The 58,811-nt window shown below is 38.2% G+C and overlaps 1 protein-coding gene across 3 annotated transcripts; it reads right to left on the reverse strand.

Moving 5' to 3' along the window:
• Positions 1 to 924: 924 nt before the first annotated feature.
• On the reverse strand, positions 925 to 49,545 carry LOC138839050 (UTP--glucose-1-phosphate uridylyltransferase). Of its 3 annotated transcripts, none has more exons than XM_070038703.1 (10): positions 49,289 to 49,545; positions 32,934 to 33,061; positions 31,704 to 31,811; positions 8,968 to 9,153; positions 7,766 to 7,899; positions 6,438 to 6,735; positions 5,248 to 5,445; positions 4,564 to 4,806; positions 2,570 to 2,674; positions 925 to 1,374 (listed from the first exon to the last, which is right to left on the reverse strand). In XM_070038703.1, the coding sequence occupies exons 1-10, from the start codon at positions 49,533 to 49,535 to the stop codon at positions 1,267 to 1,269; spliced, it is 1,755 nt and encodes a 584-aa protein (XP_069894804.1). In that variant the 5' UTR covers positions 49,536 to 49,545; the 3' UTR covers positions 925 to 1,266. The 3 variants fall into 3 exon arrangements, with proteins under 3 accessions (XP_069894804.1, XP_069894806.1, XP_069894805.1); XM_070038705.1 differs by lacking the exon at positions 49,289 to 49,545 and adding an exon at positions 48,286 to 48,722; XM_070038704.1 differs by lacking the exon at positions 49,289 to 49,545 and adding an exon at positions 33,710 to 33,779.
• Between the last annotated feature and the right edge of the window lie 9,266 nt (positions 49,546 to 58,811).

Below are 58,811 nucleotides of genomic sequence, written 5' to 3' on the forward strand. Positions count from 1 at the left end.
TTTGTGCTCTTTGGTTTCTTGAAAGGAAAGCTTGTTTTCTTTCCTTTATCATTACTGAGGTATGTCATTGGTTCTTAAACTGTCTAATAAAACTGTAAAAATTACCAAACTTCAAAAGACAACTTTTTTTTAAGTGGTTTAGTATACAGTGAATTTTAAACAAGCAACCTACTCAAAGCAAGTGTGGAAGAACTATAAAGTCTAGCTTCATTCTTAGAGAAAAGGCATTCAATGAAATTACTAAACACATTTCAGTGGTAACAAGTTTCAAGCAGTAGAGCTTTTAAAGAGAGCTATCAGTGAAGTTATACTCTTACCACAGTATACTAGAGTACAAGGCTGGGAAAGAAATGCCCTACCTTTCTCTGCCTGCCTCAACCCTTCCAACCAGAAAAGAAACACCACTTTGTTTAAATAAATGGAGAGTCTGTGGAAAGCATGGCAGGCCTCCCAGCTTTAGAACTCAATGAAAGGTACTAATAAGTACCTTCAAATGCAACTGCTATGGAAATGTTGGGTTTAAAAGTCTTAGAGATACAAAAAAAAAAAAATAAGACTTGCAATATTTAAGTATTCAGTAGCTGGCTAGTATTTAGCAACAGTAAATCTTTCAACCTATACTGCTTAGCAAGAATAAGCCATTTTGCCATTTCATAAAATTAGCATTAAAAAGTACAAGTATAAAGCCAGGCAGCAGTGACTCATGCCTATAATCCTAGCTACTCAGGAGGCTGAGATATGAAGATTGCTGTTCAAAGTTAGCCCGGGCAGGAAAGTCCATGAGACTCTTACCTCCATTAAACCACCAGAAAACTGGAAGTGGGGCTATGGCTCAAGTGGTAGAGCCTTGAGCTGAAGAGCTGAGGGACAGCACCCAGGGTTCAAGACCCACGACCGACAAAAACAAAAACAAGTATACACGTGTATTGCTTCACTGCTTTATTTTTTAAATCACTGGCAATTCAAAGTGACCATCAGTGAGACTTCCATGAAAAGATATTTCAGTAGAGCTGATCAGTTTTAGGATTAAATAATATTGCACTTTAAGATGAACTAACTTTCAGGAAGCTTCTCGTCAAAGTATTGCTCCATCTGTGTTTTCTGTAGACTAGAAGCATACTGCAGAAAACTACTTTAAAAATCAACCCTGCAGGATGCAGTAAGGTAGTAAAGCACCTGCCTATTTAGAATCCAAGAGGACATACATGTCATTGTAAGAAACTAGCCCATAATAAAGTATAAAGTGTATACACAATTTTTTTCATTTTAGTGGTCCAAAATGCGAAGATTTCCGGATACAATCTTGTTCTCTAATACTGCTCCAGGGGGGATGTCAATTCTGTCACCGTGATTTGCAATGATGATAACTGTTCCCTAAGTAAGGGAAAACAAAAATCAAAAGTGTACTTGGAACTGCAACTGAAATGCAATTATGATTAATATATGTACAATTCCTATAATGGATTGTTAACTATAAACAAAATTAAACATGAAAACCAAGTATCATGCTAAGGAAAATATTATGATTTGTCCTGTCAATCCTGGCAGTATCTTGTCTCCTTGTCAGAGATAATAACAAGAATGAGAAGTAGACCTAGTACTATTGCAGGTCTGGCTTTTTCTGCAAGACCACCAGGATCAACTAATCTTCATATAGAAAGACTTCTTGGTTTAAGATTTAAACATGAAGGGTTTCATAGATTATTTTTTAAGAGACAGTTTAGTGATAACTTTTCATGTTTTGATCAAGCAAATAGACATTAAAATTGAATATACCCCCCTCTCCAATCTTTAAGCCAATGAATACATTTCCCCCAAGATCTCTGTTTAAGTAACTTTAAAGAGAACCAAATGTATGGGATCTTTTAAAAAATTTAGTATTAAAAAATCAATAGCCAGGTGCCATTGGCTCACGCCCATAATCCTAGCTACTCAGGAGGCTGAGACATGAGGATCATGGTTCAAAGCCAGCCCAGGCAAGAAAGTCCATGGGACTTTTTATCTCCAGTTAACCAGCAGGAAACTGGAGGTGGTGCTGTGGCTCAAGTGGTAAAGTGCTAGCCTTGAAGAGCTAGCTAAAGAGCTCAGGGACAGCCCCCAAGCCCACGGTTCAAGCTCCAAGACCGACCAAAAAAACAAAAAACAACAAAACTCACTGTAAGTTTATTTCTACTTTCAAACAGCAATATTCGTGAGTTAATTTTAATAATGGTTCTATTTTAAAGAATGTCACGCCGGGCGCTAGTGGCTATACCTGCAATCCTAGCTACTCAGGAGGCTGAGGCCAGGCAGGAAAGTCCGTGAGGAGACTCTTATCTCCAATATACCACTCAGAAAACCAGAAGTGGCCCTGTGGCTCAAGTGGTAGAGCGCTCACCTTGAGCTGAAGAGCTGAGGGACAGCACCCAAGCCCAGAGTTCAAGCCCCATGACCAACCAAAAAAATAAATAAAAATTACAAAAAAGAATGTCATTTCAATAACAGTAGTTTCATTACTAGTTTGCTTTCCACTAGAAAGTGAAATGTGTTTTATAAAGCTATTACAAATGTGATTTTCATTATAACATACCTTTAGTGAAACATTTTTGCCAAATGTCACATCTCCTGAGACTGTGAGATGATCCAATTCAAGCATATCTGGTATGCTTTCAAATCTTCTTAGATAATCTTGAACCTTTAAATAGAAATATAATTGTTCAAAAAAATGCGTTCATAAAAAATTAAGATAGTTCTAACTGGTGTGTAAAACATGGCCAAGCTCAGGTTTTCTATGGTAAGAGCCTATTTATTAACCACTCATTATACTCAAGATCCATGCCAAAGAGGCAAGGAGATATGAACAGTATCTTTAGAATCAAAACAATCTGCAGTACAGTTGGGCAGATCAGATACTTTGTCAAGACAAAAAGCTACTGTCCTGCAGGCCAGATGAGTAGTTCATATAGTTGAAAAAAGGAGAGATCATATCATTATGGTTTGAATCTGTTTAGACTATAGAGTTTTAAGGTATGGATAGAAATCAGAAGTACAGTATATTTCAGGAAAAGTAATATCACAAATAAGCTTATTATCTTTGTCTTTTTCTTAGGTTTATAAACACAAGAGTTGTCACTAATGACCTTGATTATTTTGCTGAGAAACTAGAAACAAACTTCCACTGGATTTGATTTTTACTATATATTCCACTGGAGCTGGACTGTTTTCTATTCTGATTTACAGCCAGCCTCTGTATTCCAATGTTCATTAGATTCCTTCATAAGGCCTCTTCAAGAATATTGTTCCAGGGAATCTCTCTCAAGTATTTTTTTCTCCTGCTTTATTAATTTCCAACATATACAAAGTTTCTCCCATATTTAAAAACTAACACCCTTCAAGTCTTAGATCTCTTTTTACTTATCGCCTAATTACTCTTCAAGGCAAAACTCTTGCCTACATTCCTCTCTCTAATTCATCTTTTCCCATTCTCAAATTCATTCTAGTCAGATTCCCACACCTCCATGTGGATAAACACAATGGTGATTTCTCATCCTGAGTCAACAGCAGCATTTGCTGTATGATCTTTTATTTCTTTTTCATACTTCCTTGTTTATTCGTGCCAGTACTGGGGCTTGAACTCAGGCCTCATTCTCTTGCTCAGCTTCTTCCTTCCCCGCCCCTCCACCCCCATGGATGGTACTCTACCAATTGAGTCTAGCTTTTTGCTAGTTAATTTAAGTTTTGCATGTTTTTTCTGCCTGAACTGGTATAAAACCACAGTCATCAGACCTCACTGTCTTGAGTGGCTAAATTTGTATGAATGAGCCACCAGTACCTGAATTTTTCATTATTTCTTGGAATAAGTGTTTCATTGAGATAAACAATCATAGTTTGCAAACTTTTTCATCTGCAGTCCACACTAACCCCTGTCTGGTCCTAGAACAGATTTGGATAGCATAGCAGGACCTTCTAGACCAACCAACCACAAAGACTCACCATGTCACATCAACACTTGCAACATTTGACGTGACTGAAGTCTTTGGGATGCTATCAGCTATACTGGTTTTTACTCCTGCCTAGAACAGGTTTTGTACTATAGACACCTGCACTCAATCTCCACTCATACATAGTCTTTATTGTTTTTCTCCATAGATTTTTCACTTCATATGTTTTGATGTATTTTACTTAGTATCTTCTCTCTAGAACATCGGTTTCATAAAGACAAAGATGTTGCCAGGGGCTGGTGGCTCACGTCTGTAATCCTAACTGCTCAGGAAACAGATCTGAGGATCATGGTTGGAAGTCAGCCTGAACAGATAAGTCTGTAAGACTATTATCTTCAATTAGCCAGCAAAAAGCCAGAAATAGAGGTGTGTCTTAAGTGGTAGAGATCCCACTGGTTAAGTAGCCTGGGTGAGTAACAGACTCTAAATTCAAACTCTAGTACTGAAAAAAAAAATCTGTTTATCTTTTATAGTTAATTCCTTTAAATGATACCAAAGATGGAGAAATCCATCAGGTCAGTAATGGAAACTAAATCCCTAGTCCACAAGCACATCTTTCAGTTTACCTTTATAGTTAACGTACCTTTGTAAAAGAACTGCCTAATTTAACCAAGGGCACTGTAGGAAATTCCCGCTTTTCACTCATTGTCAAAGATCCTGCATTAAGGCTATAGAGGTTTGACATCACAAGCAAGAGATCTGAAGTAGTCTTGACAGGCAGAAAACGACTCCTGGGAACATTAATACCTAAAGAATTCTCAAAACTTTTAATCGCAGCTCCAACTGCAGTTTCTAATTGAATAACATTTAGGCCTCCATCCAAAGTCTATAAGAAAAAGGAATGGGGAAAAAAAATAAAACACAGGTTTTAGGTACCTATAACTCATAGCTCAATTTGGTGGGGGCTATTTAATATTTGAGAAGTGTTATCAGGGAATCATTAAAAGAAATATACTAATATTAATGATTAACAGTTAAGCTCTTAATCATATGAGATCTTTTCTCAGCCTCTTTGGTTCAGTAATATTTTATTTTACAATAAAGAACTGAAGGTCAGATAGAACAGTATGCATGAGGTAGGAAGTCCTCTACTTATGATAGCCCAGGGCTCTCACCATTACCACAGCCTAGAGACAGATTAGGTGCACATTACAGGGATGAGTAGGGCAAGGACTAGGGAGTGACTGATGGGACAGACAGACCAGAGGGAGTGGAGAGTATTATGATCTTAGGAAGCAAGGAAACCAATTAGATGCAACCTTGTTACCTTTGGATTCACAATGATTTCCATGTCAATCGCATTCTGTTCTTGCAGTCTTTTAACTGCTGCAAGAGAAATCCATAGGTTGTTTGTGTTAAATATTTTAAATTTTGATACAGACTTGAACTCATCAACATGTGCTTTTGGCACTTGAGCAATTTCCACCAGTCTCAATTTGCCTTCATATTGAGTAAGTGTTCCACCCTAAAAAGGAAGAAAATGAATGCTTCTACAACTTTGTAAATCACAACTATACTGCTTATAAATTTCATAGAATTTTACAATGATAGTCTTATAGTATACAAAGGAACACATTTGAAAGTACAAGTAAATTATTCCAGTTGTTATTTTATTATATAGTCCCACTATCTTAGTCCATAATTAAAGCCCTAAATAAGTACATCAGATGCTTCAATTTCTAAAGGGCTGCTATATTAACAGCCAATCCTCTTATTCCTAAATCACTGCTCATCACCAAACAGCTAGTCCTACCACCTCAGGCCCTGCCTTAACTGGTTCTATGGTAAGAGAGAAACAAATGCAAAAGTGGCTAAGAAGTAGCCTCAGACTAGAGTTGTTCCTGCAGTTCCTACGCCATGCCTGTATGGATAGAAAGGAACATTAGTAAGTACACTACTCAGTTCTCTTGTTTGAGTAAGTACTAAAATTTTGCATGCTATTTCATCAAAGGTCAAGTGTTGCCAATAAAGTCAGGTTACACAAATTTGTCCTTTGCACCAACAATTATTTTTGCAAGTGATACAAAGATATTAGAGTGACAAAACAAAACAAAAAATACTGTAGGAAAGGAATGAAAATTCTGTTTTCATTAAAGGACTAAAAACCATAAGCACTAAGCTTTGAAGAATATTAAAGGTCTGAACAATGAAAATGTTTTTACATTTCAGTTTTATTCTATAAATACACATGAAATTTTCAATTAAAATTACTGAATTAGATTACCCAAAAACTAAAGTTGACTTTAATTCTATACATCATGGATGTACACACTGTTAGAAATGAAGGTACTCTACAAAATACCATCTCACTGTCTTACAATGGTAATAAGCATATTAAGATAAATACCATTATGTTTAAAATGGTAACTACTGAATTAGAAAAAGAAAGCTTTAACTATATAATCTAGGAAATGTAAAAAAAAATGAATCTCCAGATTGCTTCCTGTCAGTATTTACCTTTACATCTGCACGTGTTTTATTTGTGACTTCCATGACAAATTCACAGCGTTTCCCATTAGGTGGGTTCATAAGGTGATTAAGAATGTAAAGATCCACTGTGGCACCCAGATTATCTATGTTAGACACAAAAATATACTCTTTGCCTTCTCCTATGAAGGTGCCAAGCAAACCAGAGTTGTAGAAACTGGCATAGATGTCTCCATGGCCTGGTGGGTACCAAGCTTCTGTATTTTCCCCTGAGTAAGATACGTCCTTTGCTACAGGAAGTAATGATTCTTTATTAATCCTCGGGTACCTTAAAAAAAGAAAAATCATTTTGTAATATCAACTAGAGCACTACAGACCTTCATGTAAAACAATGCATTAAAGTTAAATAAAATATCTTTTTTCCATGTCTAATATTATGAACAGTAATTTAGTTATAAGTGAATTCATTAAAGAAAATCTCTTATCTGTGTTCCAATTCTGTTTTCTAGGTAGTAATATTTGCTGCAAAAAAAGGTTTTCCATAAACATACTTACGGAACATTCATCATATTTTAAGATATTTTGTGACTCTCCAAAAGAAGGGATATATTAAATAATTTTTCTTGAACTTATTTGGTTGTGAATAATTCTTGGAAATTTATCTAGGGAAAGCTACCTTTTCTTTTTTCTGTAGGAAAATAAGCAGCAGGTGAGTACCTGGATGACTGCTTCCCAGCACCAGTGAGCACACAGGTAAAGACTGGCAATGGGGAGAGAAAAGCAGGACATGGCACAGCAATAGACTGAAAGTCAACTAGAAGCTGGAGGAAAAGTATCTATGATGTGGAAAAAGTGTTAATGGGGAGAGTCTAAAAAAACACAACTAAACAAATCAATGATACAGCTTCAGACATAGGCACAACTTTATGTAGGCTTGCTATCCATACTTAAAGCTGTATTCCCCCTGCAGTCTGGGCTTCTATTCACCCTACCTTCTCCAGTACATGCTTTTTCTCCAGCATTTACTAAATTATTCAGGTTGAAGAAATTCATTCCAAAAGGAAAGAAGGTTATCAACACTTTAAAACATAACAGAGTCTTTCCCAGAGCTACCTAAAGAGTATGCCCTTTAAATGCAAAGATCTAATAAGAATCTCAAAAAGATTTTAAGAAGAGGAAAATATAGACTCAAACAGTATTTATACTACACGCATTTATTAGCAAATGTTCAGCTTTTAAAGGCATCAAGCCCTTGTAAGCATTCATCTTTGGCACAAGTACATCTGGAAGCTGCTCTGCTAATAAACATTTTTATAAGTAACATCCACTACAGTGATTTTTTTTTTTACTCCTTGTACCTGCTTTGATTGAAAGTGTAGATTTTCACACGACAGTGATTGTACTTCTGTAGTATTTTTTTTGTATCTTCATCCGTGTTAAAAGAATTCATTAAAACAAGAGGAACATCTGTATTGTAGGTTTTGTTCAAATGCTAGGAAGGAAAAGTAACAATCACATCACTCAGATTTATATTTCCTTTGCTTAAAAATGTAAAGTTATCCCTTTCTTGTTAATTCTAAAATGTCTAAACTGAGACCCAGACTGGTGCCTCTGAGCAGCACAGCTCTGGGGCTGTCTGTATTAGTGCTTTTGGTTCTATGGCTGGACGGATGGCTACCTGAACATTTTTTCTTGTGTCTCAAACTGCGAGGATGAAAATGAAATGTTAACACAGCTATGGTTCCCTGTGCTCAGGACTGATGTTCAAAAACTCAGTCATGCTTAAACAAATCTTTTTCAATCTCAAAAGAACTAATAGGTAATACAGAGTAGAGAAAAACACACTCTTAGAAGTCATGCTGTCTGGATTTATTAAATAGAGAACTTTGGGCCAATGAGTCACTTTCTTTATGTCCTGGTTTCCTCATCTGTAAAATGGGGGTAATAATAGTAATAATAATAAATAGTAATAGTACTAATAGTAATAATTATTATAGTACTAATAGTAATAATTCTTGAAAGAGCTTAGAGTGCTTGGTGAACATTAAGTACTGCATAAACATTCGCTGCTGCTCTAACTTGCTGCTATATTTGCAGTTGCCTGCCTTGTACTAGGCAGTAAGGATACAGAAGTGGAAAAATCAGGACCACTGCCATGAAGAATTTAGGGTCTATGATTAATTCCTGTGTCTTTCAGAAAAAGAATTGAGAACATTCTTAGCATCCATAGCATCCAACCAGATACAGAGCATCTCCCCAGCTTCCCAAAAGAGTTAAGCCAGGTCATCCCTACATCATGAAGCCTACTACCACTAGATAGAAGGGGACTAGAAGGAGGCAGATCAAAGGAGAATCTAAACACCCAGAGATTTCAGAAATCACAAAGGATATTTAAGATGAGGCTTTATGTCACCCTTTGGACATGCCATTAAGCTTTTTATTTCACACTAACAGCTCTTTGACTAGCTCAAATTCACATCTGCTACATTTAATAATAAAACATTATAATAACCTAAAAATCAGTTTACTAGTTTAATAAAACTATTGTTGTGTTACTTACTTCAATTTGCTGAACAGTCAGATCCAAAAAAGTATTCTCATTCCTCACACCAATCAGACTTTTAGGACCTTTGCAACCCATGCTGGTTCCCAAACCACCATTGAGTTTCACTACCACCAGCTTATTCAAAACAGAAGAGATATTATCAGGCAATCCTCTTGCCTTTATCTTTTCATAGGGTTGAATCTAAAAGGAAAAAATTAAATTATATAAGTAATTCAAATAGCATGATGATTAAAAGCAAGCCAACCCCAGGATTATATCCATACTTTTAAAAGAGTTTTGGTTTCTCAGTGTAAAATATAAACCACCTTTCCTTCAATGTCACAGGCCTTTCTGGTTCAAAACCAAATGCTTACAGGCAATTTCCCTTGCACACAGATTTGGTTTGGTGGTCTACTTACATTACAATGGAGTATAAAAAAAGGAAAAAGTTATCTGGGCGCAGGTGCCTCATGCCTATAATCCTAGCTACTCAAGAGGCTGAGATCTGAGGATCTTGGTTCTAAGCCAGCCTGGGCAGGAAGGCCCATGAGACTCTTACTTCCAATTAACCACCAGAAAACCAGAAGTGTTGCTGTGGCTCAAGTGGTAGAGTGTTGGCCTTGAACTGAAGTGCTCAGGGACAGTGATCAGGCCCAGAATTCAAGCCCCATGACCGACCAAAAAGAAAATAAAGGAAAATGTTGTGAAAATGTCTTCAAACATTTGTGTGGTTGGTAGGAACATTCAAATTTTCTTGAATTATCTTCAAATGCTCAGAATTTCCAGTTTGATATATAGCGAATGAGATATAGAAAATTCATCATCTGAATAGTTGTGGTGCAGTATAAACTACTTTTAATTCTGAAGACTAGATGATCATATAGTGTCTCCATCATAGAGGCAAACCCAAATAACACTAGTTCCATGCTATTCTCCAGTCTGTGACTACATTTTAGAACAAAGTAGCAAAGCTCTCTGTCACGCTTCTAAGTGTGCACAAGGACAATTCCTTCCTAAAGAATTTAACTCTCTGCCTGGGTACTCACTGGTGGGCTCACGCCTAATTCTAGCTACTCAGGAGGCCAAAACCCGAGAATTGAGCTTTAAGTCACCCCAGGGAAGGTTAGTCCATAAGCCTGTTTTCTCCAATTAACCAAAAAAAGCCAGAAGTGAAGCTATAGCTCAAGTGGTAGAGCACCAGCCTTGAATACAAATAATCAAGGTGCTGGTGGCTCACGCCTGTGATCCTATCTACTCAGGAGGCTGAGATCTGAGGATCTGAGGTTCCAAGCTAGCCCAGGCAAGAAAGTCCATGAGACTCTTATTTCCAATTAATCACAGAAAAAGCTAGAAGTGGAACTGTGGCTCAAGTGGTAGAGCACTAGCCTTAAGCAAAAGGAATACGGGGACAGCACCCAGGCCCAGAGTTCAAGCAACAACAATAACAACAATGAAAACCACAATATTGGCACACACACACACACACACACCTCTCAGATGTCACTGAAGTAGAAAGGTCTTCTTATTACTCTAAGAAATGCCCTAGGAAGGAAGGAGAGACCAAGATCTGAAGTTGGAGAAAATCCCAACTCATCTTCCTTTCTAAAGGCATTCTAGCTGTTTCAGTGAACAGAACTTTAAGTTGTCTCTTATAGGAAAAGAACGATAACATTTACAACAGAAACCATTTTTTTGTTGTCACAGTTATTTCCACAAAACACTAGTGTGAGATTCACTTCTTTTAATCTCTTAATATTCTGTAGTAACTACCAAGTGTGGACCAATACACTTTCTTACTTGGGCGTAAATCCTACAGAACTCAAAACAATATTACCAATACTTTCTTTTTGGGGTCCGGTCATGGGGCCTGAACTCTGGGCCTGGGCGCTGTCCCTCAGCTCTTCAGCTCAAGGCTAGTGCTCTACCACTTGAGCCACAGCGCCACTTCCGGCTTTTTTTCTTTTTGCTTACGTGGTGCTGAGGAATCGAACCCAGGGCCTCGAGCATGCAAGGCAAGCGCTCTACCACTGAGCCACCTTCCCACCCCTTACCAATACTTTCTACTCATCCCACCCTCATTATCACTCATTCTGAATTGTTTCCTAATGTATTAAGATTATCAGTTCTCCTGGTTTATGTAGTTAAGTAGATCTCAACAAAAGAAATCATCTTATAAATATTTTAGAAACAATCACAAGAAAGAAAAAAACATTTGAATCCTTATCTTGGGGTTAATTTTGCTTAATATCAACTTATCTGACCGTTTCTGCTCGTCTTAGACATATACTAGTTAGGGCTGGGAAGGTGGCTCAGTGGTAGAGCGCTTACCTTGCATGCCTGAGGCTCTGGGTTCGATTCCTCAGCACCACATAAGCAAAAAGAAAAAAGCTGGAAGTGGTGCTGTGGCTCAAGTGGTAGAGCGCTAGCCTTGAGCTGAAGAGCTGAGGGACAGCGCCCAGTCCCAGAGTTCAGGCCCCACGACCGGACCCAAAACAAAAACAAAAACAAAAACAAGACATATACTAGTTATTGCAAATAAGGGAAACCATGGGATCTATGTTTCTTTGGGCCTGACTTACTTCACTTAATATATTATTTACCAAGCCTTTCCATTTCCTAACAAATGGGGCAATGTCATTCTTTCTGATGGAGGCATAGAATTCCATTGTGTATATATACCACATTTTCTTGTTTCTAACATATTTATAAGATGATATCTTTGTTGCTTTGTATGTCCCTCGCCCACAGTATAACCCCTGTTTTCACTATATTAGATGTTGGTATACTTTGTGAGGAGATGGGAAAAAACAAATTGTTTAAATAGGGATACAGGTGGACCCATTACAACAATGAGATGTACAAGATGTTATTTCGAAAAACGAACTTTACAACTTTCGTTGGGGGTGAGGGGTGGGGGGCGGGGGGGGGGGGAGATGGGAAGGGATAGAAAGGGGAAACAAAGGAGGAGGCAACAATGCTTGATAAGAAATGTACTCATTACCTTGCCCATGTAATTGTAACAATAAAAAAAAAAGAAAGAAAGAAAGAAAAGAAAGGAACTGACTAAAGGAGAAAACAAACCTTTGGGTACTTCAGAGAATGCTACCTAGATACGGGATGCTAACTGCCAAGGGGCAGGTCCAAGTGCTGCCAGAGAAGCTGTTCTTCCCTACACATATCTTACTTACTAGTCACTTCCTTGACAGCATATGGTCTAGGTGAGGATAACAAAGGGGTAACAGCAACTTGTATCCTCAACACACATATATACACACAGTGTGCTCCACCCAGTGTATCAAAATTCATTGAAGGATGTTTTAATTTGATGCTACTGCCATGAACATCAGTTTGTTCAGCATTTCAGTCCCAAATTCAGTGCCATGCTACTAGTATATGACAGAGCTGATGTCATATTGATATACAAAGATAGTTAAAATTATTTTTAAGCCCAGTTGTTGAAAAGCAACTGGTCAATAAAAGAAATGCCACAGTGATACAATGGTTCTGAGTAGTCTATAACAAAGAAAAATCTCTTGGGCACATTATATTTACTCAGAAGAGTCAGAAAATGGGCCAAAGTCAATTATTTTCCAATTACTTCATAAAAGCCAATTATTTCCATTTAGTAGTTAAGTTTTCACTTCTCAGGCAAAATATAATACTTGCAAAAGTCTCACAAGGGTATGAAAATCAATTTAAGTAAAAACCCATGATTCTTGAATGCATTTTAGGTAAAATTGTGAGCTCAGAAATACCCTTAACTCTGTAATGATTTGAATAGTTATTTTTTAAATTACAATGTAGAATTTCTTTCCTAATGAGAGGCCTGTTTTCCAATTCCACCTTAAAATTTTAATGTAAAACATCATAAACATACATATGTACAGTTGGAAGAATAACATGTATAAAAGCACACTTGTCCCAAATAGCATTCCTTTTCAATCCTTCATGGTAAACAGTATTTGAAAATGAAGTGTCAGCCTCACACTGATTTTAACATTAGGTCATTTAGCCTTTAGTCAAAAGATCTATTTGAGATACTTCTGGTTTTAGTTAAAATCTTCCAACAGTGATCATCTGAAGAATCTAAGATAAAATAAAAAATGTACCTCTGGACCGATATGGTGGTTCATGTCTATAATCCCAGCATTCAAGAGGCTGAAGCAGAAGCTTCAAGAGTTCTAAGACAGCCTGGGCTACATAGCAAGACAGTCTCAAATGAAAACAAAGTAAATGAATAAGATGCAGTTCTAAAAATGCTCAAAAACTGGTGTGAAATAAATGAGCTAACTCACATATAAAATTAAAATTCCAAAACTGAGTTAATAAGACTCTTGGGCATATGCCCTGGCAACTAACAAAAAAACTTTGCTCCCTTCTGCCTGGATTCTTTAATGTTTTAAGTGTAGTGGGCATGGAGTCATCCCTCCCTAGCAAATGTCAAGGAACCATATTTCTTTATGCAGTACATTCAGTTATACCCACTTACCTTGCGTATTACACCTAACCCTTAAAGCAGTATTGATCCAGCTAAGGAATCTGAGATTCACAAGAAAGGAATCTAACAACTGTGAAAGGAAAAGGAAAAAAATAACAAGCTGTGAAGGGGAGAGATGTCCAGAATGGTAATGCTGCTGCTGGAAATCTCCAGTGGAATCTTCAACTTGTGTTTATGACTTATGCCTACTTCAATCCTCTCCCCACTTCCTGCCATGTGTATGAGTATGTGTGTGCAAAGAAAACTCACAACCAGTAGATGAATTGAACAACTGTTTGATTCCAGGAAGCCAGGACATTGTCTAAAACTTGTCATAGGTCCAATTAGATGGCCAAGTATAGCTTCTGTCACATAAATAAATCACTCTATATATCAACAAAAGTCCTTTCTGTTGGTGACACTGCCATACCCTTTACCAGGGGCCTCACCAAGCAGCCCCACATAGTGTATTTCAACAAGCCAAGGAGGTCACTTAGAAAATTGCTTAGCAACAGCTTGTTACAACTGGACATATCCAGTCTTAGACATTTTAGATATGTCTGCCATGTTCCTTCTCAGCTCTCCCAGGAGAATACACAAAGACAGTAACACAGACAAAAATGGATGGTGTCTGCTGGGCGCCAGTGGCTCACACCTGTAATCCTAGCTACTCAGGAGGCTGAGATCTGAGGATCGCGGTTCAAAGCCAGTCCGGGCAGGAAAGGCCGTGAGACTCTTATCTCCAATAAATCACTAGAAAACTAGAAGCAGGGCTGTGTCTCAAGTGGTAGAGTGCTAGCCTTGAGCTGAAGAGCTGAGGGACAGTGCCCAGGCCCAGAGTTCAAGCCCCATGACCGACAAAAAAAAAAAAAGGGATTGTGTTTGGAGACAACAGGGAGTAGCATGCACTGCTTCAAAGTGATGCTTACTGAATCACTTTAGTCAGGCACTAAATGCAATCTTTGTGCTTTCAATCGTAATTATCCTGTTTCTCTTTTTCTCCAGGCATAAACAGAATTTAGTGTTGCAGAAAACCATATATAGTGCAGCAGAGCAGATGGTAAGGCAAGCCCCATAGGTGATGTGGGACAAACCTCAAAAGGTTCCTGGCAAAATATCCAGAGCACTCATGTTTTCTTCTTACTGGCAGAAGAGAATTGGTCAAATACCTAACTTGCTCCAGGGAATTAGTGAAAGAAAGCAATTGACTTAAATAAGAGGATTTAAACATCATCCTGCTCTCTAGTTTTTCTGCAGAAATGGGAAGGAGGTCTTTTAAGAGATTGAAAAAAAAAAATCACACAGAACTGTCTGCCATGATCTGTAGCTTGCCAAGTCTGTTCACAACTTAGTTTCAACTTAGAAGAAAAGCCAAATTCATCACACAGCTATGGACACACTGTTCCCATTAGCAATAGTATAACCCAGTTCTGGGTAGCATATTTGTGCTATTCCTGGAAACAGTGCCAAATACCCAAACCAAGCTAACAGTACCTGCCCTGTTATGGTTCACAAGGGTGTGATTATTGCAATCTGAAAGAATTTTTTTTCCAACAACAGTAAGTTTGCCTAAGAGAAAATGAGCTGTGTAAACAGTCAAACAAATTAGGAATAATGCTCCATATGTACAGAGAGTGTTCCAAGAACACTGACTTACTCACTAAATCCTTGTGCACAGTGTATGTGTGTCTGTGTCTTGTGAGCACCCATGTGCACATGCCAAGTTCTGTGGTAGGCACATTCACATACTGTCTCTTCATTTCACATGTCTGAATGTAATGACCAGAATCCTATCATCTGTATATCAATTTCATCACAGAAAACTGCCCAGACCATAGATTATTTTGTTATTAAAGAAAAGCTGGAAAACTAATATGTGCAACATCATCATGTGGTTCAACAAGTTCATTAACACTCTATTCCCTCAGCCACCAAAATGAGATCAACTCCTTTTACACATTGCAAATAAAACCTATTGTCTTCTACCAGATCCTCAGACCTTCCTGAACCTCCATTCTTATTTCCTTTCCTTCTGGTCATTGGAAGAGCTGTCCTAAGGCAATCTCTCTCCCAGTGGCCATCTCAAGGATTCCAATACATCAGTTATTCAGTCTCCACTTATCCCAGCTCATTTTTTTTTTTTTGAGAGTAGGTGTACTGGTTTATGAACTCAGCACTCTGTACTTGAGCCACATCTCTAGCTCTTTTTATCTTAGTTTTGTTGGTTATACATAGGGTCTTCTGGGTTTTGCCTAGGCCAGGCTAGACTGTGATTCTCCTTTTCACAGCTGAAATGGAAGGCACAAACCACCACATCTAGCTTATGGTTGAGAGGTCTTGCTAACTTTTTTGGCTTGTCTACTCCCAATCTCTACCTCCTGAATAGGGTACCTAACCTTCACTAAATTTTTTTCCATGAGCACCCCCAACTTCTCTCATCTCTCACTAATTCCACTACCTACTACAGTTTGCTTTTCTGCTCTATCACTGGATGGACTAGTCTTCATACAACCAACCTCCTAATTGCTACAACCTGTCAGTAACACCAATATTTCTTTTACTTGTATTCTCAGGTAAACTTGACACAATGGATCACTCCCCAAATCCTGGAATGCTTTCTTCCTCTTACCTTCTGAAATACCTCTCTGTTTTCCTTGCCTACTTCTTGTAATAGACTTTCTTCTTACAGTCAGCTCCAATCCCTTGGTTTCATCACTTCTTTCTCTGGCTGCTAGCTAAGAGCATGCTCACATCTGTTTAGTTACAAATCTTTTCAATCTCATGAAATTGTATTTGTTGCCATGGTCAATATCTTCTCATCTTAGACCTGTCTTATCTCAGTGGTCTGCAGGGTCTCCTTAGCTTCCTCCACCCTCATCCTCCACCTCCCTCTCTTGTAAGAGAGAATTTGAGCATGTTTTTAACATTATTCACAAAACAAAGCAGCCAGGCACTGGTGGCTCATGCCTGTAATCCTAGCTACTCAGGAGGCTGAGATCTGAGGATCACAATTTGAAACTAGTCCAGACAGAAACTTTAAGAGACTCCAACCTCCAACTAACCACGAAAAGCTGGAAGTAAAGCTGTGGCTCAAGTGGTATAGTGCTAGCCTTGGGCAAAAAAGCTCAGGGACAGTGCCCAAGCCCCGAGTTTCAGGACTAGTAAACCTGTATGTGTGTACATGCATGCATGTACACAAACACACACACATAAAGATGGCAGAGATTAGTTGCCTACCACAATATCATTCATTTCCCTTCAATTTTAAAACTCTTTCAGCTAGGCATATTGTCTTCCAGAATAAAAGATTGTATTTTGAAGCTATTTGTACCAAAGTTCTGGCCAAATCTATTAACTCAAAGAAAACTGAAAGATTTCCAGGAAATCTCTTAGAAGGGCAAAGGGATGTGCCCATCTCCTTGCTGCCATCTGTAATAAAGACATGACAACCAGAGTTCATTCTAGTACCATGTTAAGAATGACAGAACCCAAGACAGAGAAGCCCAAGTTTCTAATGACCACTAAGCTGAGATGCTACCACTGGATTAACTCTCCCCTGATTATAATAATAATAATAATAATTGTTGTTGTTGTTGTCAGGCAGGGAACTGTCTCTGAGCTTCTTTTACTCAAGGCTGGCACTCTACCACTTTAGCCACAGCGCTACTTCGGGCTTTTTGGTGATTAACTGAAGAATCTCATGAGCTTTCCTGCCCAAGCTGGCTTTCAACAGTCATTCTCAGAAAATCAGCCTCCTAAGCAGCTAGGATCACAAGCATGAGCCACTGACACCCCGCATAATTTTTTTATTTTAGATTCCCGTATTCTGTATACTTGAATCTGATCCTAACTAGAAAACATGGTTGGCAAGGTCCTTGATGGTTTGGCCTTTTTTATCTTGTCCTCTTTCATTTCCCATGCCACCAACACACTGTTCTTTGGAACACAGAGCCTTGAATTCTCTAGCATGTCACATCATCTCTTGCTTCTAGACATCTGTACTTTATCTATCTCACAACTACAATTACCTTCTCTTCAATCCCTACATCTCAGTTCAGAACAATTATTTGTGGCTTTAGGAGCTACCAGGTACTTGCAAAGATCAGATATTTGTATTCTCTTTCAGAAAATTTCCAAAAAAAACCTAAAACCTCTTTTTACATTCAACTTAGTAAAAAAATTACATTGGAAAATTTTAACATAGAATATAAAAAACAATCTTTGTAAGAGAAAATTAATGTGCAAATAAAGCAGAAATAAACTTTAACTCTCTCCAAGCTAAATTTCAATGAGAAAGTTTCAGTTTAGGCCTGGATAAGCTGACATTGTGATGTGGTCTGAGATAGTCACATACATGCCACCTTCCATTGCCATGCCTTTTTAAATTTTTTTCCCATAATAGGCAAGAGCTCTACCACTTCAGCCACGCCTTTGTCCTTTTTTTGGATATATTGTTTCTGAGATAAGGGACTCACAACTTTGTTTGAGGCAGGCCTTAAACTAGAGTTCTCCCTGCCTCTGCCTCCTAGGATTTTAGGCATATACCACCATGCTCCCTTTACAATTATATATATATATATATATATATATATATATATATATATATATATATATATTTTTTTTTTTTTTTTAATGGTTCTAAATTCTAAAACTCTATCAAAAGCTTTGACACAAGCTAGGTGCTGGTGGCTGGTGCCTGTAATCCTAGCTACTCAAGAAGCTGAGATCTGATGATTGTGCTTTGAAGCCAGCTGAGGCAGGAAAGTCCATGAGACAGATCTCCAATAAACTACTCCAAATAAGCTGGAAGTGGCACTGTGGTATAATGGTAGAGCGCTCAAGGCCCTGAGTTCAAGTCCCAGGACCGGCACAAAAAAACAAACCATAAAACTTTGACACTTGTTTGATCTTTGTTAAGGACAACAGGAAATCCCCAAGACTCAGCATTTCCTGTGTCTTCCAATCAATGAGGTAATCTTTGCAAATGTCTCCATCACTTAGGCAGACTTCACCACTTTAATACTGATGGCAAAAGGAGACAAATTACAGTCATGTGGAACTTGCTCTGCTCATCCACAGAAGGAACAGACCAACACTGCAATGGTACATAGAACACCAACAGTTCTATTCCCAATTTATCATTTTAAAAACATTTTCAGGTCAGGTTCACAAGTAATTAATTCTTTTCTGAGGGAACTAGCATGCAATAATGGCTGAAAAGTAGTAGCTGGCTAAATAGAGAAATAGCTGAATTGTAAGGACATGCTAAAGGGAAATTACATAGCAGTTATTTGTTCCATGACCTAATTCAACAAATCACATTAATTCTAACATGCATGGTCTCATTTAATAAAAAGAATGCTTGCAAACTGTATATAGTACAGTTGTTGAGAGACAATAATGGCTTTAGTGCCAGACTGCCTCCACCACTTAGGATATAGCAAATTATTTAATTGCTTTAAGCCTTTTTCATTTACTTTGTAGCTTTGTTATAAAGATAGATGAGATGTGTATAAAATGTCTGGTCCACAGTAAGTACTTGAATGTTGGCTAGTATTATTAATCTATCATTGATTCGGACATAATACTCTGCTATCACTTCATATTTCAACATTTTTAAACAAATCAATGGTTCTTATAATTAACTGGCTATATTTTTTTCTTTATTAGTATTATATAAAATGGGCAACTTATAATTAATAGCTTAGATTTGATGAAACATGACAACTAACTGGTCTCTAAAACATGGATTTCACCTAAGTCTGCTGTCAAGTAGAGCTTGATAATACGAAGGCACAGGTTAACAAATTATGGTCTGTGGAACAAGTAGCACTAGTTTTCACAAAATTTTATTGGAACACAGCTAAATTCAATATATATGGACTATAGCTGTTTCATGCTATCTGGCTGAATTTGGTCATCGAGACAGAGATAGTATAAATATAGTAGGCTTTACAGGACATATCATCTAGCCTTTTTTTTTAATAGAAAAAGTTTGCCAACCTCTGGTTTAATGCAGTCTTCTCAGAAAAACACAAGTTCTGATTATATTTCTGCCTTTTCAAATCATTTTTCCTCTGAAATGGCCTCATATTGCTGAGATTTCTCAGAACAGCCAGAGAAGACAGAACCTTGTTTGGACTACATACATGATGGCTTCACATTTCTACTGGGATGAACACTTCCATATCACAGTTCCCTAGGCACGTGTATTTGTCTAGGAAAGAAAACTAAGGATATGTCAAGTAATTTTGAAAACAAAAGAATCTGAGATGAAGAAATCCACTTGTGAGTTATCTAGTGGAGCCAAATTCACAAAAGAAAGCAGAATATGATATCTAAGGAGTTTGTGGAAGGGTTAAAAGGAGTTTTGGTTCAGCAAGATAAAACTGTTCTTGGGGGGCCGGGAAGGTGGCTCAGTGGTAGAGTGATTGCCTTGCATGCATGAGGCACTGGGTTAGATTCCTCATCACTACATAAGCAGAAAAAAACAGAAGTGGTGCTGTGGCTCAAGTGGTAGAGTGCTAGCCTTGAGCCTTGAGCTGAGGGACAGTGCCCAGGCCCAGAGTTCAGGCCCCACAACCGGGGGGAGTGGGGGTGGGAGACTGTTCTTGGATTATACTGGATATAATATTAGCACACTTAATACTACTAAAGTGTACACTTCGTACTGGTTAAGATGGAAAATTTTATATTTTGTGTATTTTACCATAGTTAATGTTCATGTAGGCATATATACCTATCAAGGATCCCAAGGAGTTTATCTGGTACAGCCTATGGTTTCAGGTCGTATTCCCTCTTATCACAACCATTATTGTACTTTTTCTAAATTGCCTGTACAGTGCTACATATCTATTACATGACTGGAAACTCTATGGGGCAGTAAATGTCACATGACATACCCTACTACATTCATCACCTTTTTAAAGGTGGACTTGTAGTCCACCAATGTACAAATAAGTGAATGGAACAAAATAACTGTTAATAAATGGAAACTATGCACTGAAAATTCTTGTTTTTTTTCTATTTTAAGATTTGGTGCAAAACCACGTATGGTAGCCTATGCCTGTAATTGCAGCTACCTGGAGATTCAGATCTGGAGGACCATGGTTCAAATCGGCTAGAGCAAAAAGTTTGCAAGACTCCAACTCAACCTACAGCTGTGTTCAGTGGCAAGTACCTGTTATCCCAGATGTGGTGGAAATAATGATTGCAATCAGAAGGATTTCAGTCCAGGTAAAAAGTACAACTCTATAAATAACCAGAGCAAAAGGAACTGATGGTATGCTGCTCAAGCAGCAGAGCACTTGCCTGCCAAGTTCAAGTCCCAGTACAACAACAACAAAAGATTTTTTGCAGCAATACAATACAGGCTTTACAAAATGTTTGTATCATTCAACCTGATTTTGAAGTCACAGAACACAAAGAGAACTTCTCAAACTGTTGTCCTTTTAACTTTACACTGAATGCTCTTTTGCCCAAATCCTTACACAAATCATTCTATTGTTTCTTTCTTTTTCTTTTTTTTTTAAACTTAAGACAAGCCAGACGCTGGTGACTCACGCCTGTAATCCTAGCTACTCAGGAGCCAGTCCGTGAAACTCTTATCTCCAATAAACCACCAGAAAACCGGAAGTGGCACTGTGGCTCAAGTGGTAGAGCGCTAGCCTTGAGCTGAAGAGCTGAGTGACAGCGCCCAGGCCCAGAGTTCAAGCCCCACGACCAACAAAAAATAAAATAAAATAAAATAAAACTTAAGATCTTGATATGTAGTCCAGGCTACCTTGAAACTTGCAATTCCCTCCCTCAGCCTCCTCAGTGTTGGGATTGTAGATATGAACCAGTTTTCCTGGATTATTTTTTATCCCATTTTTAAATTCTAAGTTTAAAATCAAAGTAGTTTACCCATCTATTAGAAACCAGATTATAACAAACCACCTATTATTTTAACTCATGAAACAAAGTACTGAACTGTCATACATTATACACAAGTTGAAGAAACAAAAATTGAAATCTAAGACTTCATATTACAAACATGTTTTGTAGGTAATTGCATTAGTGTAGCAAATTATAAAACAATTTCTTGATGGTAAGTAAATGAATAGAATTTTAGTTATTTAGTTACATTATAGATATTATAAAGCTGAGAGAAAATTCCTAAGGAAGTTTTGTCTTCACTTTTGTGTATAAAACAAATTGTTGAACAAGTATATATATATTTCAGTTTTTCCAACTATGACCTCTTACAGCTTTAGAGTTTTAAAACTAAGTTTAATTATTCTAATGTAATTATTTACTCACTTATTGGAAAGAAAACATAAAGGCCCTTTTTCTAGTAGTTAAAGGACTCAGATGACCTATTCATGCAGTGAGCCCTCTCATATCCATAGACAAAAATGTATAAGGAAGACTAAATAAACATATCGTTCCAAAAATTAGTCAGCAATCTTGACACTTACACTGTAGCAGTAAGACTCATCAGCACCAATTCAGTAGCTCATTCCCACTATCCTTCAATACAGTCTGCTACCTCAGTTACTCAAGTTAACCTTATAAAAATCTCAGAAAAAATGACAGGTAGAATCACAAAAGCCACTTATTTTTAGTCTAAAATTTGAACTATGCAAACTTGAATATGGTTCCTTTTTGGTCTATAGGGAATCATACATGAAAAAGTTCTAAATTAAACATTTCAAATACCAGTTAATATATAGCCAGTTTTGAGGACTGATCCATTTACAATAAAGTAAACAATATTTTAAATATTTCAAAATATTTTATCTAAACTGTCATATTAAATAATAGCTATCTAATGCGTTGTTAATGTAGTGCAGCTGAGAATAAAACAGACCATCACAGACTCAAAAAAGGCTTTTCTATCTCGTATCTAAAATATTACTTCCACCTCCTCTTTCTGTCCATATAGTATTGTTTTTATCGTGTCCAGCATAGTATCTGACACCTAGGAAGTACTTATATTTGTTGAATGTTTAACAAAAATAGTAAGTATTTGCCTTTATCAAATTGCAAGTGCTTTAAGGATTAAAGGGATTATTAAAAGTTCACTTTCATCACAATGTAGAAATTTACTACAAGGTCAGCCAGCCCTGATAAAGGGAAAAGAAGGTAGAGAAGAGAAAAGAAGGAAAAACAGGAGAGAAAATTAAAAAGTAGCCATTTATCCAACAGTGATCAAGAAGCATAAGCAATTTGTTTCTTATGTAGTTCTGAGTTTTACTATTTAAGAACTTAAGACAGTCACTTCCTACTTGCTTCCTAAAAATACAATCCATCTAGCCAGCTATAAGGATCAAGACATCATATCTTACGTTTTCCAACATTTTCTTTGTTTAGCCAAAATGATCTGTCCTGAAAGATGTCTATTTGCAGACGTGCCCCTACTTACCTCATCTATTCTCTTTTATTTTTTGCCAATCCTGGGGCTTGAACTCTGGGCCTGAGGACTGTCCCTGAGCTACTTTTTGCGCAAGGCTAGCACTCTACCACTTGAGCCACAGCATTACTTCCGGGTTTTTTTGTATACGTGGTACTGAGGAATCGAACCCAGGGCTTCATGCATGCAAGGCAAGCACTCTACCACTAAGCTACATTCCCAGCCCCACCTCATAGATTCTCATTTCCCACTCATTTCATTGTTATACTCCAGTAGTACTATAAAAAACAAAACAGCAACAAAAACTATAGTTCCAGGCAGGCATGATAGCTCAAGCCCATTAACCTAGCTACTCAGAAGGATAAGATGAGGGGGCTGGATGGGGCATAGTTCAAGGCCAGCCAGGAAAAATTAAGTTCCTAAGGTTCCATTTCAACCAGTGGTGGGTGAATTATCCCTGATATAGGAGAGGCACAATGGCATACAACTGCCACCCTCAATACTAAGAAGTATACAATAGAAGGACTACAGCCCAGGCTAGATGGGCATACATCAAAACCCTTCCTTGAAAATGATCAATGCAAAAAGCGCTAGATGTGTGCCTCATATAATAGTGTATCTGCCTAGAAAGTTTAAGGCCCTAAATTCAATCCCTAGTACTGCCATACCACCACCACCCAAAATTTTAAAAACTGTAGTTCTTTGAGTAATTTCTGCCCCCTCCCCTCTCAGCACTGGATATATTCTCTTAAAACTTAGAATGTCCACTTCTGATCTGAGGGGCATCTCCTTGTCATCAACTTGCTTAGAACTTCCTCAACTCACCAGCTGCTCTTTCTCTTATTACATTTAAAACATTCTATTTAGGTAGATAGCTAAGGAATATTAACTATCTTAAATTTTTACAATAAACACACATTTGTTCAGAGACCTTTCCTTAGGTTTAATATGGAAGAACTTACACAATTAAGAAATAATCATTCTAGATTTAGGCAATTTTCTCAGTTTTTCATAGTTTCTTGGGGTTTTTTTGCGGGAAGGGGATGGAGTGGAGTGCTGGGGATAGAATTCAAGCGTACTAAGCATATATTCTACCACTGAGCTACACAGAGCCTCTTCCACATCTTTTTTTTTTTTTTGCTATTTTGCTACTCACCTTTATCCAGTTTCCCCTCAAAGCATTTAAGTTAAATTTCATAAAACAACTTTTAAGCCAGGGAACAGTGGCTCATGTCTATAATCCTAGCTACTCAGGAGGCTAAAATCTGAAGATCTTGGTTCAAAGCCAGTTTAAACAAACAAATCTGTAAGACTCCAAATAACCAGCAAATTGCCAGAAGTAGAGACATCGCTCAAGTGCTATCCATGAGTGAAAAAGTAGAGTAAGTGAAAAGAAGAATAAGAGGTTCCATGCTCACGTACAAAACAACAACAAAAAACCTTAAAAATAAAATAGTAACTTTTAAATTTGTATCTCAGTGCCTAGGACAGATGTCTAACACAAATAGCTATTTAATAAGCATTTGTTAACTATGTTTTTTGGAATAACTTCAAAGAAATATGTTTTAGGTTCCAAGGGAAGTAGTGCCTGTTACTGGATCTGCTCAAGGATAGTGAAATGATAGGAAGACCATATTAAAGACTCTTTAAAACATTAATGGCAACAGGTGATAGTTCTACAACTAACTACAGTCTTAACACGGTGGTTGAGATTCTGAGCTCAGGCAGATCTGGACCTAAATTCTACTTTAAAGGATAAGGAAATTTTTGAAGTCCCTTACTTGGAAACAGGGATAGAGAATTCTTAGAGTTGAGGATCATTAAGAAAATACATCTAAAAAGATAAAAACAATGCTTGGCACACATCAGTCATGAATAGATATTTATTACTATTGTTGTGCAGCATATAAAGTACATGTTTTATACAAGAATGATAAGGAGCTCCTTTTTTAATTACTAAAAGATAACAAGCTTGACAATCTACCTAATTCATATCTGAATCCTGCTCTGAACTTCACATTTCTCTTTTGTAAAATAAGCATAATTATAAGGGTTATTTCTAGGTCTGTTGTACATATTAAGTGAGATCAAGAAAATAAAGGTTTCAGTACAAATGTGTGACATATAAGCAGCAAATTTTGGGTGCCTTTACCTAGAGAAGATAAAGCTTTGGGGCTGGGAAGGTGGCTCAGTGGTAGAGTGCTTGCCTTGCATGCATGAGGCCCTGGGTTCCATTCCTTAGCACCACATAAGCAAAAAATGAAAAAAGCCGGAAGTGGCGCTGTGGCTCAAGTGGTAGAGTGCTAGCCTTGAGCTGAAGAGCTGAGGGACAGCGCCCAGGCCCAGAGTTCAGGCCCCATGACCAGACCCTGCCTCCCCCCCCAAAAAAAAAAGATAAAGCTTTGTATACACAGGTCTTTGCAATTTACTTTTTCATTTCCACCCATACTTTTAGTAATGATCTACAAATACCTACTATAAATTACATCTTATTCAGTTCTTGTTAACCTACTTACAGTGTTATGTTTCTTATTTTCCTTATTTTTGCTTCTCAAAAATTCCACACCTACTCTCATTAAAAATGGTAAGCACTGGGCTGGGATGTAGCTAAGCGGCAAAGCACTTACCCAACAAATGAAATGTTCTGGGTTCAATCCCCAGTACAAAAAAAGAAAAGACAAAAAAAAATTACAAAACAAAAAACCTAGCATTTTCCAAATGCTAAAAAGATATAAAACTGAAAGTAATATACCCAACTGTGTAGTTAAGCCTAGTAAAACACAAAATAACAACAATAAAAGAACTGGCAGAGGACTGGGAATGTGGCTTAGTGGTAGAGCATTTGCCTAGCATGAATGAAGCCCTGGGTTCGACTCCTCAGTATCACATAAACAGAAAAAGGCAGAAGTGGCCTTGTAGTTCAAGTGGTAGAGTGCTAGCTTTGAGCAAAAGAAGCTCAGAGACAGTGCAAACTCTGAGTTCAAAGCCCAGGACTGGCAAAAAAAAAAAAAAAAAAAAAAAAAGGCAGAAAACCCAAATAACAAAAGTGACAAATAAATACAGATGGCACTGATCCAACAAATTGAAGGTAAATATGAAGAGAAGTTGCCAAATTCTTAACCTTACTATACTCTAGCAGTTGTTATTGAAATTCTAAGAAGTTTCAGGAAATCTGAGTATTTTTTTTTATTTTTATTTTTTTTGGTTCGGTCGTGGAGCCTGAACTCTGGGTCTGGGCACTATCCCTCAGCTCTTCAGCTCAAGGCTAGTAGTGCTCACCTGAGCCACAGCGCCACTTCCGGCTTTTTTTCTTTTTGCTTATGTGGTGCTGAGGAATCGAACCCAGGGCCTCAGGCATGCAAGGCAAGGGCTCTATCACTGAGCCACCTTCCCAGTCCTATCTGAGTATTTTTTAACTACAAAAGACAAAAGTAAAGCCAGTTGCTGGTAGTGTACACCTGTAAATCCTAGCTACTCAGGAGGTTGAGCTTTGAGGATCATGGTTTAAAGCTAGCTCTGGCAGGGAAGTCTATGAGACTCTGATCTCTAATTAATCACCAAAAACCTGGAAGAGAAACTGTGGCTCAGGTGGCAGAGCAGTAGCCTTGAACAAAAATCCTCGGGTATAGCACCCAGGCCCTGAGTTCAAGCCCTACGATCAGCACTAAATAATCTTCACACTTTTATTTTTTACTTTTATTTATTTTTATTTTTTGCCAGTCCTGGGGCTTGAACTCAGGGCCTGGGCTCTGTCCGTGAGCCTGTCTGTGTTCAAGGCCATTTCCAGCTTTTTCTGAGTAGATTATAGGGTCCATGCCCTCTTGTCAATATTGTGAGTCATTTAGCCTATATCTTCATCAAGTAGGATGGTAGGTTTCAAAGAACATTACACTAGAATATGGATTACAAAGGACAAAGGTAGATGACCAAGGAATCTGGAAAGAATGATACTAGAGTAAATGTGAGGTCCAAATGACACCTTATTTATGTCATGATAGACTGGTTCTTCAGTAAAATGACCTTGCATCTCCCCTATAAGTCAACCCTCCCTTCAGAATAATGATAATAAACCAACTGCTATAGGAAATAGAAATAAAACCTCCATCCTGACACTATCCCGTTTGTGTTGCATTCTAGCATTAAATTGTGAGATATCAACAACTGATTAAAACAGTGTAAAGTACATTGTTAGTTTAATTACATAACTCACTTTGTGGAGCAGCCCTGGAGAAATGAAAGCAAGGAAGAAGAGCAGAATCTGCTAAAATGAAGTTCTGTGGAAGACTCTGAGGCATATGTTTGACAAAAGGCCAACCTACATGAAACTGTCAAAGCTAGGCTGACCTCTTTCTTCAGAGAAGTCTAAGAATGAAGTCATGTTATAACAATGCTATGCGTAGACCTTTGATGAAAGCCAGCACAGGGTCATATTTGTAAAACAACTAAAAAGCACGATGGACTGACTGAAAGCAATGCTGAAGTGCTATAGCACTTGCCCTACAAAGCACCAAGATCCTGAGTTCCAACCCCAGTACCACCAAAAGTTCTTTTTAAAATAAATATTCCTTTTTTTAAATTTAATTTTATTTTATTTGTGAACATACTGTACAGAGATTATATGAAATATTATATCTAGAATATATTTCCTATTTCTAGTCTTTTGGTGTAGGAATTCTGCACTCTCATCAGTAATTTAGAGATTATTGTAAGGGAATTACCTCCTATCAGAGAACCTTGATGGGAAGTGTAGTGGCACTAATGAATTAGTAAAATCCCAAAGTCTCTAAACTCTGCACCCATCCTTTCTCTACCCTCCAATCCGAACTTGGAGAGCTTCCAGTTTATATCATGATCTTTCAAATCACACAAAGATAAATTAACACATTTGCAAAGCAGAACATGAACCTTAAAATATACACAAAATAACAAATTTGTGTTCTCTTCTAGCATAGCTTCTATATTCAAAAGATTAAGTTTGTCTAGAAAAAAAAAAATCCCAGGCTTACAAGAATTAAGAAGTGAGAAAGCCAGACTTTTAGATCCAGGTCCATCATTAATTAGATAAGTAAGGTTACTTCAATTATGAATAATTCCTGAGCAAAAGATATAAGTATTTAAAGTACCTAAATTATAATTTCAGGCCTGCTCCTAAACATTTTTTTAAACTGGACTGAATCTACCATTAGCTCCTTTTTGAAACAATATATACCTATCCAGAAGAACTATCTCATTACATTTTTTGAGAAAATATTATCAATTCTATTATTTAAAAGCAAAAGACAAATCCCCATTTATTAAGGCCAACAAAATCAAAGCCCAAAAAAGATTCTAAAAAACACATTGGCTGACATGCAGAAAACTAAAAGTGGATCCCAGCCTATCACCATGCACCAACATCAACTCAAAATGGATTAAAGACCTTAACATTAAACCTGAATCTCTGAAACTACTGCAGGACAGAGTAGGAGAGACACTTGAACTAATAGGCACAGGAAGGAACTTCCTGAACAGAGTCCCAGAGTCATAACAAATTGGAGAGAAATTCGACAAATGGGACTACCTTAAAATAAAAAGCTTCTGCACAGCTAAATCTATCGCCACCAAGCTAGAAAGACAACCAACTAATTGGGGAAAAGTATTTACCAGCAATATATCAGACCAGGGGTTAACATCCAGTATATACAGGGAACTCAAGAAACTAATCCCTCCCAAACCTAACAAACAAATTACTAAATGGGCAAGGGAACTAAAGAGGGACTTCTCAGATAAAGAAATAAAAATGTCAAAGAAACACATGAGGAAATGTTCACCATCCCTGGTTGTGAAGGAAATGCAAATAAGGACAACCCTGAGATACCACCTTACCCCAGTCAGAATGTCCCACATCCACGAGTCAGCCAACGACAAATGCTGGAGGGGATGTGGAGAAAGAGGAACCCTATTACACTGCTGGTGGGAATGTACACTTATACAACCACTTTGGAAAGCAGTCTGGAGGGTCCTCAGAAAGCTAAAGATTGACCTCCCTTACGACCCAGTCATACCACTTCTAGGCATCTACCTGAACAACAGGAACCAATATACAAGGACACGTGTACCTCCATGTTTATTGCAGCACTGTTCACAATAGCTAGGATATGGAAACAACCCAGATGCCCCACCACAGATGAATGGATCCAAAAATTGTGGTATCTATACACAATGGAATATTATGCAGCCATTAGAAATGACAAAATAATGGCATTTGCAGGGAAATGGATGGAGCTAGAAGGAATCATGTTGAGCGAGGTAAGCCAAGAGCAAAGAGACAAACGGTACATGGTCTCCCTGATAAGTGGATGCTAAATCCAAAATGTTAGGTGTTACGACAAAATTAACAGGACTTAAGAAATAAAGAACTCCCACTCATCTGGTCAAACCACTACTAAATAACCCCATGCTGCTGATCATATGTATGGTGTATATGTGTACACAATTATATGTTATAGACTGTGATAGACAATTTGCTCCAGGAAAGTTAGAATGAGCTTGTGACTTTAAATGAGCATCATTATTCCACAATACTGTGAAATTTGGGAAATTATGTAATCACTTAATCATAAAAAAAAAAAAACCACCAGAAAACTAGAAGTGGTGCTAAAAAAAAAAAACCCACCAGAAAACTAGAAGTGGTGCTATGGCTCAAGTGGTAGAGCATGAGCCTTGAGCTGAATTGTTCAGGGACAGCTCCCAGGCCTGGAGCTCAAGCCCCATGACAAAAAAAAAAAAAAAAGAGAGATCTTTCATGCAATTGTTTCTAACATATTTATAAGATTATGTCTTTGTTGCCTTGTATGTCCCTCCCCCATGGTATAACCCCTGCTTTCACTATATATGATGTTGGTATATGTGGAGGGGAAGGGAAAAAACAAATTGTTAAAACAGGGATACAGGAGGACCCATTGCAACAATGAGATGTACAAGTGGTTATGTCAAAAAACGAACTTTACAACTTTGGTGTGGGGGACGGGGGTGGAGTGGAGGGGGGATATGAAGGGATGGGAAGGGGAAACAAAGCAGGAGGCTACAATGCTTGATAAGAAATGTGCTCATTATCTTACCCATGTAATTGTAACCCCTCTGTACAGTATTTTCACAATAAAAATATATTTTTAAAAAAAACCACATTGGCTGATGCCTATTATCCTAGCTACTTGGAAGGCTGAAATCAGGATTGTCACAGTTCAAGGCCAACCTGGAAAAAATATTTACAAGACCCTAGCTCAACCAATAAAAAGCTACGTACAGTAACATGCACTTGTCATCCCCATTACACAGGAAGTATAAATGAGAGGACAGTGGTCCAGGTTGGCCTGTGTATAAATGTGAGACCCCACAGGAAAAATAATGTACCAAAAAGCTAGAGACAAGGAAGAGTTAGAGAGCCTGCCTGACAAGCACAAGGCCCTGAGTTCAAACATCCTCCCCTCAAAAACACATGCTGACTGTAATGATCACACTTTGTAGAAAAGATAAAATTTAACTTCAGTACTAAAAATGAAACTTTTCCAGGTGAATAATGAGATGGAGTAACAGTGAGTATGCTAATTTATCAATCTCAAAAGCATTAGAGCTAAAACATTTTCCACATATGGGAGTTTCTTATAAGGAAAAAAAAATGTAAGAGGGACTCCATTAATTTAAGCTGCCTTACATGGCTGTATATGTAAGTTGAGTTGGCCTATATGCCAGAAAATCTGGCAAACATAAGCAGTAGAACAGACCTTTTTTGTAAATAAAGTTAGTTCACATCAGATTACAGACACATAAGAAATAAACTTCTACCTTATCAAGTCATTTTCTATCAGTGTTAAAAAGTATTACAGCAGAGGTCAAAAGAGCTGGTTAGAAAAGGAAAAATGGTCAGCATGTTAATGAACCTATATCTTAGACAATCACTTCACTTAGATGACCACTGAACTTCTCTGCACATGATCTAGTATAGAAGACAACACATAAATACTACTAATTAGACTGTGTGCTATATAATGCTAAACATGACTATAAAATGCTTCATGGCTTAATATATTTCCACAAATACTCACTTAATAAATTCTCATAACAACCTTGTGAAGTACTTATAGATAAAGCACTTGGTATTCTCATTTTACACAAAACTGAAAAAGTGGCAGAGCTGGATTGAAACCTCCACTATTACTGCTCTACACCTCACCTGTGACACTTTCTTGCTAGAGTCAAATCATAGATGCAGGTATCTGGACTGCACCTCCAAGAATAAGCAGAATTTTGATAGGTAAAGATACCTACACCATTGCTTTCCAAGAAAAACAAAATAACCCAAAGTTAGGACACAGTAGAGTACAATGTTGGTTCATTAAAGCACACAGTGCTACAAGATGGGCTTAAAACATAGGGAGAGCTTTAAAATCTTACTTGGTGCCTAAGTGACCCTTTAGGCAATGAAAAATCAAGTAGTTTGGTAGACAGAATCTCCGTGTGTTTTGGAATAAACACATATTACAAAAGAATGACCTCATTTGCAGGGCTTAAATTATAAGGCAATGCTAGAGGGAGATTTGATTTTCAAAAGTCTTCATCAGGACTCTAAAATGTCTAAAAGGGGAAATATTTGAAGGCTATCTCTATAGTTTCAGTATAGGGTTCAGCGATTCTCAGAGCACTTGGTGTGATGGTCCTCTACAATATAAAAATAAATTTTAAAGAGAAAGAAAAGAAGAAAGGAAAGAAAAGGAGAAGGAGGAGGATGACAAAAAGGAGGAGAAGGAAGAAGAAAGAAGAAGAAGGAAGTAGTCCCCTATACTATCCCACCTGCACAGTAAAATAATCTTAAATTTTGTTGTGTTTTTTCTCTAAACTTACCGAATCTTCAGGAGGTCTCTGGATTTTCCCCCAATCCACAGAAGGTCCCTTTTCTTGCAAAAATCTATGAAATAACTTCCGAAATCCTTCAAAATCTTTCTCAGTGTGCTATGAAAACAGATGTTGTTACAAATATTAGGATGTTTAATATTTAGTGTACAAGATACAAATTACATTTAAAACGCTTTAAATGAAATTCTTTCACTATTAGAATATAGAGTAGACTTTTCCATATCTTAACTTAAAATTAACCAAGTAGAAAAACTAATAGGAAACACATTTAAAAGAGTACAAGTCAAGGAAGTGGCACTGTAGCTCAAGTGGTAGAGCGCTAGCCTTGAGCTGAGGAGCTGAGGGACAGTGTGCAGGCCCAGAGTTCAAGTCCCATGACCATGGGGGGGTGGGGAGAAGTATAAGTCAAGAATCTTCCCTACCTTCCACCAATATGATGTAATCTGAAAACCACTGGTTCATGGGAATTTCAACCAGTTTTTTTGTTGTTGTTGTTGGTCGTGGGGCTTGAACTCTGGCCCTCAAGCTCAAGGTCAGCGCTCTACCTCTTGAGCTACAGTGCCACTTCTGCTTTTCTAGTGGTTTGTTGGAGATCAGAATCTCACAGACTTTTCTGCGCGGGCTGGCTTTGAACCATGATCCTCAGATCTCAGCCTCCTGAGTAGCTAGGATTACAGGCATGAGCAACCAGTGCCCAGCTTCAAGTAGTTCTCTACATCACTTACCAATGTCTTTTTCTACTTATAAGTGGAAATTTATCTTTGCTAAAAAGAACAAAAAGGAAAAAAAACCCAAAGCACAGCCAATCTAAAAACACACAGAGCAATAGGACAGAAATTAGAATTAGCTTTTGTAATAGGCCAATTCTATTAGATTTGGTTTTAATTAGCTTTATTTTTTGAAAAGGCAATGTAAATATATGATTGATACATATTTCTCACTAAACACTGGTAACCATTTCTCAAGTGGATGACATAAAAATACAGACTATAATTTTGTCCAGATTCTTTTTTGATTTTTATAATTTCCTAGACTTTAGAGAAAAAAAGACCTAGTGACTTTACTATGGGAAAATGTTGAAAAGCCTTAATTGTCCAAGAATGCTACTTTTTAATGGATGTTATCATATGTCCTACACTTCTTTTAGGCAAGACAATCATCACTAGTAGCAACTAAGTATGTTGACAGATGAAGCAAAAAACACTGTAGAATCCTTACCTTAGACTCATGTGATGGGGCCGTGGTAAGTATTTTGTCTAATTCCTTCTTCACAGATAATTCCAGTTCTTGTCGAATGACTTCTTGGAACTGAGAAGCACCATCTTGAGACATTGCTTTGCTAAGATCTTAAAACAAAAACATAAAATTGTGAATTGAAATTTCAACCATTTAAAAAAGTTTATAAGTTAAAATGGTGTTTCTGGTGTTCTGTCAAATTAAAAGGGCATGATCCTATGGTTCTATGATTGTCTACTGAGATCAACCAATTAGTACTTTACAATAATATGGGTTCAAGTTTAATGGTTTACTAGATATTCTTTAAGAGTATATACAGTACACTGAACACTTTGGGGTAACTGAAGCAGATGAAAACAAAAGAATCTGCATTTGGGCATATAGTTCCATTTATGACATTTCCCCAGTAGACATCAAAACTAGAGAAAAAAATTAAATTTAAAATAGCTGGGTGCTAGTGGCTCACAACTGTAATCCTAACTACTCAGAAAGCTGAGATCTGGGGATCATGTTCGGAAGCCAGTCTGAGCAAGAAAGTCCATGAGACTCTCATCTCTAACTACCAAAAAGCTGGAAATTCATGTGGTAGAGCACTAGCCTTAAACAAAAAAAGGTCAGGCCCTGAGTTCAAGCCCAAGGACCTCCCTCCCAACCCCTCCTCCTCAAAAAAAAACAAAAACAACAACAACAAAAAACTAAAAGACATTAATATGGGCAGGTTTTTTATATCCTTATTGAACTGCTGTCTAATAAAATACCTGGATGGGTCTGGAACTTCCCCTCTTCTTTAGGCAGTATTAGAAGGGAAATCATTCAAGTTTCAAATCCTTCTTGAAAAGAACCCCTTGGGAGACAATGGAATACAAGCACCGCTACTTTCATGAATCAACATTGTATTTTGAAAGGATGCAAAACTACCTGTCCTATCTGGTCCCCACTTTTAGCCTACTTTTCACTGCTTTCTTGTATTAGACTAGACTGTCGGGACTTTTGATATAGCTGGACATCTCTGTGAGAGCTGGATCTCACTAAAGGTGACAGCGATGCCTATTAAATGAATGCAAACAAAAATTTAAAAATTCAGAAAATGGTCTGGGATGTAGCTCAGTGGCAAAGCGCTTGCCTAGCAAGTTGCAAGGTCCTGGGTTTGATTCCCAGTACTGAGAAAGACAAAAAAAAAAAAAAGAAAGAAAGAAAGAAAGAAAGAAAGAAAGAAAGAAAGAAAGAAAGAAAGAAAGAAAGAAAGAAAGAAAGAAAGAAAGAAAGAAAGAAAGAAAATACAGTTAAAACAAAAAAAAAAATACAGAAAATAAAAATATTCCCTTACCCCACCCGCTCCCCAGGCCAAAATACTTTTACAAAAAAAAGACACCAGCACAGGTTGTTGTACATACTTTACTATCTTGAGAATCATCTTTCTTCTCATAATATGAAGTAATCAGATTATTTGTCCTCTTCTATCCTCAGTTAACAAATTTAATATCATTTATAACAGTATTTAAACTTGTATTCAACATCTCATTTGCTATCTAGTTATTTCTCCAAATACTCTAGTCACTTTATTTTTTTTTTGTCGTAGTCACTTTATTTTTTTTTTGTCGTCGGGCCTAAACTGTGGGCCTGGGCACTCTCCCTCAGCTCTTCAGCTCAAGGCTAGTGCTCTACCACTTAAGCCAAGCACCACTTCCAGCTTTTTCTGCTTATGTAGTGCTGAGGAACCTAACCCAGGGCCTTATACATGCAAGGCAAGCGCTCTACCACTGAGCCACCTTCCCAGCCCTAGAGTCACATTTTTGTAAGACTAAAAAGTTCCATATACTATATACTATAAATTCATTGTCTATAAATTAGAAAATACATACATAGACAGAATTAAAGTGAACAAAATATTTTAAAGAAAGTTGAGACAAACATTAGTAAGCTACATTGCTTCCAGGGCAAGTTGTTCAATTTAGATAAACTCTCTTACTCCAAATATGTACATTTTTAAAAACTATTACAAAAATGAGATACATAACATGGCCCTTCAAAACCAAAAGGGGCAGGGAGACAAGGGAAATTAGTGACAGTACATTAATTCAACTCCAAAGTAGCCCATTTCTAACTGCTTTTTTTTTATAGGCATAAACCACAATACAACTAAGTTTATATACTCCAGGAAAATTACTAGTGACCCAACACTGTGGCTTATAAATAACTTCTTTGTGAGCAAACAGCACCATACATCATATACGTTCCATGAATAGCCTAACGCTATGTAAGTATGTAACGCTATGTAAGTAGTTTTGATTATAATCTGTAAAAATCTATGACAATCGATGAGCATATTTGCATAAACTATGACAAGGAATTAAAAGCTCTTACAACACTAGTTTAAACTTGAATTACTATTATACCATCCATACTTGTTTATCTCTTGGCAGACTTAGTTGCAATTTAAAATTTGTCACAGGTTAAATCTCCCTACCTGATTCCTCATATATTCCTAAGATTACTCTTCCTCAATTGTGCCTGATGCCTCATGTATTCCTAGGATTACTCTTCCTTAATTGTGCTATGTTTGTTTGCAAGTGTTTCTTTCTGCAGAAAAGAACTCCTTACATAGCCCATGCTGGTCTCAAACTAGTGATCCTTCTGCTTCAGTCTCCCCATATGCTTGGATTATAGACATATACCACCATCTCTGGCTTCAACAATCTTAAAGTCAATTCCGATATTAATGTTTGGAACATAATTGGGAGAAAAAATCTATGAAATACACTGAAAGAAAAATCTCTGCATAAAGAACTGGTTTTGGATCATACCATTTTATTTTTTTGCATTTGAAAAACTTTTTTATTGTTATTATAAAGGTGATGGACAGAGGGGCTCCTGTTACACAGGTCAGATAAAAAGTACATTTCTTTTTGAACACTATCACTTCCTCTTGCCTTCTCCCAGTTTTCCCTTTTAAAGCAGTTTCAGAAACAGCTATAATCTTTTATTTTTCTTTTTTGGAGACAAGATCTTACTATTATAGTCTAGGTTTATTTTGAAATTCCTATCTGGCCTCAAATTCACAATCCTGTGCCTCTGCCTCCTAAGTGCTAAGATTATAGGTATGTCTTATCACAGCTTCCTTTTAGAGTAGGGTGGGTTTTTTGTTGTTTAATTCAAAGACAACTACACATTTGCTGATTTGTTCCTTAAGTTAGATGTGAAGGCCAACATTCCCAAAAAAACAGTAATGGAAACATTTACTTACACTCTGGGAAAATGCCAGCAGGAGAAAAACTAAATATAAGTGCAAAATTTAAAAATAGCTATATGGACAGTTATAAACAACTATAGAGGCCCTTTGTGCTAAAACCACAGCCTGTCTACCTGGTTTAGGTACAAATCACACAGAGCCTACCATGTCACCATCTTACCTATCAGCTTAACTAAGACAGGCTGGCTGAAAGATCACGTTATCTGTGATCTTTGCCAACTGTAGCAGGTCCAAACCTCAGACAGATTCCAAAAATCCCAACTACAGGCTCAAACCTGAGTTGTGAGAAACATTCCTAACTTTCATTTGTTTGACAAGCACAAAATACACAGAAAGAACAATCTGTATTCTTTTTACCCTGTTTACAAATATAATCAGCTTATACCACAGAAGAGCTGGTTAACTCTTCTACCACATTTCTGCTGCTGTTTTCCCTTTCCTCCTCTGGGCAAAAATCTGCTTTAGTGACTAACAAGAAGGATGGGCCTTAAAAAAAATAAAGAACAAAGGAAAGTGCTTAATTAAGCAAGAATAGCTACTTTAAACACCTGGGTCGGATCTAGAATGCTCAGGGCTAGAACCCTTTGTTGTTGTTCCTGTTGTTGCAGTGACCTCCTATCCATTCTGGATTTTAAAAGATTTTAAAAGGCCTGGATTTTTTGGTAGGAAAAAAAAATAGACCTTAGAAACTTCTTTGGGTTTTAACAGTCTTGGATTACACTTCTGGCAATGACAGTAGTTTTTAAAGAGAAGGTCAATTAAAGAATTCCCTGAATAATGCAAGATTTCTAACCTCATGTTACTGTTACTCCCCACTTCCTAGACAAATATAATCGATCCTCCACAACTTTAAGCAGAAAGTGGATTAAGAGTCAAGTGTTTTGTTACCATATGTATACCGCAAAACACATTTAGAGGACTGGGAAGGTGGCTCAGTGGTAGAGTGCTTGCCTTGCATGTATGAGGTCCTGGATTAGATTCCTCAGCACCACATAAGAAGAAAAAGCCAGAAGTGGCTTGAGCTGAAGAGCTGAGGGACAGGGCCAGGCCCAGAGTTCAGGCCCCACGACCACTACCAAGAATAACAAAAAACATATTTAGAAATGAAGGCACAATCTATTATCTTCATTTTATAGATGAGAAAACTCAGAAAATAGACGTCTTATCCAAGGTCACAGAACAGGCAAGTGCTGGGATCTAGAAGGGAGGATTCCCACCGCCCCCACAGAGGCCAATCCAGAGATAGCAAATAGAAATATCCTTTTTTCCCCCTAGTCTGGCTCTCTTTAACTTTTGGCATAAAATCCCTAAACACAACCTCTTCCAAAAGCATTCATACATCTTTCTATATCCAATCAAAAGATAGGACACACACACACACACACACCTCTTTGAATTTACTAGAATTACTTTAGCTGATTTCATTACAATTAGTCAATTTCATACAGAACAGGCAGTAATTATTTTTACCATCTCCCCTCCCCCTTTCACCACCACCACACACAATTTCCTAATTCTGCCTTGTTTACAAGAACTAAAGTTTCAACATCATAGACTTTATGCTGGGTGAGGAAAGGAGAGCAAGAAGGAAGGTACACATAGAAAGAAAAAAACAAGCAGAGCAAGAGACACTAAGTCTGGTGATTTGTTCGATTCCTTTCTTTTAGCTATTTCATTCCATGCATTTCAGCAACTATGAAATATACATAATACCCTTCTCTAACACTTTAAATCATGGAATTAAACAAAGGAACTTCACATTCTTAAGTACAAAGCTAATTTCACAATTAACAGGCTATGGAGAAGACACAGGAAAAACACCAAGAGCAACAAAAGATGGAAAAGCCATCTCCAGACCACCTCTCATTACTTATTCCTTAAGATCAGTCTCACCCTTCCTAAGAAGCCCATATTGAGAGGCATTTAAAAATCGGAAGATTAAAGTGTACACTTAAATCCTAAACTACTGGTGACTTAAATTAAAATTAAAATCTTAAATTACTGGTGACTCAAATAAACATAAAACTCCCAAAATACATTGGCAATTGAAGAATATACTGAAGTTGAAAAATATACTGAGTAGATTTATGACCATTTCAAAGTTTCTTCTGGGTTCTCACTAAAGTGCTTCAACTCAATTATTTGTAAATATGCTTCCTAGAAAAGCTCTTCTTTGGGTTCCATTACCCAATATTATCTTACATCATCTCTTACCTCTCTGACTATGCCTCAGTTTCCATAGCTGGCTCCTCCAGTCTTCTGTTCCCTGGATTTCCTGAGATCTCATCTCTAAGCCATTGTGCTCTTCAACTGTTTTCCTTCACTTCTATCTGTTGATTGGATATCCTATCTGTTAATGGGAATCCTTTTACAGGAGAATGGTATTTAAAGATTTATTACAAAGACTAAAAAGCACTAGGCTAAGGGTTAACTTGTACATATGCACCTCTCTCTCATCCTGACCTTTTTCTTCAGAGCTCCAGAATCACACTACCTCCCCACCTTTTGAAGCTGGATATTCAAGCTAGTCATCTCAAATAATGTTTTTATCCAAAACAAAACTCATGATCCACACTAAATTACTCTTCTTGTCCTCCATGGCACTAACATTTTCAGTCACCCAAGTAGAAACCACAGTGAAGCAGTTCCTTTCTCCTCATAGGACATCCAACTCAACACCAAAACCTAACTGAATCACTGCAATTCATTGCTTTCCATTTCTACCACTACTATCTTGTTTTTGCTAGCATTTTCACTCTAGTGGTCATGAAAACAATAGCTATCTACTGTGCCTACCACTTTAAGGGTGCCATTTGAATAGGTTGATCCTCATTATACCACTTTTACCCATTTGATGGAATTTTCATGGCTTGCTGAAACAAATGCAAATTCTTCATCTAGATAATTTAAAGTAAGGCTGAAGTATCTTCTAGAAAAGCCAAAGCTACTGAAAGATGCAGAATGCCTGAGGGCTACAATTTCCAATTCCAGTGTGACTTGGAGAAGTTATTCTAAAACTTTAATTTACATACAAATCACCTGGAGGACTTTTTAAAACACTGATTCCCCACAAGCTCCTAGATATGCTGACACACTAGGTATGGGTTGAGGAGAATAAGTACTTCTGATAAGTGAAGAGCACTGCCAGTACTGCTTTCAGTACTTCTGACAAAGATTATACTCTTTTTACTTCAATGTTTATAGCAGTCAAGTTTCTCCTTCTTCCTGTCCCAATAACCTCCGGTCACCTAATCTATACCCCCAAACTAAGTGTCTAAGCCAGCATCAGGCCCAGACTAGTCTTAAAGTCTTCCTAAACATTAGTTTAAGCATGAAAAAACATACATGATTCTGGCTAGTAACCTCAAGGGCATAGTTTACCAAAGGAGTTTAAATAAATGTGTTCATGTTTGAAAAAAGAGACATGAGAAAAAAGACATATAATGTTTAAATGCCTTTTAACAACAAAATAAAATTGGTGCAGTACTGAACTTGCAAAGCTATTCACCAGTTAAGATTTTATTTTTTTGCTGGGCTGGTGGCAGAGAACTTGTCTAGCATGCATGTGGCACTGGGTTTAATCCCTGATAACACACACACACACACAAAAAAAAACACCTAAAAATATTTTTCTTGGAAAATCCTGCATTGCTTACTTAAAAAAAAAAAAAATTGGTACAATTTATAGCCAAGGTAGACCTCTCATGAAGATCTACCCTTTTCTCAGACAATAGAGTAGTTTTTGTTTTTGGTACTACAGATCAAATCCAGGACCTTATATTTTTACCACTGAGCTACACACCCCACAGCCTGTAGTAGTTCTTAAAGTCTCAAGGAAAAGAAAATGTCACATTTGGAAAGGAGACCATTTTAAAAGATACATTAGATAATATCACTTTGCTTTAAGTATAATGGATGACAAGAAAATCATGCAAAGGTGCCTATCATGCTCGTTTGTTGAAATGAAGGGAAAAGAGTTTAACATAAAATCACCATCAGGGCCAAAAAATGATCTCTGCCCTACAACTTTACATATGTACACTTAGATTTTTTTTTAGGCTTTTTTTTTTTTTTTTTTTTTAAGATCAGTGAATTCAATTTCTCACCTTCAAGATGAAGAAACAGGGGGCCCAGAGATGCTGACTTGTCTAAAGACACAGTGACAGTGCCAAACTGGAACCCAAGTCCTCTGGTGACCTTGCTTATTCCTCCTTACTAGAGGAAGCTATCTCATTTCAGTTACAGTGCATTTATATAGTTTTCCACCTCCAGGTGCATGCCACCAAATGTAAGTAAAAACTAGCAACTCATCTCTGTTTATTCTCTAAGGTTATTTTGTAACCTTAAAACTATTCACTAGAGTGGCTCAGGCCTGTAATCCTAGCTACTCAGGAAGCTGAGATCTGAGGATCCCACTCCAAGCCAGCCCAGGTAGTAAGTTCATGAAACTCTGGTCTCTAATTAACAGAAAAAGCCCATAGAGTAACTAGCCTTGAGCAAAAGGAGCACAGGGACAGCACCCAGGACCAGAGTTCAAGCCCCAGGGCTGGCAAAAGACAAACAAAAAACCCCAACACTGTGAATTAAGAGTATTTTCTTATGGGCACATTATGCTTTTAACTTTCCCTAAAACATTGTTTTCTGAGCAATTTAAAAAAATTGAACTTTTATGTACTCCATATTTAGTTATCAATGCTACTCATCTTACCATTTGTACTGGTGATCCCCAAACAAAACCTGTTTCTATGTTACTCCATTTCTATGCACTTTTCCTACATTTTATAATTCTAAGTAGGAGTATAATATAAATGAATTATTACATCCATCTCTGCTAGTGCAGCAGCTATAGGAAAATACCAACTCCATTCACTTTGAAGGTTGGTCATCATGGTGTTTTACAGAGCAAGTGGGCCTAGTCTCAAAAAGTGTGTTCCTTAAAACAGTATTTTTACCATTTGGTAACTAGCAAGTAAAAATTAAGCTAAGGATAATAGATTTGTTTTTTACTTTTATTTTTAAGAGTAAAAGGAAATCACACCTAGAAAAAGAAAACAAAACAGTAAACTCTTGATTCACATAAGAAAAAAGAACAAGGGCTGGGAAGGTGGCTCAGTGGTAGAGTGCTTGCCTTGCATGCATGAGGCCCTGGGTTCGATTCCTCAGCACCACATAAGCAAAAAGAAAAAAGCCGGAAGTGGCGCTGTGGCTCACGTGGTAGAGCACTAGCCTTGAGCTGAAGAGCTGAGGGACAGTTTCCAGGCCGAGTTCAGGCCCCACGACCGGACCCAAAAAAAAAAAAAAGAAAAACGAACAAAATGCCTACAAATGTTTGAGGAAAATGAAAACATTTTGTTGTTTATGAAAGCTAACTCAGATGGCATAGCTAATTTCTCTGTGGCTCTCAAAAACAATCCTTAGCTGTCAAGATGGTTAAGGGGTAAAATCAATTCCTTTTGGTAATGATTGAGGTAAATAAACAATGGAACTATTGGCAGAGGCAGAATTTGAGTAGTACACAATCACTTTACAACAAACTAAATAAGATGCCTGCATAACCAATCAATAGAACCAGGGAACAGTTTTCAAATGCAGAATTACTTTAGTTCTTACACAAAAGTTGCTAAATCAACTTTGGATAGCTTAACAAACTAACTTCCAAACAGCAAGTTGGTAATAGAAACATACATGTCTAGAAGAATTTTAGAGATCTAAGAAATATGGTTTTGTTAATGGTCACTACATCTAAGACAAGCCATAAATTACTAAGACCAAGATGTCCACAACTTTAGTATTAAGTATGACATTACAAAATATGAAATATTAGACATTAAAGGTTGTGTCAAAGGACAAATATGTTTAGCTAAAGTCCAGTCTCTAAAGAAATCCAAGCAATAAAAAGTAGGTCAATTAGGCTTCACCCATTTGAAATCTCCAACATACACAGTACCTCCTCTATAGGTTCATTTATCATATTGTTGAAATTTACTCCAATAGTAGAAATGCAGTGATATAAGTAATATTTCTTCTAACAGTTCAGATAATATCAGGATGAGTACTTTATAGGATGTTAGTACATCCATGTCCACAGATAATCAGGAATTAGTTTAACTTTCAACTCTTTGTTCATATTAACTTTTCAGCGATGAATATATCTGGCTTTCTGAGAACTCATAATACTTGCACTTCTGCAAAAAGTACCAAATACAAGTTAACACAAAGTAGAAAACTACAATATATTGTTCTCTTATCTACAACATTTTTATTATTTAGGCTAATATTCATAACACAAACTGTCCCATTATTTTAATTAAATGTGGTAGAATTCTTTGGAGAAAAACCACAAACAGCTTTCCATCCCTAAGCACATACAGAACGGTTTCTGTGATTGGTTACTTGGTCTCTGTGAAATGCTACTGTAAGAAAATACATATTGTCCAAATTAAAAGTTACCAATTAATAATACCAATTAATGTTACTTATCAAATGTTCTTTGTCAGTTTTTTTTTTTCACAAATAAAAGGCTGAGTTAATAGGAGCAAGTGACACAGCCACAGGGATGACAAGGCCCAATTGAAAAAGTCAGTAAACATTTCATCAGCTCAACTTTTGATGTGAATTTCTTTTTAACATCATAACTATGACTTTGAATTTAAGTCCCTCTCTAGCAACATAATTCCTAAACACAAAACTTAAAAGCCGTTGCTAGTCCTGACTCAAATCCATGCCACAATCCCTCTAGCTAAAAGTATCCTCGTCATCTAAATGATCAACAACAGGTTGTAGAATTTGAGAAATACCAGGCCAAGCCTAACCTTGACAACCAGGCCCCAGACTGCTTCTTCTCATCCCTGTATTCACTGAGACCCTTCCAGTTATAATTAGCTCAGTAATCTTCCCTGGCTAGCTGCCTTCTACCAGACAGGAATGACCAAGAGTCACAAAAAGAATTGCAACAAATGGGAAACTTGACAAGCTATGATTTTTTTAAGTGACACCAAAGTATTTAAAGTGGGCTTCTCGGGGCTGGGAAGGTGGCTCAGTGGTAAAGCACTTGCCTTGCATGCTTGAGGCCCTGGGTTCGATTCCTCAGCACCCATAAGCAAAAAAAAAAAAAAAAAAGCCAGAAGTGGTGCTGTGGCTCAAGTGGTAGAGTGCTAGCCTTGAGCTGAAGAGCTGAGGGGCAGCGCCCAGGCTCAGAGTTCAGGCCCACGACCGGACCCAAAATAAAATGGGCTTCTCTGAAATATAAGAAAATACCTCAATTTTAGAATTACAGACATTTTTATAGAACTTAGATTGACAATAGAGTATTAAAAGTTTAAAAAATACAACAATTCTTCTAAGATTGCAGTTTAAGGACACAATATGGCCTTAGCTAGCTAGACAAAGTTAGTTTCTTAACCATTTTTAAGTTTCAAAACATCTATATCTATATAAGCTAAGCACTGGTGGCTCACGCCACTCAGGAGGGCCTGGGCAGGAAAGTCTGTGAGACTCTGTCTCCAATAAACCACCAAAAAACCAGAAATGACACTGTAGCTCAAGTGGTAGAGCATTCACCTTGAACTGAAGAGCTCAGGCACAGAGCCCAGGCCTAGAGTTCAAGCCCCATGACCGACCAAAAACAAACAAAAAATCTATAGAGATAACTTTTATTATTTTTTAAAAGCAAAATTCCAAATTATACCCAATGAAAAATCTGGCAAAAAGAAACAAAAAAAAACCACAATTGCTAATGACCTCTACATCCTCCAAGAAAGAGTGCTCACTTCCATTTAGAATAATTGGAAGCCCTGTAACCAACCCTAAGGTAGAAAAAAATGGAGTTAAAGAGGATATTTCATAGGCAAACAAAAGGTGGCCTGAAGGCAGAATATACCAGTTAGAAATCATACTGGAGATCATAAAGAAGACTCTTCCTGTTAGACCATTAAGAGTCTAAGGAACACAGACTTGGAGAAATGACAAAAGGAACAAACTTGCTAGAGGCATGGCTTAAGTGAAAGAAGGCTTACCTCACAAGAATAAGGCCCTGGTTGATAAGTGTTTTTGGTAACAATGCTATCTGTAAGGCCACTATCATATGTTTAGGGGAGGAAAACAATAAAGTTTACCAGCTTCAGCTGGACACCAGTGGCTCACAGGTGTAATCCTAGCTACTCAGGAAGCTGATACCTTAGGATACTGCTTCAAAGCCAAAAGGACAGGTAGGTCTGTGAGCCTAGGGACAGTGCCCACGCCCTGAGTTCAAGCCTCAGCATCAGCACAAAATAAAATAAAATAAAATGCTATATACCCATATTTAGGTACCTTAATACCAAAATTCATATAGGTAGAAAATAAGAAAAGTTGTGAGTCCAACTGTGACCCTACTCTGGTGGTTGAGATCTGAAGATCTCAGTTCAAAGCCAGATGGGGTAGACAAACTTTAAATACTTATTTTTATTTAGCCAGCAAAAAAAAGATAAGAGATGTGTATCAAGTGGTAGAGCAACAGCCCTTAGCAAAAAAGCCAAGTAGTAACAGTAGGCAGAGAAAGGGGAGGAGGGGGATGAAGGAGGGAGGGAAACAGTGCTCTTGAGGGCTCTTAAGAAGCTTTAATGAAACAAGATATGAAAAAGGGAGTTAACATTTGTTAACTCTTTCCTCTACAAAGTAGGTAGGATGAGCTAAATGCCAGTGAGTGATAATATCAGTAAGCTACCCAAGGATGGAGGAGGGAAAAAAAACCAAGGACTGTAACTGGCTTAAAACCATCAAAACAAAAAAATCCCAACCAGGTATTGTTGGCTCACTTACAACCTTAGCTACTTAGAACTGAGAATTGAGAATCACAGTTCAAAGCTGGGTGAAGCAGACAAACCTGAGACTCTTATCTCCAATTAACCTAGTCAAAAGCCAGAAATGAGGTGTAACTCAAATGGCAGAGCACTATACAAGAAAAGTGTAAAAGTGCGAAGCCCAAAGTTCATGCCCTAGTTTAAAAAAAATGTTCTTACTTCACTTAATATAATTTTTTCCAAGTCTTTCCATTTCCTAACAAATGGGGCAATGTCATTCTTTCTGATGGAGGCATAGAATTCCATTGTGTATATATACCACATTTTCTTGATCCATTCATCTACTGAGAGGCATCTGGGTTGGTTCCATATCTTAGCTATGGTAAATAATATAAGCCAGGCCCAAAGAAACATAGGTCCCATGGTTTCCCTTATTTGCAATAACTAGTATATGTCTGAGTCAAGTAAAAAGGGTCAGATAAGTTGATGTTAGTTGAATGAACCCCAAGATAAGCATTCAAATGTTTTTTTGTTTTTTTTCCTTTCATGCAATTGTTTCTAACATATTTATAAGATGATTTCTTTGTTGTGTTGTATGTCTCTCCCCCACAGTATAACCCATGCTTTCACTGTATTTTTATGTTGATATAATTTGTGGAGGGGAAGGGAAAAAACAAATCGTTTAACTAGGGATACAGGTGGATCCATTGCAACATGAGATGTACCAGTCCTTATACGAACTTTACAACTTTGGTGGGGGGTGGGGGGAGGATTGGTGGGGGGAGGGGGGAGCATGGGAAGGGATGGGAAGGGGAAACAAGGAGGAGGCAACAATGCTTGATAAGAAATGTACTGGTTACCTTGCCCATGTAATTGTAACTCCTCTGTACCGTATTCTCACAATAAAAAAAAAAATTAAAAATATACCAACAACAACAAAAAACAATGTTCTTCAAAATTCCAGTCTTTACCTTGAAAACTCACCAAGTAGCAGAGTTAAAACATAGAGGTTTCATATTTGTAAAACAACAATAAGACAATCATGTTAAAAAACTATTTTCAGGCTGGGTACCAGTGGCACACACCTGTAATCCTAGCTACTCAGGAGACTGAGGTTCAAGTCTGTGAGACTCTATCTCCAATTAACCACCAGAAAACCGGAAGTGGCACTGTCGCGCAAAGTGGTAGTGCTAGCTTTGAGCAAAAAAGCTCAAGGACAGCACCCAGGCCCTGAGTTCAAGTCCCATGACTGACCAAAACAACAACAACAAAAACGAAACATTGTTTTCAGTGCAAAACTGACAGTTTAAAAGCAGAAGAAATATTTAACGTAGTTGGCAAGTAAATGCAATGTGGTATTTTGGATTGAATCAAGAGGATAATAACCTAAATAAGGTGTATAGATCTGTTAATAGTAAAGGAACTATCATAATATCTTAGTTTTGATAAATGTGCAACTTTCTAATAATTGTAGAAATAAATGAAATATAAGGCTTGGGGTTTCTTCCTTGGTACTAGGGTTTGAACTCAGATCCTCAAGCCTGCTCGAGAGGTGCTCTACCCCATGAACCTTGCACCCACCGTTTTTGTTTTGGTTATTTTTCAGATACATTTCTCTTGCTTTTTATCCTGGCTCAACTGGATGGTGATCCTTCCATTTAACGTTCTGTGTAGTTGGGATAATAAGCACACATCACCACAACAACTTCTGTTGGTTGAAATGGGGGTCTCACAAAACTCTGCCCAGGCTCGCTGCAATTTCTCCTGGATCTCCACCTCAGAGTAGCTAGGATTACAGATGTGAGCCACAGCATGCTGCTTTGGTTTCTTCTTTTTTTTTAAGTGGATGACAAAGTAATGACAGATATACAGTCACTTTTAAGTATTCTACTTTATTTAGAAGCATCCTGAAGTCAGCTAACCTCCACAGCAAAAGTTTTTAATGTTTTTAAATTTTAAAGTTTTTAATTCTAAAACATAGACTACCTGGAGTTTACTAAGTATACCTAATTTGAGAAGTGACTACTCTGCTTTCCCTAGCACATGCTTGCAAAATATGGGTTTTATGGTATTGAATATTGTTACTAAATCTGGCAAATATCTAAATAAGAGATTATCTGTCTTTCTATTTTGAATAAGACATTTATTCAATCAGAAGCTCAGCTTCTCTAGCCACACATAAGGCAAATAATAACTTGAGTCTAATGCCAACTTACATTTCTGAGCTTCATGCTAAAGACAGTCCCATCTATATCTATAATAATGTAGGCAATCAGTCTCTTGTAATATACTCTCCAAAACTTAGACAAGAATTAATGAAGTGATGTACAACTCATTAGGCCATTTTTATTCCCAGGGTCAAATGATGGGCATCACTAGCAACTTTTCCAAAGAAAAGTTCATGTACATATTGAAAACATGAAATGGTTGTGAACTTTGCTAGCTGTGTGTTCAGCAAGATGGCTGAAGCTGTCTCAGGCTGGGGTCTGCAAGGGAAGGGTGGTTTACTTGCATATCAGAAAGCAAACCCTACGCTACAAATTGGTGACAGAGGCTTAAGGCAGCACCAGTTTCAACGTGTACACCACAGGTACATTTGCACATACAGGCAATGTTACCACTTAGCTTAGTTCGTAGGCATTTTCTCTATTTTAATAACGTGGAATTTAGAGGGCAATCTTCAAATTTCAAAGAAAGTTTTCTTTTCATATGTGTCAAAGAAGGAAAAATAAAACAGCAATGCAGCAAAGTCATTTCTCCCGCTGAAATGACCTCCAGCTTCACCGAGCTATTCCCGGTTTCGCAATAAATGTATCTGAGACTCACACCACGTACACACACGGAGAAGCTAAGAACAGTAAAGCTTCCTCAATAGTCCTGGCGTAAGGGCTCTCCCTCCCAACTCCCCTCCAGCCCTGCCTGCTGCGTCCCGTTTCTGTCCCAGCCCCACAACGGTACCTGAACCAGACCGACAGCGATTAGAGAATAGGGATTAATCAGAAGCCAAAAATCCTGTTTCAACCATCATTTACAGCCACTATCGGGAAACCAGAGTACTACTAACCTGATTTCAGAGAGGCAGAGTTAAACCCAGCAGGGCACAGGGGGTATATATTACACGAACCTGAAATGCCAACCCAGCAAGAAGCTCAAGGCATCGCAGACGTCAACATAACGAAAAAGCTTTCGCAAATGGTATCTCACAAGAACATTTCCACTTCCAACCAACCCACCGATCCACCCCTCGACGGCCAGTTCCCCAAATTCTGCTGAAGCAACCCGAAAGAGAAGAGGCATGTCTTACCTTGAACAAATAGCGACATTTTGGGGTTTTATGCAAACACTCAGGCTTATGGTTTATTAATTCCCAGAGGAGTTAAGCTATCAGGGCAGGTCTGTCTGTTTTTTTTTCCCCCTTTAAAAACCGACGTGCTGTTTCTCCAATGTGTTGCTACTTAAGGCAGTATTCCTGCAAAGTGACTAAAACTGATCTCCAAAAAGGAAGAAAAGGCAGACAGAGAAAGAGAGAGAACGGAGGGGGAAAAGGAAGGAAAGAAGGGAGGGAGGGAGGAAACAAACTACTCCTCCTCAAGCAAACCTCCCTCAGTTCCAAAAGACGGAAACTTGGTGCGCTCGAGTCCGCTCGGGAGCTGCTGGCCGCACGGCGCTCCTCACACCAAGGAGGGCCAGCTGCCGAGACTCCCGGAAAAGGTAAAATCGCCCGAACTTAAATTTCATCAATGGAAGAGGCGGACCCACAGCGCTGATTTCACCGCCCCTCGGTCTCCACGCCCTCTGGGGCTGGATTGCAGCCGGCGCCCCCGGCGGCCCCCTCTCCGGCGCGGCCGCCCGGCCTCGGGCAAGTTCCTGAGAAGCCCCGCCAACCACAGATCCCGGCCCGGGTCAGGGAGGCGGGGGAGGCCGGCGCGGGGCGGGCGGGGGCCGGGGGCGGGGGGGCGCATGGAACCATTCCTGCCAGCCCATAAATATCCCGCGTCTGGGAGGCACGGAATTCCGCACTCGTGCTGACCTGATACCCGGCCTCCCGGGGAGAGGCCGCGGGCCCGCCGGCCCACCCCGACGCCGACACCCAGAGGCCGCGGGAGGGGCGCCCGCCGCCCGCCTCCCCCGGAGGCCCCGACCCTTTCCACGCACAGTCTCCTCCCGTAGGTGGTCTCCGCGGCCGCACCGCGGGTAGGGAACGAAGCTGAGCACCTTTCCAGAGGGAAACACTCCTCCCCTCCCCACCTCACCGGGGTCGCCGGAAACCCGGCCCCGACCCTCCGCCAGCCGCCGGTGAGACCCACCTTCCTCTCTTCCCTTAGCAGCTGGGAAATTGGGGGCGTTTATGGCGCCCCAGGAAGAAGGCTCGGAGGCAGGGAGACTGTCACCTCTGAGGTACCTTTCAGTCTCCCCCTCTTCCCTCACACGTGCATACCCTGGGCCTCTCGGCTGCACTCGCGGCCCAGCTGCTGAGCCCCTCGGCCCACCTTGGGCTGGCACCTGACACCCCAAATCCCCACTTTCTCCCAAACATCTCCCCTCCCCCTCCATTCCTAGCAGTTTCCCCCCTCAATGCGGAAATGCCCCTACCGTGCTGACCGACAAACGCAGCCTCCAGTCAGGAGCCGCGAGGAACGTAGGTCTTGACCAATGAGATGTGAGGAGGTGGCAGAGGGCGGGACGTACGCCGCACGAGGATGCCCCGGCGGAGGCGGGCGCTGAGGCGGACGCGGGAATCCCGTGCGTGGGTGCCCCACCTGCGGCGCCGGCTTCGCCGTAGCACTTCCAGCCCTCAGACAGATACCTCAGCAACCGGCACAGCGCAAGCAGCAGCAGGGACTTTTGTGCAATCGGATACAAAATGTTCCTGCTTTCCAGAGACAAGCAACCTCTCGGTCCATGAAGCCGCCACTCCCCACAGTAGCTTCACCAGAGTAGCAGGCCTACCTCAGCGGGCCCCAACCCCGCCCTCCAGTCCTGGAAGAAGGGCGGGGATGCGTTCCGAAGTCCGCGGTGGAAGGTGTGTGGCCTGCTAACCCGAGAAGGGGTTGAGGGCATCGAAGAAAAAGAAACATGAAGGTCCCCTCACCAGAACCATCACCATCAGCCTTGCTTTGGGTTTGAGTCTTGTAGAGATGTATGCCATGATAGATGTTTACTTTCTGATCCAATTTCGAAATGGCCTAAATTATCCCTCAAGAGATACTTTTCTTCCTTCAGGAAAAGGGGATAATCAAAGATTAAGATACAGAGAGTAGTCTGGGGATTGCAATCGTACTTCACACCTGGTATTGCCAGCCCCACCTGCCTGTCAGATTGAGTGTGCCTGTGAATGGGCTGTGTCTCATAATTAACATTTACCCTTCATAACCCAAACAGCCCACACTACAACTTGAATTGTCAGCGCCCTCTCGTAAGTGCTTACACATACTTCCAGAAGAGTTAAGCTTTGACAACTTTATTCAGCCAGGTAAAGTGAAAAAAATATTTAAATAACTTTTCTTTTTGGTTCCATGTATTCCTGTGGAAATGTTAGTAAAGCAACACTGAAAAGGTCCATGATCAGTTGTCATGGTAGACAGTAAGAGTCATTGATATGTTATGTGGAATCCAAAAAGATTATGCCTCAAACCTCTCAGCTAAAAAACGAATTTCCAGCTGGACACTGGTGGCTGATGACTGAAATCCTAGATATTCAGGAGGCTGAGATCTAAGGGTCGTAGTTCAAAGCCAGCCCTGGTAGGGCAGTTCTCAAGACTCTTGTCTCCAAGTGACCACCAAAAAGCCGGAGCTGTGGCACAAGTGGTAGAGTGCTAGCCTTTAGCAGAAAGAACTCAGGAACAGTGCCCAGGCCCTGAGATCAAGTCTTGGTGAGCATGGACACACAACAACTAAGGAACAATTTCCTCCAAATAAGGCCAAAAAAAAAATCTAAAATCCAAATATCTGAAGATTGGAGATCTTATAGTATCGCTTCCTCCTTTGAACAGTAGAGAAACTGTTGCAGCACTGAATGAGCTGTATTTATCTGTCAGAAATAGCACCAAAATAACACCAAAGATTTGGTCCCTGTAGTGTTACATAGCCAGAAAATTAAACAGTTAAAGGACAATTCAGAATCCTTAATTATACTAGCTTTATTGAAAGAATGGTCATTGTTCCACAAGCATCTGGTAATTCCGAAGAACAACATCTTGATATATGAGTGATTAAATATTGATATATACCTGTATTGCCTTAAGAAATCTCCACATTGGTGACTATCCATCTTCAGGGGCCAAGTCTGTAAATACTCAGGTTGGTTTTAGAGAAGTGATACTCCCAAATATTTTCATATAGTGCCCTGCAAGTGTTTTAAATTGTGATTTTAAATTCTGAATCCTCAGGCACTTTGTAGAGAACTTTCTCATTCCCTCAGAGCTACTAGGAAACCTCTCACTTGATAGCTCATGGAAGGATGGTGGGGGTGGGGGGAGATGACTCTTCTGGACCCTGGAACCACAGTCCACTAGAGAAACAATTGCTTATTTCTCTCTTTACTCTTGGAACAATTGCTCTCTGTCTCTTTGTTTTTGACCCCTTTTTTATACTATACTATCTGTAAGATCCCTTTGGGGTATAGAAAGTCGATATCTATAGCATTAGAGATCTGTAATGTGGCTAGTTTTACAAATTAAACATTTGCAGAGGAAGTGGTGCTGTAGCTCAAGTGGTAGAGCATTTGCCTTGAGCTGAAGAGCTGAGGGATGCTGCCCAAGCCCAGAGTTCAAGCCCCATGACCGACAAAAAAAAAAAAAAAAAAAAAAACATTTGCAGAAAGTTGGGTTGATGAATCTAATGGAGGATAAAGATGGGGTGAAGCTGAGGATGAGTGAGCAGGGATAAGGAGTTATAGTAAGATAGACTGCAAACAAAATAGGAATATGAAAGCCAGGTTTTCTCTAGTTCCTTATGCTACTATCCAATGATGATATAAATTAGGCCTCTAATTTTCTTCCATCCTTTCTACTTCTCCATAAATACATGAGAAAATGTATGTGAACTAGTTCTGTTTCCTAGGATGTATAACAATTTTGCCTTTGCCTTTCTTTTTCCTTCTATCTAGATAGCAACAAGGAAATGCTGTCTGGTGTTCTATTTCTAAATATCAACATCTTTTTTCGTACCTGGTTTTTTTTTTTTTGTCAGTCGTGGCGCTTGAACTCTGGGCTTGGGCGCTGTCCTTGCCCTCTTCAGCTCAAGGCGAGCGCTCTACCGCTTGAGCCACAGCGCCACTCTGTTTTATAGTGATTTCTTGGAGATAAGAGTCTCATGTACTTTCCTGCCTGGGCTGGCTTTGAACCACGTTCCTCAGATCTCAGCCTCCTGAGTAGCTACGATTACAGACGTGAGCTACCAGCACCTTACTACCTCTTATATTTACTCTTATATTTATTTAGTGCTTGGCACAGTATCTGGTACATAAGAAGTACTCTTTAGTTTATGTGGGATAACCAACTTAATGTTACTGCATCTTTTTAACTCACAGTAATGCATCCTACTCAATAGTCTCTGAAAAGCATAAATAAGCTAAGAAATTTAATTTATATTCAGAGCTAAAATGTGTGTGTGTGTGTGTGTGTGTGTGTGTGTGTGTGTGTGTGTGTGTGTGTTGTGTTTACCAGTCCTGAGGTTTGAACTTGGGACCTAGGTGCTGTTCCTGAGCATTTTTGCTCAAGGCTAGCACTCTACCACTTGAGCCATAGCTCCACCTCTGGCTATTTGGTAGTTAATTGGAGATAAGAGTCTTGTAGACTGTCTTACCCTGGCTTTGAACCAAAAATCTTCACATCTCAGCTTCCTGACAAGTATGAGCCACCTGACTAAAGATAAAGATTTTTAAGGTTTAATTATTTCAACCTAGAAGATGGCATTGGGCCAAAGTATAGGAATAATAGAAGCAAATATAATATTCTGATGACTTTATAAGCATCTTCTAATAAGGTGGTTTAGAAATTACAAACATATGAAATAAGTATAGAGATCAGCAATGTGTGGGGACTTTTAATTTTTTTCCATCATTGTCCTCTATACTGAAGAAAATAAAGCAGTACAGCTTAATGTCATAGGCCAAAAAAAAAAATCTGTGTCAGGCCCAAAATGTTGAGCCAAGAGACTAGGCCACAGTTTTATCCATCGGATTGCTGCACAGATACATATTGGCTCCCCATCTGTACTCATCTAGGCCACCCACAGCAAAGAAGAGGAAAGGAGCTATTGTCAGCATTTGCCAGTTACTGACTAGATTTAACTAGAGTATTTTTAAAATCCAAAAGTAGCCAAGCAGTGTTAATTGGAAAATATATATCCAATTATATCTATGAGATAGACTAATAAATGAGTAGGCTAAAAATGAATAAGGTCTACAAATACTTAAGGATGAAAAGGGCTCCATTCTTTATTGTTACCAACACTGAATCAGGAAGTTTGCTGAAAGAAGTTGTTATTTTAAATGGTAACATATCCTATTTGTTCACAGTGTGATTTTAAAATTATATGTGAAAGTTGCTTAATGTATGTGTGTGTGGTTTGTATCTGTTTGTGTGAGTGTGTATGTGTGTGAGTGTGTGCTGATACTAGAGCTTGAACTCAGGGCCTAGGTATTGTTCCTGAGCTTTTGTGCTCAAGGCTAGTACTCTATGACTTGAGCCACAGCTCTACTTCTGGCTTTTTTTTTTTTTTTTTTTTTGGTGGTTAATTGGAGATAAGAGTCTCACTGACTTTTCTGCCCACACTGGCTTTGAAACATGATCCTCAGATCTCAGCCTCCTGAGAAGCTAGAGTTACAGACATGTATCACTGGTACCTAGCTTAAAATTATATAACTGTTATATCAGAACATTAGTAATTATTTAAAATAACTGAAATGCTTTAAAAAGTAAAGTTAACAGTAGAATAGTGCTTGTCTGGTCCTCAGCACAGCTATCTAACTAAATGAATAAATAAAGTTAACAGTCAGGCACTGGTGGCTCATACCTGTAATTCTTGCTGTTCAGGGGGCTGAGCCCTGAGGACTATAGTTAAGAGTTGGCCCAGGCAGGACAGTCCATGAGATTCTATATTTTCAAACTATCATCACCTAACAACCTGCTCTCATAGAAAACCTGAGAACATATGCAATGTTTTGTTATATCCTCCTAGCCTACTCAGTAAAGCAAGCTGCTTCTCTGCCTCTAAAATCAAAAGAGGTCTGGCACATGATTGAGATACAGTTTCTGAGCATCATCATTGCTCACCAAATACAAAATTTTTTTAAAAACTCACTAATAAATACTGTATTTCTTACTAAACTCTTAAGCCAAATATTATTTTGTTTTATCATTATGTTGTATGTGTAACTGACAAGGTTATTATTTCTTACTGACTTCAAAATCCTCAATTATTCAATAGAAAAGCATTCAATCTTATTTTTCCTTTCTCTTTCAGATATATTAAAGATTCCATATTTTTCATTCCATCAGATGACTGTTGATAGTTTTCCAAACATTTCTGCCTCTGATTGCACTTATTAAATTTCCTGTGAGTGCCACCACAGGGAAGGAAAGCATAAAAAACTTCTGTTTCCTGGTTTAATTTTAGGGAACTTATTTTAAGCATTTCATACCTGCCATCTTAACTAATACTAAAGAGAAGATGTGCAGGTCTACTCTTGGATGAGTCTTAAATAATGCTGTAATTATGTCGTTAAGTGACTAATATAATTGGGAAATAAAAAGTAACTGTTTTCACTGTCTTGAATGTGAAAGAAAAGACATGTCTAGAAGACCATACAGAAGTGTGGAATAATTTTAAATTAAATTTTAATTTTTTATTTCAGTAAAGGTGAGCATCTTTTTTAAAAAATCCAAACAGTAGTATCAAAATTCCCATAATAATAGCAAAACTTTCCTGACTTCTCTTTATTCCAGCCCTGCACCCTAGATGCAGTTTTCTTCTATTAGTTATCTTCATATTTCCAAACTATAAACTGTAGCAAATTCTATCTTTATATCCCACAAGCATTTCATAGTGCTTAGCATACATTAGGCACCAAAAAGAAATTTACTGAATCAACTGTCATGTGAGATATTTATAAATGAATTTTAATAAACTATAGAAAAAATAAACTCTAAAGTGTTATATGTGTACATGATATTATGTTATTTCTATGGGTAATTAATGTGTTTGGGATGGCAAATTTGTTTTTATAACAAAAACAGGCATTTCTAAACAAATTGTGCTATAATAGCTTGTTTGGAAAGATAGCCACATTTCTTCTCATCCAACTATATCTGCTTTTTTGCATTATGACTTTGTCACTCTTCTTCTTAAGAAGTGGTATCTGGGCTGATCTTTCTTTATTTTTTTTTCTTTTTTCTTTTTCTTTTTTGCCAGTCCTGGGGTGTGTACTCAGGGCCTTGGCATTGTCTCTGAGCTTCTTTTGCTCAAGCTAGCACTCTACCACTTAAGCCACAACACCACTTCCAGTTTTTTCTGTTTATATGGTACTGAGGAATCAAACCCAGGCTTCATGCATGCTAGGCAAGCACTCTACCACTAAGCCACATTCCCAGCCCTGATCTTTCTTTAATGAATCATATACAACAGACATGATCTTGAATAATTCCAAGCCTTAGTCTCAAGAACCTTTCAGCTTTCAGCTACACTCCTTGGAATTGTGTCCTGTAACTACTGCATTAAAGAAGACCATTCTAACCTACTGGAAAATGACAGGTTGCATGAAGTAAAAATAAGTTGTTCCAGTTCATGCCACTTAAGACAAATTGTCAGACATGTGTTGAACTCATCTTAGGCTGACTAGCTCTAATTAAACTGTTTAACAAGTCAAACTTACATGTGAGTAACCCAGGTAAGACTTGCTCACCTGAGATATATTCAGTATTGTGTATGTGTTGTTACTGTTGAAGATAACTAAATACACAATACTTGAAGCATCAAAGAAAAAGTACACCACACTACTTGCCTTTTACCTACTTCTAGAATTGAACTTAATATTTTCATGTTGGGATATATTTTCTTTTTCTTTTTTTTCTTGTCGGTGGTGGGGCCTGAACTCTGGGCCTGGGCACTGTCCCTCAGCTCAAGGCTCAAGGCTAGCTCTCTACCACTTGAGCCACAGCGCCACTTCCGGCTTTTTCTTCTTATGTGGTGCTGAGGATCGAACCCAGGGCCTCATGCATGCAAGGCAAAGTACCACTGAGCCACCTTCCTAGCCTGGGAATATATTTTCAATTCACATACTTATCACCTCTAAACTCTATTCTTAGAACCCTTTTGAGGAAGAAATTTCCTTTTAGCAATTTTCCTTATCAAGTCATTGTCCCTAAACTTAAAGATCTACTTTTCATCTAGAGTTTTTGAAAATCTCTAAATGAAATAATGTACATTTTGATTTTAAAATGTGTTTATACATAATTTAAAATATTTTACTTTAAATATGTGCTATATGTAGATAAGACTATTCTATTAGTGTTTTCATTGTAAAAATGAAGATACAACTCAAATGTCATTAAGGGAGTAGTAAAACAATAATAAATACTTTTCTTATCAGTATAAAAGTATACTATCAGTCATTAAAATATCTAGTGGCAGTGTACATATTGATATGAATGAGACTCTTTGTTGTAGAAGAGAGGAAGAATCAGGCAATTTATCTACCTCAGCCCTTACAAAAGGAAATTATCCCACAAACACTTGCTACTGGAGTCTTTTTGTTTAAGCACTGTTATATTAGGTGGAACATTAGCAAACTGGCTTAAGCTCACAACCTTTCAAGGAATTACTTGCTAATGAGAAACTCCTACTTCTATATCAAATGGTCTAAGTAAACACCATTTCTATGCTCCCCACTCTCTTCTCTGCCATCTCTTTTTCTACCTAAAGTAATGCAGGGAAAATCAATAATGACTCACTTAAATGTCTCTTCTTCTTTTTTTCCTGGCACCTGTGTTTGAACTCATGCCTTTAAACTTGTTCGGCTTGCTTGCACTGCTGATATTCTACCACTTTAACCACACCTGCTTTTTGTTATTTCTCAGACTTTTCTGCTTTGACTGACTTCAAACTGTGATACTCTGGATCCTGAGTAGCTTAGATTACAGGCATAAGCTACCAGTATTCAGCTTAAGCTTTTTCTTATTACGGGTGATTTTCAGTGTTTACATCTTATCTAGCTTGTGTGTAAGGAACACATGAAAAAGATGTTGTATTGTGGTCTACAACAATGCTGAGAATTTCTTTTTTATACTATCTTTTCTCATTTCTGTTCAGAGAAACTGAAGTAATGGGGAGAGGCATTAAAATAATGGTTAAGGGCAGGAGAGCTCCATGAGTCTGGCTTTCAATCTAGAAATGCTTAACATCTATTTGTACTCAGCTTGAGTTATCACCAATTCTGGAGTAATATAAGTCCCTCTCAAATCTTATGATTTGTAAATAGAGGTTGCTGGAGGTAAAGACTAGAAAAATTCAATGGAATGGAAATAAATAGTAAAAGAAAACATTAAGAAAAACTTAAAATTTCAGATAAGATGTGCCAATGAAAATCTAAACTAGATGACTGAAAGTATGCTCTTTTTTACATTCTTATAAAATTTCAGAGCATAAGGTTACTCATTTCTTTTTCAAAAAGTATTTTGAATACTTTTATCAAAAGTATTTTTTAAATTTTTTTTATTTTTTATTGTAAAGATACTATACAGAGGGTTACAGTTACATGAGTAAGGTAATGAGTACACTTCCTCTTGAACATTGTTACCCCCTCCATTGTTTTCCCCCTACCATCCTTTCCCTCCCTACCTTCCCCGAGGATCTTTTTTTTTTTTATTGTGATTAAGTGATTACATAATTTCCTGAATTTCACAGTATTGTGGAATAATGATGCTCATTTAAAGTCACAATTTCATTCTAACTTTCCTGGAGCAAATTGTCTATCACAGTCTATAACATATAATGGTGTACACATATACTCCATACATGTGATCAGCAGCATGGGGATATTTAGTAGTGGTTCGACCAGATGAGTGGGAGTTCTTTGTTTCTTAAGTCCTGTTAGTTTTGTCGTATCACCTAACATTTTGGATTTAGCATCCACTTATCAGGGAGACCATGTACCATTTGTCTCTTTGCTCTTGGCTTACCTCGCTCAACATGATTCCTTCTAGCTCCATCCATTTCCCTGCAAATGCCATTTTTTTTGTCATTTCTAATGGCTGCATAATATTCATCAAAAATATTTTTAAAGTTGGGTGCTGGCGTCTCATACCTGTAATCCTAGCTATTCAGGAGGCTGAAATCTGAGGATTGTGGTTCAAAGCCAGCCCAGGTAGGAAAGGTTATGAGAATCTTATCTCCAATTAACCACCAGAAAACCGGAAGTGGCACTGCGGCTCAAGTGGTAGAGCACTAGCCTTGAGTTGAAGAGCTCAGAGACAGTGCCTAGGCCCATAGTTCAAGCCCCATGACGACCACCACCAACAGCAATAACAAAAGTATTTTGAATGTATCTTGTGCCAAGTACTATGTCAAAACCTAAGTTTATAACAGTGAGCTTGAGTGATAACAGTGAACTTCAAAGTATTGCCCTAAGGAGGGTTGAAAAACTAAACAAGTTCAGTAGTTCAATAAGTAACTGAAGATTAAATGAAAATCTGTGGAGACGTAGAATGCATGATCTAAAAAAATTGGGAGCATAATATGGTAAAGTCTCTTTGAAGGAAGGAGAAGTAGTTCAGTAGTACAATTCAGTCCTTAGCATCACACAACACACACACACACACACACGAGACA

This window comes from Dipodomys merriami, unplaced genomic scaffold, assembly GCF_024711535.1.
Source record: "Dipodomys merriami isolate MVZ:Mamm:240054 unplaced genomic scaffold, mDipMer1.0.p SCAF_290, whole genome shotgun sequence".
Lineage (NCBI taxonomy): Eukaryota > Metazoa > Chordata > Mammalia > Rodentia > Heteromyidae > Dipodomys > Dipodomys merriami.

What these genes read in the sequence shown, in the direction of transcription:
- LOC138839050 (XM_070038703.1), bottom strand. Translation starts at nt 49,535, where the DNA reads ATGGAGGGGGAGGGGAGATGTTTGGGAGAAAGTGGGGATTTGGGGTGT. An exon ending in TGACTGTTCAGCAAATTGAA is followed by an intron (nt 7,900 to 8,967) that starts GTAAGTAACACA and finishes TTTCCTTCCTAG; the next exon opens with CATTTGAACAAAACCTACAA. An exon ending in GCAAAAATGTTTCACTAAAG is followed by an intron (nt 1,375 to 2,569) that starts GTATGTTATAAT and finishes TCCCTTACTTAG; the next exon opens with GGAACAGTTATCATCATTGC.